Raw genomic sequence first — 60,948 nt, 5'->3', positions numbered from 1 at the left:
CCTTCTGAGTTTTGGGATCACAAGTCCCAGTGCTAAAGATTAGGCAGGCTATCTACTAAATTAACTATATCCTCAGAACTCATTACTACTCTCTTAACAGCTTTTTGGATCCATCTAAGAAGACCTCACTGGCTCTTTGTACACTTTACAGTGGTATAAATGAACCAAACAGTCTTTCTCCATTATGATCCTTTGAGTCCTCCCCAGGCCCTTTTAAGTCAATACTGGAAAGTGAAGTTTAAGATGGTTAAGTGACTTGCTTCAAGTCATACATTAAGCCAGTTAGAATGGAGAAGTCCATCGCTTCTCGGCCTTTTGGCTAAGATCAAGTGTAGAATGGAGAAGTCCACATTGAAAATGTCTCCTTTCACTAAGTGTTCTGCTTTTCATTCACTCATTTAACAAAGCATATTGTTTAGGACACCTACCATATGTGTGAAGGAATGTACATAAGTTATATAATGACAATTATTTATCAAATACTTTATATTATTGTGTCAGTGAATACTTAACATAAACCAATTATAAAAATAATCTAGAGCCGGGCGTGGTGGCGCACGCCTTTAATCCCAGCACTCGGGAGGCAGAGGCAGGCGGATTTCTGAGTTCGAGGCCAGCCTGGTCTACAAAGTGAATTCCAGGACAGCGAGGGCTATACAGAGAAACCCTGCCTCGGAAAACCAAAAAAAAAAAAAAAATCTAGAAATCTCTGCCCCATTTCACTGACGACAAAAAGGCCGTGTAAGGGAAAGACAGACTTGAGTCTAACCTTCATAGTTATTACGGCCGATTAGTAAGACTATATTATAGTCAAATAAATATTTAAACATATAATTACAAATTACTCTGAATCAGAAGCTGTCAGAGAAGGTTTACCATGCTTTCCGTTTCACAATTAAGGTCCCGGGTAACCCTGGCAACGACTCTTTCTGCCAATACTAAAGAAAGCATCCAGGGAGCGCGCCTATTTCCACACACCCCCATTACCCACAATGCAAAAGGAGTAGGCGGAGGAGCAACGTCTGCCAGAAGTCAATATGGCTCTAATAGTTACACCGTACGTTCTCTTCACCTAGTCAGAGACCTCACTGCCGAGGCCAATCTGCCAAGGAGAAATTAAGCTTCTTTTACCTCCTCACTACTGCGACTACAGAAGAATCTGAAGCCAGGAGTCCCCTTAGTGGAGCTACACTCCGTACCCACAGAAGCACCACTTCCGCTGACGTCATCACGCCGACACGTGGATCCAAGATGGCGGCGGCGATGGTGAGTGAAGGAGACTCCGGGAACCGGAGCTGGAGCAGGGCCCCCCTGGATAGCCCAGGACCTTCCAGCGCCCCATGCCTGGTTCCCAGCCTCCTCCAGAACCCCTGTTCGGGTTACCCTTGACTGGGTCGGCCTCTACAAAGTCCCTTTCTCTAGCCTTGGCATGACATCTAGACTTGTCAGGGCCTGGAGTTTTAGGGGAGGTGCCGCTTGGAAGGAAGACTTCGGCTCATGCCTTCACGGTTCTCATTTCAGCTTTCGTTCCCGCCCCTTGTCACCCCTATTTCCCATTTCTTCCCCTCCAGGCTTTGTCTCCTCCCGAGAGGCCCCCGTTATTTCTGCCTTCGCTCCTCCTCCTCACGTTCATATCCAGCTGTCCACATACCCATCAGCCTAACCAGTCTGCGGGTGCCACCTTGCTCGCACCAGCCCGAGCCTTGTCCTTAGCTGCACCCTCAGCGGTTCCCATAGCGCATCCCGTTTGATTGCTGCTGTACCAGGGCATCCCATGGCCATCATCCTATCCCCAGGCCCTGCCCTTCTCCTGCCTTTTCTGTCAAAATCGTTGTCTCTCCTAAAGTGCTTTTATCCGATTGGTTCTTAAACTCCACTGTGCACGGGGATCTTGGGTTGTTGGTGGGGAAGCATGTTTAAATAGTTTCCTGAGCCTCACTCCCAAAGATTGCAATTCCTTAGGGTTAGGCGATGCTCAGGAATCTACAGTCTCACAAACAGTCCTGTGTTTATAATGGAGGTGGTCCCTGGGTTACCGTTTAAAAACACTCTGGCCCTGCCTGTCTGTATCCCCTTCCCACGCTACACAGCTCCTTACAGATGAAGGGTCACTATCATGAAGCTGACTAGAATTAAGTCTCTTTGTGGATGAGAGTGGAGGTAATATACCTGTGCCTGAAGGATGAGTCACTAGCTGACTTCTGTTGATCAACCACAGAATTAAGTTTTTGAAGGTCAGATTTTCTAAGAGAAGTTCAGCTCAAATTCTGTTTGCCAAGAAATGAGAACAAAAGTCGAAAGTGAATTTTCCTGGGTGGTCTTGTATATTGCTTTCTCAGAAGATAAAATTAATTCCATCGTGGTAGTGAATGACAAGAAAGACTCGGAGAGATAGCTTGTGACATTTGACTCTACTGAAGGAAAATTCTTGCTTAAGTTATTTGATGTTGGTTTTCTCTAAACAGGGCCAGGTTAATTCATGAAAGGATTCTGTCCTGTTAGCAGACTGCTTGCTGACTTATCAAAAAAAAAAAAATTTTTTTTTTTAAATTAGGTTCCTTGTTTATAACCCCAGAAATCAGGTAAAATTTTTCAAGGCTTTGCAGATTGTAACCCCTTTTGTGGAGCACTTGCTGAGCGTACACAGGAGCCTAAGTTCGATATTTGGCTCTGTTTAGGGGAAAAGCTGATTCAAAGCTTTACCTGGTTTCTGTGGCCACAGACTTCAGTATGAATCATGAAGAGGGGTAAATCCCAAAAGTGGGATGTTGAAATCCCTTTTCTCCTTTATCACATTCAGAATAAGGCGAATGTGAAGCCAGGAAGTCACACCCTTTCTTGTTCATAGAGAGTTTAGTAAAGTGGCATTCATAGCACTTGCACTGGGAAATTCTTGCCCTGTACAGAGCTTTTAAGAGTTTATAAGTTAGCAATATGTATTTCTGGTGTGCGTTTCTTCATTCAGCAAATATTTGAATGTCCAATGACTGCCAGGAACTAGGTGTATGGTTGCCAGAGGGTCATGGTCCCACCCTTGTGGGCCCACTCTCATTCCAGGAAACCTGCCTGGTGCTGCTAAATGCTGTGAGGGTAGCAAGGCGACGGGATGGTGATTGGCAGTAACTGGGCATCATAGCTGGGGCTGACTGACAGACAAAACACAAACAAGCAAACCAGCTTTGCAAAGAATGTCCCAGGCAAAGAAAATGGCAAGTGTGACGGCCGAATGACATGTTTAAGGAATCTATAGAAGACTTTTAACACCGGAACCATGGGGAAAGGTAGCGTAGCAAACAGCGACCAGGGACGAAACCGGAGACAAATAAGAACAGCACTTGCTAGAAGTAAGTGTGCTTGTGATTGGTGCATGGTGTAGCTCACGGTTAGCAATCTGTGTACTGGATTTTGAAATAGATTTTTCTATTAGGTTGGCTTCACTTCCTCCTACCCTACTGGGACAACACATCAGGGGAGCCAGCTTGTTCTTAGTGTGCAGATAGACCATAGAAACCAATTTTTTTGTTTTGTTTTTCGAGACAGGGTTTCTCTTTATAGCTCTGGCTGTCCTGGAACTCACTTTGTAGACCAGGCTGGCCTCGAACTCAGAAATCCGCCTGCCTCTGCCTCTCGAGTGCTGGGATTAAAGGCGTGCATCACCACGCCCGGCAGAAACCAGTTTTTTAAAAATTTTTTTTATGTATGAGTACATTGTAGTTGTCTTCAGACATACCAGAAGAGGGCGTCAGATCACATTGCAGATGATTGTGAGCTACCATGTGGTTGCTGGGAATTGAACTCAGGACTTTTGGAAGAGCAGTCAGTGCTCTTAACCACTGAGCCATGGAAACCCCAGCCCCATGGAAACCAATTTAACTCATTTCAATAAATAGAGAATGTGGCACCTGGGAGGCTGAGGGATCTCTGTGAGTTCAAGGCTAGCCTGGTCTAGATAGTTCAGAGAGCTAGGACTATGTAGAGAAATTTAGGTAGGTAGGTAGGTAGGTAGATAGATAGATAGATAGATAGCATGAATGGAGAATGTGCTATATACTGAGCCCAGTTTAAAGGGCACTCAAGAAACTGCGTGTTAAGTGAAAAGGCCCAGAAGCAAGTTTGTACAGAGGTGTCTGTGGAGTCATAGGTAGGTCTGAATTTAGTTTGTGCCAAGCACATTACTACACAGAAGTCAGTACTGTTCCCACCCCCTCATACATGTAAGCTATTTCATAACCATTTTGGGTGGGGCATATAGATCTAATTTGGAGTGGATCCACTTCTGAGGCAAATCATACAAACAGGAACTGAGCTACTGGACTTGGTGGCCGTGTGAAATGGCTGGTGATCTGGGGAGGCTGTTTTCCTTTGAAAGTTAGAGTTGTGGGTATGCAATGCAAGGGCTTTCCCCCTCCCTCTCTTACATTCATGAATGGCTCTAATTGTTGTGCAAATGCTACCCAGGTCTACTAAGCACACAGTGAGTGTTTCCTGAATCTTCAGAGTACAACTTCCCTGGCCATAGGAAAAGGGAGCCAGGAGTTTGCCTTCTGCCCTGGATTTAGACCACTGTATAAAGTGACAGGATAGAATTCATCTGGCTGGGCAGAGTTGAGAAGCAGACTCATCATATCTCATTACAGAAAACTACTCTTGGCAGTATTTTAATGGAACTTGGGAAATGCCCATCGAGTACATTCATGGGCATATAATACTCCACTCCTCTTATATCATCTCCTCACACTATCAGCTTCTATTATGGTTTTATCCCTATGGATATGATTCATATACCACAAAATTGCACCTTCTTATTAAAATATCTTTTTACATTTTATGTGTGTTTGCCTGCATGTGTATATGTGTACTGTGTGCATGCCGGTGCCTGAGGAAACCAGAGGTCATCAGAACCGGAGTCACCGAGGGTTGTGAGCCACCATCTGGGTGCAGGGTCGCAAACCCAGATCCTCTGCAGGAGCAGTGGGGACTTGTAACACTGAGCTCTCTTAAGCACACAGCTGAGTGGCTTTGGGTGTGTTTAGAGGATCACTGTTTAATTCCAGAACATTCCCATCACCCTGCTAACCTGGAAAGCACTCCTGTCCATTCCCAGGCTTCGCACCCTCGAGCCTCTGGCAGCCACTGCTTTTCTGTGTCTCTGAGGATTTACCTTTTCTCAGTTCATAGAAAGAGAACTTACAGTGTGTGGGGGTTGTTTTTTGTGTGTGTCTAATAAAAAGTTTATTATAAAATATTCATCTTTAATTTGGCAGACACAAGAGATATGAACAAATGCAGTTATTAGAAATATTTTGAATACAGTCTAAACATTCTCCAAAGTTCTCCAATCATTTAAGGATTGCAGGTGAAAGTCACACCCTGCATGCTTCATTGTTACTAGACTTATTTAATAAGCCTTCGTCAATAAAATCACATATATTTTTAACACTAGTGGAAACAAGAATAAGTCTAAATCACATATCCTTCCCGTCTTGAGAGGCAAACCATCTTAACTATAGAAACCAGCATCAGTTCTATATTTAATAACAAATCACTCTGTCCAAGAAATCCTAGTACTTCATTTTCCTTTTTAAATGGCTAAACAATTCTTGCTGGGCGTGGTGGCGCACGCCTTTAATCCCAGCACTCAGGAGGCAGAGGCAGGCGGATTTCTGAGTTCGAGGCCAGCCTGGTCTACAGAGTGAGCTCCAGGACAGCCAGTGCTATACAGAGAAACCCTGTCTCCAAAACAAAACAAACCAACCAAACAAACAATTCTTGTGTGGTTAGACCACACTTCTTCATCCCTTATCAGCTGCTTTGGACTGTCCATGTATTAGCTGTTTGGAATAATACTGCTGTGAGCTGTGTGTACATTTTTACATAAACATGTTTTCAGTATTTTAGGATACATGTCTAGGAGTAGAGTTTCTGGGTCAGTTTACCGTATTTTGAAGGGTTTTATTCCATGTAGGGCAGAATAATGGACTGACTGACACCAAGGTTCATTGGAGCGGGAGGCAGGAAGGTCCTCTGCTTCTAGTTTGATGCTGTAGCAGCTTCTAACTCCTTTGGGCTTTCAGAGCATCATCAGCTTGTGGAGAAGCACTGGTGTAGGAGGCAGCAGCTTGGCTCCTTCCAGTAGTCACTGATTTCATGTATGGCCTGGCAAATGGATTTGGCCTTCTTCTGTATACATGTCATATGTGACACTAAGATTTGAACTTAAGCTGGTGGTGGTAGCACACGCCTTCAATCCCAGCACTCAAGGAGGTAGAGACAGGTGCATCTCTGGGAGTTCTGCCAGCTTGGTCTACATGGGGAGTTCCAGGCCAGCTGGGCAGAGAGAGAAATAGGGGTGGGGGAAGATCTGCCAGAACAAAAACTAGGTGGCAGTGGTCCGTGTCCTTAATCTCCTCACTTGGGATTGAGAGGCAGAAACAGGCAGATCTCTTGAGTTAGAGGCCAGCCTGGTCTACAGAGTGAGTTCCAAGACAGGGCTACATAGAGAACCTTGCCACAAACAAACAAGGGGATTTGGACTTGATGATTTCTAAATTCCAAGTGGAAAGTTCTGCAGCTGATATGTACATCAAAGCTGCTTTGCTAATGTATTGTGCAGTTGGGTTTGTTTTTACCTGTCACCATCCTTTGTTCCCTCCAGGGGGTTATGTTGGGCATATTTTTTGGCTGGCTCCTTGAGTTGCCTCACCTAGCATACATTCTGCAGGAACAACTGTATCCTGAGAACTGAGTGCCTGTACCAAGCCTTGGTTAATGTGTTTCTCTGAGAAGTCCTTTTTTAAAGGAGGACCTCAGCCCACAGGAAATGCAGAGGAGACAGTATTTAGTTGCTTCTTGGTCTCTATTTTACAACTTGGACAAAGGGTCTCCTTTGATCTTGGAATTAAAGAAGCCAGTTGCAGAATGTTGGTGAAAGTTGAGTTTTGATCTCTCGGCACTGGCAGGAAGGTGGGAAGGACCCAGGATGAACAGGGCCATCTGGCCACAGATGAATGGTAGGGGCTACTACCTCCTAACCTGCTTTGATCCCTGAACCATTTGCTGTCATTATTGTTTCCCGGATTGGGAAACGGGGCACCCAATTCTTCTCAGTCCCACCTCATTCTCCTTCATTGCTTCCTCTGTGCCATCCGATACGTCCAATATGATTTCTTACCTGCATCCGATACCTTAAACTGACAGACCTCCCAGACTTTGAGGTCCAGGTCTAAAGCTGCGTATACAAGCCTGGGGTAGAATTACTTTTGCAACTGTGGGCAAGCTTCTTGCCTCTTTAAGCCTGTTATGTTTTCTTGATACTTTCATTATGGTGAAATAGACATAGAATTTGACGTTTTAATAATTTGTACAAGTTTGAGACATCCCATACATTCACAGTGTTATGTAACCTCAACCACCTCCACCCATCTCCAGAGCTTGCCCAATATCCCATACTGAATCTTGAACTGTAGTCTTGAACTGGGGATGAGACTCTCCTCAAAAAAAAAAAAAAAAAAAAAAAAAAAAAAAAAAAAAAAATTGTTGTAGTAATGAATCTTAGTGCCTAGCTTGATTCCCAGGTTTGAAGTGTTGCAGGCCTGCGCTGTCTGAGGCTGCTTCTTCTGTAGCTGAGAGGTCTTTGCTAAATACCCCTGAAGGCAGGGAAGAACACTGGTTTCTTTGCTTCCCCTCCTTCAGGGTTAAGTCTGGCTGTTAGAGCTCTGTGAAGACTGTTGGTTTCACCTGGACTTAGTCTGTTGCACGGCTTCTCCCCGCCTCCCCCCCAGCTTTTGAGTCTTTTTATGTCTCTGTTCAACTACTGTTGTGTCTTTGTGTTGTGCAATAGGCTGCATTTTCAGAGTTGCCAGAGGCTAATTTAGTTCTGGGTTTTTTGTTTTGTTTTGTTGTAGCTGGGTGAGTTCTTTAGCTCCGTGGGGCTTCCTGGTAAGTGGTCTTTAGCTGTCATTAGCTTTCATTCACATGTGGTTGAATTCTTGGGGAGCTTTAACTGATTGGATAATTGCTTTCAGTTAACTGTTGGCAAACAGTGCTGTGGGAGCCTCCCCACCCACACTGGGTGCCTTAGTTCCTTAATCTGGGGAGTGGTTACTAACTGACCTTAAAGCCTTTAGAGAGGAAGAACACAATAGCAGACTCTAGTCTTTAGTGACTAGAAGAAGGTGCTGTCTTTGCTGTAGCAAGGAACTGGAATGGCCTTTTCAAGATTGGACCCAGCTAGGTAAAGCAATTTATAGGAAAGAGTTGAAGAGGCAGAGGGCTCCAGAAAAGAAGAGGTTAACTTCTGTCACAGAAATACCTGTGAATAAACAATTTGGTTCTCAGGAGAAACTCCCCCAGGTTAACTGTTGACAGCTACAAACTGGGTGGGGCAAAATTGGCAGGATGAAGAACATTTTTTTTTTCCTAGTAGCCTTCTCTAAGGTTGCTAGTGGTGGTGGTGTGTTTCTGAATGTCCATACCCCAGGAATTTAAAAAACCAGTCAAGAGGAAACCAATTTTTTGGTCTCTTGAGCTTTTCAACTTTCCAGGTCACAGATACTTTTGCCAGGGGTGGACTGGTAGGTTGCCTGTACAGAGTTCTCCATTGCTGCCGTCTGGTTCCTTGACCGGCTGCTCCTGCAGTCTTGTGACTTGGACACAAAGTAAAGCAGAATACTGTGGAGCAGGCTTCTGCTTCTCTCTTAGAACGCATCTGTCTTTTAGGGCTCTGGACATAGCTGACTTTTTGTACTAAGCTTCACACAGGTGTTAACTGAGGTAGGGACAGGGGCTGTGTGTGGTTCTTGCAGAGGACCTGGGTTCCATTTCCAGCATCTAGGTGGTAGCTCACAAGCATCCATAATTCCAGTGTCAGGAGGACTGATGCTTCTCTTCAGACCTCCTAAGATATCAGACATAAATGTGGTACACAGACACATGCTGCAGACAAAACACTCATATATAAAATAATTCTAATAATAATAATCTTGAGCAAAGGTCAAGGAACAAAACAGGAATTTCCCAACAAACAGGGATTCTGCTACCTTTTACAGCAATGAACCAGAAGTCACCATCCCATCAGGTTATCAAGGACCCATCTTCAAGTTTCCTGGAATCATGTAGCATCCTATATATTAGGGGTTTTGACAGCAGGGTATGTAGCTTTTATCAGCTTCTCATGGGAGTTTATGACACTCCCAAAGTTAGAATTGCTGATTTAGTTACCTGTAAACCTGGCAGCCAAACATTTCTGTGCTGGACATTCCATATTTCTGCTATCTAGGTATTTTTATAGGTAATGCATTTCCTTCCTTTAAAATATAAATATATTACTGGAAATGTAGCTCAGTTGGTAAAGTGCTGACCTAGCAAGCATGATGCCCTGGGTTCTACCTTCAGCACTGTGTAATCTCTTCACAGAGGTCCACCCCTGTGATCCTGGCATCTGGATGATGAAGGCAAGAGGAGCAGAAGCTTAAGGTTTCTTGACTGTATAGCAAGTTCAGAGCCAGCCAGGGCCAGTGAGACTCTGTCTTAAAACTTTTTAATGTAGTATGAATCATTATAATGATGATCCAAATATATATATATGTGTGTGTGTGTGTGTAAATACATGTATATATATGAAAATATAAAATATGAAGAAATATATAATCAATGTGTAAAATTTTATTAATTTGTTTTAAAAGCTAAGTCAGATAGCTGGAGAAGTTACTTGCCTTCCAACCAGTCTAGGTTTGATCTCTGGAACCCAAGCGAAGAAAACGAAATCTAGGACGGAATCTACAGAGTTATTCTCTGACCTCCACAAACACATAATAACAATTTAAAAAACAAAACCAAAAAAAAAAAATCCCCAGAAAGCTAAAATAACGTACTTGGCTGCCCCTAATCCACGTATCAGGATAAATTGGTTTTGATTTAGAAAACCTACCTCTATATATTATTTTATACCTATAAAATTCCTTCTTTTGAAACCTGGTTATAGGTTGGGTGTGGTGGTGCATGCCCCTTAATCTCAGCACTGGGGTTGGGGGTGTACAAAGGCAGGTGGATCTCTATGAGTTTAAGACCAGCCTGGTCTACATAGGGAGCTACAGGCAAGCTACATGGTAAGGCCCTGTCTCAAAACAAACAAAAATAAAAGCCCAGCTTGTTATAATAATTTCAGCATGGGCCAGTGTAGAAGATAGTATGCAGCCATAGTCCCTTTTCACCATCCATTCTCACCAGCTTCACTGGTTACCATCACGTTGCCACATCCGTCCACTGCTACCCTCACCAACTACTTCCTTTTTCTTCAGGCATTTAATCTATATTTTCCTATTACAAATCATTGTGAATGCACAGTGCAGTGACCTTTAGCTATATATAAACTTGTGCCCCTGTCACCACAGTGACACAGTGTTATAGAACAGTTCTGTTACCCCCAAGTTCCCTCATATTGTTCAAGAGAGTGATGAAATCAGGCCTTTGTTCCCACGGCCAAACCATCAGTAGTTTCCGTCTCTGTAGATGTCCTTTGCTGGGTGTTCTGTGGAAAGGGAGTTGGGTGTTAATTAGACTTGTGCATCTGTGTGTAGTGTCCCTGGGCCACTCCTTCCTGTGACAGACATTGGTAGTTCTCTTCTCATGCTGGACAGTGTCCCATGTTATGGAAAAAAACTGCATCTCTTTTTTCCACTTTCACTAACGATTGAGTTTTTGAGTTTTCAGTTTTGAACTATGGTAGTCCTCCCCAACCTGAGGGTGTGTTCCCAAGCCCCCGAGGAGATGCTTGGAATCCTGTGAGCTCAGAACCCGCGTTTTAGCGCCACACCCAGACTTCTGTTTACTGTTTTGAGACAAGAGTCTCCTTCTGTTTACTGTTTTGAGACAAGAGTCTCACTAAGTTGTACAGGTTGGCTTTGAATTCACTCTAGCCTGTCAGTCCTTGAGCTTGGTGATCTCCTCCCTCAGCATTTTTTTTTTTTTTTTTTTTTTTTTTTGGTTTTTGAGACAGGGTTTCTCTGTATAGCCCTGACTGTCCTGGAACTCACTCTGTAGACCAGGCTGGCCTCAAACTCAGAAATCCGCCCGCCTCTGCCTCCCGAGTGCTGGGATTAAAGGCGTGCGCCACCACGCCCGGCTCTACCTCAACTTTTTTTTTTTTTTTTGGTTTTTCGAGACAGGGTTTCTCTGTATAGCCCTGGCTGTCCTGGAACTCACTTTGTAGACCAGGCTGGCCTCGAACTCAGAAATCCGCCCGCCTCTGCCTACCGAGTGCTGGGATTAAAGGCGTGCGCCACCACGCCCGGCTCTACTTTTTAGGTAACTAAATTATAGGCCTGTACCATCAAGTCCAACTCCATACTTTTTTCTTTGCTTATATATCTTACAGTAGAGTTTAATTTGTAAAGTAGACACCGTAAGATTGACAGAGCTGGTGGTCTGGATTGGGTAGCACCTTGTTCACCTAGCATACATCAAGCCTTGGGTTCAATCCTCAGTACCACTTAAACCAGGCGTGGGCGCACTCAAGAGGTAGAGGCAGAAAGATCAGAAATTCAAGGTCATCCTGCGGTACAGGAGTCCTGCGGTGGGATAAGCAATAATGTTTAATAATAAGGTAGAACATGTATGATAATAGTATAAAAGTTAAAGGGTTATATATCATTTATCTCTGGGATTTTCTGTTTAGTATTTTCAGATCTTGATTGTAGGTAGCTCAAACTCTAGAAAATGAAACCAGGGATAAGGAGACAGTTATTGTGATTAAACAGTCCCATACAAGTGTGCATCTTTCTGTCGAGTTGATGCCTAGAGTTGGAAGTACTGGCTAGTAAGTTTATGTTTAACTTTTTAAGTTACTGCCGAACTTCCTGTAAGTGGCCATGGCAGTTCATATGCCCATCAGTGAGGATTTCAGTTTCTCCATATCCTGGTTCACGCTTGCCTGATTTTTGTTGTTTGTTTTATTGTTTAGTCAGTCATTCCAGTGAGTGTGGTGGTACCTCACTGTAGCTTTGGTTTGCGTTTCCCTAGTGACAGATAGTAGGCACCTGCTGATGTGCCATTCACAGATCTGTATGCATCATCCCTGGAGAAATGAGGTGCAGATCATTTATGCCTTCTTTCCACCTCCCGTGCTGGGGCTGAACCTCAGTGCTCTATAACTGAGCCACACCCCAGGCCTTGCCCACTTGCTAACAGGGATGTTTGCTGTCTCATTAACTTGTAAGAGTTCTTTATGGCTTGGCAGTGGTGGCGCACGCCTTTAATCCCAGCACTTGGGAGGCAGAGGCAGGCAGATTTCTGAGTTTGAGGCCAGCCTGGTCCACAGAGTGAGTTCCAGGACAGCCAGGACTACACAGAAAAACCCTGTCTTGAAAAAAACCAAAGGAAAAAAAGAGTTCTTTATGTATCCTGAACCAGTCCCTTATTACATATGGAACTTAAAAAGATTTTTCCACCTGTCCGTGGCCTAGAAATGTACATTTTTTTATTTTTATGACATTTATTAATTTTAATGGGTTATATTTTTGGTGGCATATCTAAAAAAAATTCATCTAACTCAAAGTGACAGTTTTTCTTCTAAGGATTTTAGTTTCAGCTTTTGTTTTAATCTGTGGTTCACTTTGAATTTATTTTTTTGAGTGTGTGGCTTAACATTATTTGTGAATATGGTTACCATGTAGTTAAAATACTTTGATGAAAACACTGTCCTTGTTGGATTTCCTGGGCACCTATGTTGAATATTGGTTTACTATAGATGAAAAGATTTATTTCTATGCTTTTAATTTGGTTGGATTGATATCTGTGTCTATCCTTACCATTTTATTATTATGCTTTATGGTATGTTTAGAAAATTATATCAATTATCCAATTCTGTTTTAAGTCTGCTTTGGATATTCTGGATCCTTTCTATTTCTTTATCAATATTAAGATAAATTTGTGCCTGATGTGGTAGTATACTCCTTTAATTCTAGCACTTGGAAGGCAGAAGTAGGTAGATCTCTATGAGTTCACGGCCAGCCTGGTTTACATACATAGCAAGCTACAGGACAGCTAGGACTACATAGATAGACCCTGTCTCAAAAAAAAACATTATATATATATGCATCCAGTTGTGAGCTGCTTTTTGGGTGCTGGGAATTGAACATGGGTTCTCTGGAAGAGCAGCTGGTGCTCTTAACAACTGATCCCAGCCCCAGAAGTAGTGTTTTCTATCTTAACTCTGGGTGAATTTGGACTCTCTCTAGTTATTTAAATCTTCCATTTCCCTTGGCAGTGTTCTGTAATTTTCAGTATAGAAGTCCTTAAAAGTCATTTTTCTGGTGCAAGCCTGTAATCCCAGTGTTTTAGAAGCTGAGGCAGAAAGATTGCTATGATTTTGAGGCTAGCCCAGACTACATAGAGAGCACCAGGCCAGCCAGGGCTACACAGCAAAACCATGTTTTGAATCAAAACAAAATATATATTTAATTTCTTTCTTTTTTTTTTTTCCTTATTATTTGTAGTGTTGAATGTAGCTTGTATTGAGCATTCTAGGCAAGTGTTTTACTCCTCTGCCACATCCAGTCCCAGGTCATTCTGATAACAGGATTAAGGGCTGGGGAGGTGGCTCAGCAGCTCAGAGCACCTGACTGCTCTTCCTTCCAGTTTGGCTTCCAGCATCCACATGGTGACTGACAACCTTCTATAACTCTTTGACCTTCTTGTGCTGTTACACACATGGTACACATGCATACACTCATATGTACACATGTATTTTTAATATATAGTCTTAAAACATTTTATTTTTCTTTTTTAAAAATATTTTATTTTTCAGTACTAAGAACCAGTTTTAAATTTTATTTTGAATTACTTATAGCTAATATGTAGAAATGAAATTGTTTATATATATATATATATATATATATATACACACACACACACATATATATATGTTTGTATATATGTATATCTGGTAGTCTGACTGCCCTCAACTTGTTAGTTATTCTAGTTCGTTATTGTATAGATTCCTTAGAGTGCTCTAGATGCAAGATCATATGATGTACAAATAAAAGCATTTGTCATTGTTTTCAATCTGGATTGTTTAATTTTTAATTAATCTCTTTTATGCACTGATTTATAGCATAGAATTGAATAGACATGGCAAAAATATGTATCTTCTCTTTGTTCCTGATCTTAGGGGAACTTGGCATTTAGTTTTTCCGCCATTCAGTGTAATCATTGCCTGTGGGTTTTCCTCTGGCTGGGGAAGTTCCTTCTTAGTTGTAGTGTAAGTTGCTTTGATGACTGTTGGGTTTTGCCAGTTGCTTTTTGTGTTGTTAGTTGTGCTGGAACATTTGTCCTCATGCTGCTTCTATGGTACATTGTTAACTAGCAAGCCTTCCTTGCATTCTTGGGATAAATCAGACACCACCACCTTATATAGGTTAGAATGACCTCAAACTCATTCTCCTTCCCCAGCTGCCAGAATGCTGGGGCTGCCTCATACCTACCAATGGATGTTTTCATGTGTAGCTAATTGCAGGGTATTTTCATCTGTGTTCATGTTAAAAGTATGGTTACTTTGTTTGGTTATGGTATATGCTTAAAACAGACAAAAAGACAGGGTCTCATTGTGTGACCCTGGCTGTCCTAGAACTTGCTTTGTAGACTAGGCTGGCCTCAAACTCAGAGATCCTCCTGCCTCTGCCTCCCCAGTGCTAGGATTAAAGGCGTGCCCTACCACACCGGTATACTCTGATTTTTTTTTTTTCTAAGTTAGTGATGCTGATACATAGAAAATAAGATGCTGGATGTGTGCATTTAATCCTAGCACTCGGAAGACAGAGACAGGTGGAGCTCTGTGAGTTTGAAGCAGGTCTCATCTACAAAGCGAGTCCAGGTCAGCCAGGGCTGGTTACACTGAGAAACTCGGTCTTGAAGTATCATTTTGTGTTTTATTATTTGAACTGTCTTTTTTAGTGCTAGAGCCTTGTACTTGTTAGGTAAGGTCTAACCTTGAGCAACAGCCCAGCTGCCCTGACTCCTTTAGCTTAAAATTATTTGCCCTTTATTATTTTGTAAGAAGTCTTGGTATGTCAAGGAGTCCTTTGTCATGCTTGTGATACTTTCGCTCAAATCGTCTTGTTCCATTTTATAACACCATGTATTCATGTGTATATGTACATGTCTATATGCATATGTATATTTATATTCATGTGTGTATCTATGTGAGTTTATGCACACCATATGTATGTAGATGCCTAGGAGGCCAGAGCGCATTGGATCCTCTGGAACTAGAGTAGACTCTGTTGTGAATTCCAAGTAATGCCACAGCTCCTACTCCTGACCCCCAATTATGAGATGGGAATACAAGTTTCTACATGAAAAGAACCTAGAACTGTGCCCGGCACATAATTGGCATTCAGTAAATGCTACAAGTTTTTGCTACATCATACATTCTTATCATCATGTATTAAAGCTCACCTGTCTCAGCAGGGTACACATACTCCATTACATTTGGGTTGCACAACCTGGAATAAGTTACTGTTTGAGGGAGGGGAGTGAGTTGAGATGGGATTTCATATAGCCCAGGCTGTCCTAGAACTCACTGTGTATTCAAGGATAACTGTGAACATTTATTTCTCCTGCCTCTTATCTCCCAAGTGCTAGGATTAGAGGCATGTGCCACCATACCAGGCTTTATGTGATGCTGGGGGTCAAACCCAGGGCTTCGAGCATACTGAGGAAGCACTCTACCTACCAAACCACATCCATAGGCCCCAAGGTATTTCATCTCTCTCGCACTAACTGGCAGTCCCTGCAAAAAGGGCAGAGGTGTACAGGTAGTTGTCATTGAGACCGAAACAAACAAGTGTGGGAGGTGTTAGCACAAGGCTGCAGCTAGGTGACTGGACAAACGCTGCCAGCCTGTGCAGGGCTGGCTGGCTGTCGGTCGGTGTGACTCCTAGGTATTAGTGACTGGCTCCTGTGGGTTTTTAGTGTTGCCTTCCTGCTGGGACAAGTATGAATCTCACTGTTTATTTTGGGGTTTTGTTTGTTTTGGGAGGAGGAAGGGCCTCCTTGGTTTGAGACTTTGGAACCTCGGTGTACTGAAGTCTTTGGAGATTTCCTTTTCAGTCCTCGGCAACCTGAGCTCCCAAGGGAGCCTTGAGCTGCCTGGGGCAGTGTCTGAAGGTTCTGTTTCTAAAGAGTAGAACTAAAGCAACTTCTTAGATTTAATTGGCTTGATAAACTTCAAAGATTGTAATCCACTGCCCCTGCTTCAAATCTCTTATCAGATAAGGCTAAAAGGTCTGGGCCAGGCTTCTGGAGGGAAAATTCAGAACACATCTTTATGTTAACCGGAGTAGTGGTAGTGCCTTATATGTAGGAGTAGTGGTTTGGGGCTGGAGAGGTGACTCAATCAGTCAGATGCTTGCCATTCACAAGCATGAGGACCCTGAGTTCCATCCCCAGCACCCACATGAAAAGTGAGCAGGCACAGCAGTGCACACATACCTGAGCTAGTGTAGCTCAGTCCATGAGCTGTAGGTTCAGAGAGATCTTGTCTCAAAGAAAAGGTGGGGAACATTTGGGAAGACACTGGATGTTGCACATGTATACACGAGCATACATATGTGAACACACACACACATTATTCAAAAGAATAGTTGGGACTAGAGAGAGATAGCTCAGCAGTTAGCTCTTCAAGAAGACTGGTTTATTTCCTAGCATTGACATAGTGATCCACAATTGTCTGTAACTCCATTTCCAGGGGATCTGACACTTTCTTCTGGCCTCCACTGTCACTAGGCACACATGGTATACAGAAATATATACAGGAAAACACCCATGTTATAAGAATAAAGAGTAGTGACTTAGAGGTCAACAAAGCAGTTGTGGGTACATACTGATTTGAACCCCACTTCTACCACATGATTTCCTTGGCATAAACGAGGACACAGCAATGTTGATTGGCCAGAACTGCGTAGCTGAAGAGTAGGAGTCAATGCCCTACCCATATTTTAGGGCCCCAAATTTAATACTTTCTTTGCATATGACAGCCACCTCCCTGTTGATCGTCAGGGTACACTTTTAAGCCTGGCCAGAGAGAGTTAGAGGCCTGTACTTCCCATCCGCCCAGGAGTAGTTCACCCTGCATGTTAGGTTGCCCTGCATGTTAGCCTTTAGCAGCTTGTGAAAGTGTACACTCCGACTCAGCAGACCCAGCACGTAATAACCTGAGTGTTTGTGCTACTAACATGCTTCCAGAAAATGCTGTTGCTGCCGCTGCTCTTCACAAATTTCACCTTGACTTGTGAGCACGTAGAGACCCTCGAAACATACTGAAACTAGGACACTGGCTTCCAGAGAGTCAGGATGATCCATAATCTAGATGAAGCATGAGTCCAGTTCAGTCTACATAGTAAGTTCCAGGCCTGCCAGCATTACTGAGTGAGACCCTGTTCCAGAACAAACAGTGGCCACAACAGTAACCTGGAGGAGACCTCAGCATTGATAGAATGGTTTGTTTTGTTTGGGGTCCGGGGACAGGGCTGAGACAGGGTTTTTCTATATGCTCCTGGCTGTCTTGGATCCTATATAGATCAGACTGGTTTTGAATTCACAAAGATTGCCTGGCTCAGGGCTGGAGAGATGGTGCAGAGGTTAAGAGCACTGACTACTCTTCCAGAGGTCCTGAGTTCAATTCCCAGCAACCACATGGTGGCTCACAACCATCTGCAACGTGATCTGATCTCTTCTGGTGTGTCTGAGGACAGCTACAGTGTACTCATATAAATAAATAAACATTAAAAAAAAATCAAATAATAAAAAAAAAGATTGCCTGGCTCCTGCTCTTGAATGCTAGGATTAAAGCCATGCACCACGACATCCCCACCCCACCCCCAGTCTCATGCAGTGCAGGCTGTCCTGGAACTTGGGATCTTCCTGCCTCTAATTGCTAAATATTACTATGGTTGTAGATGTGCATTATCACACCTGGATAATTGTTTTCCTAAATTGATGTCAATATATAATTCTATAGAAACATTAGAAAGAACAGACACACAGAAGAAGGAAACACTATCACTCAGTCCATTTAACATTGTAGTAAATGTCCTTCCTTGTACTTTCTTGTAGAGCAGCCATACCTTAGCGCGTCTAGCACTCACAGAGTGACTCACAACTGTTAGTAACGCCATTTCCAGGGGACCTGACTCTTTCTTCCCACGTCTTCAGGGGTGGGAGAGATAGTTCAGTAGTTAAGAAGGCTCTTCCAGAGGATTTTAAAAGAAAAACTTAGGAATAGAATTGTTGGGAACTCTGGGAAAGAGGTGGCATCCAGAAATGCCTCAGTTTGTAATCTGCCAACTATATGAGAACATAGAGTGGTATTCTAACATCTCAGACTGGCAGTAGTGCTGTGACATCTCTTACTTCCAGAGAGTAACTGTTTGAACCATCTTGTTGCCCGTTTCTGGAAGTGCAGAGTCTTGTGCCTTGTAGCATTCTGGGAAGCCATTTGGGAGGCAACCACTCAAGGACCTCAGACTTCCCAGAAGAGAGGTAACACTGGCCAGTGCAAACAGATTTGGAAGTTCCCACTTGATCTGCCCTGCAGGAAATTTTACTTCTTTCCCCATTCCAACTGCAGTCTCTCTTCCCAGCAGATTTGGTGGCCAAGGTTCCTGTTGCTTCTCTGTCTAACATGTAAAGGAAGCACCTTCTATGTCCCTGGAGTCGCGCCAATCAATTTCCACCAAAACGACCCAGTAGAGATCAAGGTGAGTGAGTGTTTGAATCTCAGGAGCACCTGTGCCTAGCAGCCTGCCTGGAGGACTGTCTGAGCTGTTTGTGTCGTCCTGGAGTTGTAGAGAAAACAGACAAGGGAAAAAGAGGCTTGACTCCATACTGCATAGCTGGCTGTAATTCTGCCTCTTCGTTGCTTCCTCCGGGTCTCTGTCCCCTCGCTCTCACTGTTGGTTTGGATGAAGTGTGTCACATGCTGCCCCACCCATCTGTACGGTACTCCACTTGCTTTCTCCTGTGCTTTCTCCGCCTCCCTCTCACCTCCTCCCTCCTCCTTTCAGTACTAGCTTTCTGAGCAACACAGCAGCTGTTCAAATGTCGGTGTGGCGCTCTTCCTTACAGCTTTCAGGAGAAACACTAAAGTAGCATTTCCTGAGGGTTGTTACACGCCATGCGTTGGCTCTGCTTAGCTCAACTAGGACCCTCGGAGGGAAATTCATTTCACAGATTTTCTGTGTACTTCACAGATATGGAAACTAATGCAGCAGAGAAGCAATCCAACTGGCCATATGCAGAGAAATGCAAACACTGACACTAAATGAGACACAGGAAGTGAATGCATGGCACCTTGTCAGTCTGAGGTCAGCACTTCACTCCGGGGCCCTCGGGAAACTTTGGCTATTAGAGCTTTTGGAATGCCAGCTTTCCCACTGCCATGCCTTTCTCTCACTTTTGACCTCTGTCCACAGCCCAGGACGAAGCTTATGGTTTAGCCCCGCCAAAGTGCAGTGAGAGAGGACACCCCTAGCAGGAGGGAGAACACTAAGGTGGAATGTACCGCTTTGTAACGTGAGAGGGTGGTCATGCTGCCACCCCACTCCCAGCGTCTAGAGAAAGAGTGCCAGAAAACAAGAATCAACAACAGTGAATTTGGAGGCAAATTTTCCTTCTGTAATTTATAACTTGTTTTGGTTGATTTGATTTGGTTTTATGACAGGGTCTCATATAGCTTAGGTTGGCCTTCAACATTGGATAGCTGAGGATGGTTTGAACTTCTCATCTTTCTTCATTCGCCCTTAAGTTCTGGGATTATAGTCTGCCACGACACCATTTTCTATAGCACACATTATCCAAGTTCTTACTGTCTTGAGGCAGGCATCCCAAAAGCTCTAAAGCCTGAGGCTCCCTGGGGACTCTGGAGTCAGGCGCTGACTTAGGGCTGACATGCTGCTTACTTGCTTCATGCAGCTCCCTTAGGGGCAGTATGTTGGCATTTCTCTGCACGTGGTTATGGGATATGATGTATTCCAGACCCAGCTGGAGATGTGATACAACCCTGCGTCATGTATACCACATGCTGGGTATAGGTTTAATTCCCTCAAGTTTCTATTTCCATAGTAAGAGTTTTAAGTAAGGGTTGTAGACCTAGTCTTGGTTTCTCTGTGTAACCCTGGCTGTCCTGGAACTCACTCTGTAGACCAGGCTGGCCTCAAACTCAGAGATTCAACTCTCTCTGCCTTCTGAGTGCTGGGATTAAAGGTATGTGCCACCACCACCCAGCTTTAAAGTTTTTTCTTGCCACATTTAGTGTCTTTATATCTGCATGTATATGAGTGGGTGTGGGTGCATGCCACAGCACACGTGTGGAGGTCAGAGGACAACTGGAGGAGATGTTCCTCCCATTCTGCCATGTGGATCTGTGGAACAGGAGCTCAGATTGTCAGGCTTGCAGAAAGTCCCTTTATCTATCTAGCCATCTCAGGGGCCCTAAAGTTTGTTTTTTGTTTTTGTTTTACAGTATTTTCATTGGTTCTGTTTTATCCATGATTTAACAGTTTCCTGTTTTTGTTTGTTAGATACAGGCTGTCATGTAGTCTAGTTCAAGCTTATTAGGTAGCCAAAGATGACCTTGAACTTTCTTTACAGTTGTACTTGTTATTATGTATGTGCACATACAGTAATTTATATGGGGGTGAGGCTGGACCACAGCAGGGATGTAGAGGTCACAGTATAACTTTGTGCAGTTGTTTTTCCCCTTCCAACTTTGAGTTCTGTGGCTCAAACTTGTACTACCAGGCTTGTGAGGCAAGCCCCTGTATCCATGAAGCCCTGGGTTATGATCCCTTCCACCACACTACCTAGCTTGTAGCTAAGAGTAACCTTGGTCCTCCTGGGTGCCAGCATTACAGGCCTGTGCCACAGGCCCGTATGAATGATGCTTGATAACACCTGTGGCTTTGCATATGCTAGTCAGACACCTTGCCAACTCAGCAACACCCCTAGACTCTTTCTCCATCTCTTATTCCTGTCTTTATTTCCCTCCTCTTTCCTCATTCCTCCCTCACTCCCTTCTTTTCTTTCTTTTCCTCTCACCCCTTTTCTGTTCTTTCTTGATATTTCTCTGTAACTTGAGTTCACTATCCTCCTGTCTCAGTCTTGAGTTTCACATTATAGAGGACTTAATTTTTTTATGCTTTCCTCTATGCTTATTTAACAAACATTAAATAAACACCTATTATGCTGTGCTCTTAGTGGGAAAAAGGATTTTTAAAGATCTAGGAAAGACCAGAAGTGGTGGCTCACAGTGGTATCAAGAACACTGAGTATTGTGAATTGAAGGGCAGCCTGAGCTACAGAATAAGACACTGTCTCAAAGAAGAAAAAGAGAGAAAGAAATTGAAACTTAGTATACAGCAATTGCATTTTTATGTGACATGCTATGAAGGAAGCTAAGAGGGTTGAAATAGAATGGTGGGAGTTCATTTATATACAGTGGTTGGGAAAGGCTCATGGGCAAGAGGATTTCATCTGAGACCTAGATAGAAGAAAGCTGCAGAGGAGAGCAGAGAGGGTACCAGGTAAAAGCCTGAGACAAGAGAGTTGTAGGTTCAAAAGGACAGAGGCAAGAGAGCTACCATAACACAGACCCCTGTGTTTCTAACGCCTCCCGCAGAGGGCAGCTATTTAACTGAAGTTAAAATTCAGTGATTATTGGCTCTCCCTGTGGCTTTAAACTAATTAAATGGTGCTGTCTACAACAAAATTCAAAATTGTGGGCAGAACAAGAATTGCATTCCTGTACTGCCCACAATTCCTGTCTCCTGCCACAAATGTAACTTGCTTATTGGGTGTAGTGCTAAGTGTGCTGAAGACGTGTAAGTGCCAAGGGGAATTCTTGGAACAGCCTTCTTGTTTCTGGTGGGTTGGGGCTAACGGTCTCTCTCCGTCCTGCAGGCCGTGAAGCTTACCAGCTCTCGGACCCAGCTTCCTTACGAGTACTACTCATTGCCCTTCTGCCAGCCCATCAAGATAACCTACAAGGCAGAGAATCTGGGTAAGCCTCCTGTGCTGCTCCAGCCCGCCTCACAGGGAGCCTGGCATGGCTTTCATACTGCTGGTGGCAGCTGCCCTTACCTAGGGCTTGCTGTGTGCTGCACACTTTTTTTTTAAAGATTTATTTTATTTATATGAGTACACTGTAGCTGTCTTCAGACACACCAGAAGAGGGCACCAGATCCCACTACAGATGGTTGTGAGCCACCGTGTGGTTGCTGGGAATTGAACTCAGAACCTCTGGAAGAGCAGTCAGTGCTCTTAACCACTGAGCCATCTCTCCAGCCCCGCTGGACACTTTTGTACAGAGTTTATGTGCATGTTAGCTTATTGACTCATAATGGTCCTGCAGAGGTAGTGATTTTGAGTGTATGCATATCATTTTGTCAGCTGACTTGCCTTTGGTTATGTTGTTAGGTAATAGCTACACTGAGCTTTAACAGTTTCCAGAGCTGGAGCTCTCAGCCTCTAACCATAGCGGTTCTCCCTTAGGCTCCTGATAACCCTTTCTCTTCTAGTGCCTTCTGTTAACTTGCTCAGCCCCCATCCTGCTTTTGGTATAGGCCAGAGGTTGACATCGGGTGTCTTCCTGGGTTGTTCTCCACAATATTTATTGAGACATGGTCTCTTGCTTGAACCTAAAACTCACTGATTTGCCTAGTCTAGCTATCCAGGTTGCCCTGTCTCTGTCCCAGTCCCTGTCTCTGTCACAGGCAGGCTGCCACATGCACCCAGTGTTTCCATGGATGCTGAGAAATGGAACTCATGCTTATGTGGCAGGCACTTTCCCCACTGAACCATCACCTCAGATCATTGCTCTACCTGTAATAAAGATTGGTGTAATTATAGTACTTGTCTATGAAAAGAAAAGAAAAGGCAAGGCCAGACAGTGGTGGCACACACCTTTAATCCCACCATGAGGCAGGTGGATCTCTGAGTTCAAGGTCAGACTGGTCTACTGATCAAATTTCAGGACAGCCAGGGCTACACAGAGAAACCCTGTCTCAAAACAACACAAAAGAAGAGTGATTACCTCTGCCTAAAGCAAGCAAAGACATTGACATTTTTGGAAAGCTGAGCAGGACGTACTCAGAAGGACTGTGAAATGCCTGGTACAGTGTCTCTCACAAGTTGTCTTTAAAAGGTAGCTATGAGTCTAGGTTAACTATTCTTCGGTTGGAGCTATCTCTTTAGGGCAGTTAGTTATTCGTGCTTGTGTGTGTGTCTGTGTGTGTGTCTTGTGTGTGTGCATGCACACGCACACACGCACTCAAGAGTGAGTACCCTTGGAGGCCAGAAGAGATCTCTCAGAGCTGTCGTTATAAGCACACCTGGCTTGTTAGGAGGGTATTTGAGATGTGAAGCCCAAGTCTCATGATTGTGCAAAAAGCAGCAAGTACTGTTTTCTGCAAAGCCAACTCTTCAGTCCCTCTTTATGGTTTTTTGATACAAGATCTCCCCCTTCCAAACTGGCTTGAAATCTGCTGTGTTGTTCATTGGCCAGACCGTCCTTGAACCTGTGAACCCTCTGCTTCAGTCTTCTGAATACTGGGATCTGAATTCCAATCCTCATGATTGTGCTACAGTTGTTAACTGCTGAGATGTGGGGTGCCACCACGAAGGTGCAGGGGATCAAACCTGCGGTCTTGGGTTGCTGGGCAAGTGTTCTACACTGGGCTACTGGGAAATAGGTTCTCTTTAAAAGTTGTTGTATTAGCATATATTATTAGTTAGTCACATCATGACTTCTGGCTCATCCTTAAGAGGAGGTGACATAGGCCCACAACTTGAGAGCTCAACAAAACAGCTTGAGCTTGGAAGTCTGAAACCAACCTGGGTACATAGTATCTCCAATGAAAAAGAAAGAGACTTAGCCTGGCATGATGGTCCATGCCTTTAGCAGCAGCACTCCAAAGGCAGAGATAAGTGGATCTCTAGGAACTCAAGGTCAGCCAAGGAGTCAGAGTGAGACCCTTTCTCTCAAGGAGAGAAAGAGGGAGAAACAGAGCAATGAGCCATGCTGGACCAGGATATCTTCTTTTTTTTTTTTCCTTTCTAGTTTTGGTGATTTTTCAGGACAGAGTTTTTCTGTGTAGCCCTGGCTGTCCTGCTGGAGCTCACTTGTAGACCAGACTAACCTTGAACTCAGAGATTTGGCTGTCTCTGCCTCCCCAGTGTTGGGGTTAAAGGTACCATCAGCTGACACCATCTTTCATAACTCTGTTTAACATCCAGACTTTAGGAATCACAGCCTTACTTGCAGTTTCCCCTCTCTTGGAATCAGCTCCTTATTGATCTGCAAAGAAATGGGCAGCAGGACATGGTGTAAGGAAAGAGCTTACCCAGGGCGTCGTGACAAGCTACTGTCTCTCTAGTTGTGGTTATCTAGACAATGCTATTTCAGCTGCGAGCTGTGCCGATGTCTTGTTGATGTCCTCACTGTCCGTTCACAATTGATCCTAGACTTGCAGGCTCACGTGCACTGTCAGGCATCTGATATCAGCTGAGTGGTAGAGGCCTTCACCCTCCTCACTCTCTTCCTTTTCCTCTCCTGGATGGCCTATTCTAGACTCAAGACATCACCTACTAGAGCTGCTCCCTTGCATGGCTACATGCTGCCTCTAATGTGGTAGTTGGCGGCTCTGCCACTTTGTACTTAACCTACCAACAAATCATAGCATCCAACTGCCTGACCTTTTCTCTCGACAACTCACCGAACTTGATCATGAAAACCTAAGCATTTCCCAGCATGCACCACTCCTTCCTCATGCTCTTGAATCTGTGCTGTGATGGCAGCTTCCTCACAGACTCTCTTTCTGTGTTTCTTCTCACTTACTTCAGGACTGGTACCATCACTCCAGCCAGCTTCTTACATCCTTCGAAGAAGAGCAGTCAGAGTGATCTTTCCATAACTCCAGATGGGTAATGTCTTCTCTATCCCTGTTAGAACTTCTCATGAATTTTTTCACTTTCTGGGCAAAGATCATGTGTGTGGTCCACCCTAAGGCCAGTCTCAACCCATCTCTTACCTATCTCCCCAGTTTACCCAGGTCACTCGCAAGCACTCTCCTTTGCCACCCCACCATACAGGTAATCTCAACATTGCCACCCAAGTAGCCTTTGTTGACCCTGTCAGCCTAGAGTTTGCCCACTCCTCTGTACAGAGACAGCACTATTTAGTGAACAGAATATTCTGATTCCTGGCTGCCTGCTACTGCATCCTGCATGACATTTATAAGCTTAGTCCTGGGACATTACTTCACCGACCTTCTATTTCCTCTTCCAGAAAATGAGATAGCGGTTGTATTCTCCTTATAGATAGACTGAGAACTGAGGACTAATCCACTCACAGGCACAGTAGGCAGGCAACAAGAACACCATTTGCATTATTGGCTTCACCTCTGCAACCAGGCTGGCCTCCTACCAAGACCTTTGTATCTCTGTGCAGCTCTTCTATGTCAATGACATTACTTTGCAGTGTGTTAATATGTGTGGGTTTGACTCCCCTACTGTCAGGGAGCTCTCTGAGCCAAAACTTACTACTTAATGTGCTGGCACCCCATGCCAATTTCCCACGAGTAACCTGATGCCAAATGTTATACTCATAGCAGCTGGGAAGCATCAACCAACCCAACTGTGTTTTCACTCTGAGCTGCTCATTAGTTCCACAGCAATGATATGAAACTGGGGCAGGCTGAAGGAGACACACCAGGACAACAGAGCAGGCAGGACTGCCACCTCCACATGTACTTGGCCCAACATATGCCAGTGGATCTACTTGATAGGCTCAGACTGCCTTATCTACTCTCTTACTCATTCATTCACCAGTACATACTGGGAACTGGCTAGGTGCCAGGCCTGAAGATACAATGTTGAATAGACATATTTGTGGAACTTATGACTCCAAGTTCTAGTGTGAAAACAGACTGATCAAATAATCAGCAAAGTGAAAATGTACTGTGAAACTGTTGCGATGGCGAGGAGTAGCTCTAGGGAATTCTGAACTAGTAGTACTTGAAGTGGCAACAAAATGAGGGGCAGTGTTAACCAGGCAGAGAGATGGAGATCAGTTTAGATAGAGACAGAAAGCTGCTTGGGGGTGGTGGCTTTGAGATTACCTGAGCAGTGGCCAGAGTTCTTGCGAGTGACCTGGGTGACTTGCAGAGATAGGGAAGAGATGGGTTGGGGCTGGCCTTTGGGTGGACCACATACAGCTTGATCTTGGTCCAAGGAGCAAAGAAGTTCATGAGGGGTTCCAATGGGGATGGGGAAGACTTTACCTGTCTGCAGTTACAGGGTCAGGAAGGATTATCCAAAGAAAGGGAGAAAGCAGCCAGGCTTGAAGCCAGGAGCACAGGGCCAGGATGGAATGTCAGGCATAGGAAGATGTGGAAGTGGGACATTTACCAGCAACAGAACCCAGAATAGGGAGGGTGGTGGGACAGTTAGAGCATGTGACTGCTTGGCTGTGGCACTGCTGACATCCTTGGAACTCCATTTTGTCCTGCTGTCTGCAGCCCCATGACTGCTAACTTCAGCCACCACAGGGCTGAAGCTCTGAGCTCCATCTGTCTCTCTTACGGCAGGAGAGGTGCTGAGAGGGGACCGGATTGTCAACACCCCTTTCCAGGTTCTCATGAACAGTGAGAAGAAGTGTGAAGTTCTATGCAACCAATCTAACAAGCCAATAACCTTGACAGTGGAACAGAGCCGGCTGGTGGCCGAGCGAATCACAGAAGAATACTACGTTCACCTGTAAGTTTCTGCTGCTCCCAGACAGGCCTCCAGCTCAGCTTAGGGAGGGCCTGGTGGGAGTGTGGTTCTGAGAGTCTAAGTAAGGCCTTGGGTTTCTAGCATTGCTGACAACCTGCCTGTGGCCACCCGACTGGAGCTCTACTCCAGCAACCGCGACAGTGATGACAAGAAGAAAGAAAAAGATGTGCAGTTTGAACATGGCTACCGACTTGGCTTCACGGATGTCAACAAGGTAGAGTATCTGGCATACTTGGAGGTCTGGGTAGGCATACCTCTTAAGCTACAAATATTCGGGGTCATAGAGAATGGGAAAACATTCAGCTCTTGGCTAGCAACACGGGAAAAAAATGGGGTCAGCAGACTGGTGAGCTAGCACAGACAGCAAATACAATGCTTGCTTCCAAGCCTGATGACTTGAGTTCAATCCCCAAGTATCTAGGAGGCAAAGAGAACTAACTTCTCCACAAGTTGACCTCTGACCACCACATGTGCTGTGACGTGTACCCACACAGATAAATAAAATACTTTCTTTTAAAAAATGGGGGTCAACCACAGCACATTTCTACCAGAGTCTCGTGGTAGATAGTCTGTGAAAATTCTGTGACTTTGGACTGGCTCCAGAATAAACTACAAGGAGATATAGCTACTGGAATATTAGATTCTGTTTCTATAAGATTTAAACTAGTAAAGGAGCCTAGAACGTAAAGTGAGTAGGAGAGAAGACCACGTGATGATCAAGAACAGGCCTTGCACCATAGGCTTCCTGAGCTGAATCCTGCTTCCACCATCTGCTGGTGGTCTGAGTGTGCCTGGTTCAGTGTTTCAGTGTCTATAAACAAAGTAACGATACTCACCTGTGTGGTTTTGAAAATCAGTCTGTGTATACACTTCACAACACAACTTCCCCAAGTAAACTAGTAACAGCTTAGACTGTAACTGCGTCCTCCTTATCTGATCTTTCCCAGGGAATATAAGGCTGACATGCCTTTGTGGCATAGTCCCCGTCCTCAGAGGCCTTGTCCTAATTTGGAGAGAACTGGTGGTTGCCTTCCCCTAGCCAGGGAGCTGTTGTGCATATGGGATCTCATGAGGGAGGAGGGCACTTAGAGAAAGAGCTGGGCTGAGAGGATCAGAGGAAGGATAGCATCCCAGTTTCCATGGTGCTATGACAGAGATGAAGGATAAAGACTGCTTGTGAAACAGGGAGAGGCTGGAGAGCCCAGGTAAGCAAGACAAGAACAGAACATGAATGAAATTGCCGTAAATGAAACCATTATTTGTATGCTGTCTTTAAAAAAAGAGAGAGAGAGTGACAACCAGGCCAAGGAAACTTGGGTTTTATCTGATAACCACCCCCACCCCTAGAAAGTCATAGGGAGTTTCTGAGCTAGAGAGTAATATGACCAGATCTGTGTTTTCCAAAGGCTGATACAGCCAAGCAGTACTGGGCAGAGAAAGGATCTGGTGCTTGGAGTGGGTTCCCTGAGTAACTCGCTGGCTGGGGGCTGCTATCTATTTCTGACTCTCAGTTGCTCTGTTTTAGATCTACCTGCACAATCACCTCTCATTCATCCTTTATTACCACCGGGAGGACATGGAAGAGGACCAGGAGCACACATACCGTGTCGTCCGCTTCGAGGTGATTCCCCAGAGCATCAGGCTGGAGGGTGAGTGGGGCGGTATCAGCAGAGGGTCAGGGCTGGATGGGCCTGGGCTTCCACACACAGATCTCCTCCCAAGCATGGCACATAGGTTCATCCCAAGAAGGCCGCTCACTGTGCCCTAGCAGAGCAGGTAGGGCATGAGGGAGAGTTGCACCTGCTTTGTGGGCTGGGTTCCATGTGAACTTACCACCTCCCAGCAACTCCAGGAGAGTAGTGGTGACATCGATGAGAAGTCAGAGGCTTAAGAGGTTAGTGACTTAGCCAAGACCCAATAGCAAATTGAGGCTTTATTGAGCCTCTTCCCAAGAGCCAGCCCGTCTGGTAAAGAAGAAGGGATGAAAAGACAGGCAAAGCCATTGAGAAGATTGCTGATTGCTGATTGCTTTGTCTCCCTCTGTGTGGGTGATTGGCCTGGAGTCACAGTCACAGTCCACAGTTGACTGCAGGCCAGGAATAGAAGGACCCAGCCCAGCCCTTTTTTTTTTTTTTTTTGGTCTTTTGAGACAGGGTTTCTCTGTGTAGCCCTGGCTGTCCTGGAACTCACTCTGTAGACCAGGCTGGCCTGGAACTCAGAAATCCGCCTGCCTCTGCCTCCCGAGTGCTGGGAGCCCCCACCCAGTCTTGATAGGCCACATAGGATTTGGTGAAACTTTATTTTCTCTTCCTCCTCCTCTCCCTCTTCCTCTTTCTCTTCCTTTTCTCTTTTCTTTTCCTTCCTTCCTTTCTTTCTGTTTGTTTTTGAAACATGGTCTCTGTAAATAGTCCTGGCTGTCCTGGAACTCACTATGTAGATCAAACCAGCCTTGAACTCACAAAGGTCTGTCTCCCACTACCTCTGGAGTGCTGGGATTTAAGGCATGCTCCACCACACCCTGCCCTTTTGTTCTTAGACTGGGTCTCACCATGCAGCACAAACTGGCCTTGAATGTCTGGGTCCTCTTGTTTCTGCCTTTTCATATGCTAGGAGTTAATTCTCAGCCTGACTTACTAGGCAAGTGCTCTACCCTGAGCTCTGTCACCAGCCGACCTTTGGGATCAGAGACATGGATCACCCACCACTCCACACTGGTGATTTTTTTTTTTTTTTTTTTGGCTTATTGAAAAAGTCGTGGCCCGTGACTTGGCACATGTAGCAATGCTAAAGCATGAACACTGAGTGTAGGCACCATCCTGCCTTCCTGTGTGTGTCACAAGCACAGCTCAGCTCTCTGTGGCTCTTGAGGATCACACTCTGTTCCTCTCGCCAGCATGGTGCCTAGCCCATGGTTGGTGTTCACTATGTGCTGGCTTCTCTAAAATGTTTATCATGTGCTCCATGAAGTGATGGATGAGTGGAAGGGGAAGGCATTGGAACGCTTGGGTTTCTAAAGTAATAGATGCCTGAATGATGAGCAGGTGGAAGGAGCCGCTGTTGGCCATGCTGCCTGATTGAGTGGAGAGGGGTCCGTGGATGTGTCAGGTGAATGTAGAGAACTAGCTGCTGCTTGGACGGAGGGAATTAGACTCAGATCCTTCTCTCTCTCCCTCCCCCATGTACATAGCCAGGGACCTGGGTGAGTCTTGATATAACTATAAAAGCCACAGTCACCTTCTGTGCTCCCAGCTTCCACTCAACCCTGATAGCAGGTGGACCTTGAGACCCTTGCAGAGTAGCCCTGCCTGGGGGAATCATACTGGTCACTGTGCGAGCAGACTGGGTCTCTGTCTCTCACAGACCTCAAAACAGGCGAGAAGAGTTCATGTACCCTACCCGAGGGTGCCAACTCCTTACCCCAAGAAATTGACCCCACTAAGGAGAATCAGCTGTACTTCACCTACTCTGTGCACTGGGAGGTGAGACAGAACGCCTGCTCTGGCCTGGGGAGGAGGGCTTGCTCTGGGCTGGGCTCCTCTGTCCAATAGGAGACCTTACTCTGCTTCCTCGTGCCTGCCAGGAAAGTGACATCAAATGGGCCTCTCGATGGGACACTTACCTAACCATGAGTGATGTGCAGATCCACTGGTTTTCCATCATTAACTCTGTCGTGGTAGTCTTCTTCCTGTCAGGTGAGCATTGAAGGTGGAGTTGGGGGTCTGAGGCATCACAATACTTACAGGGTATTTCTAGGGTGTTGTCAGGGCTGCGTGTGGTCAGAAGCAGTCCCCATGGTCCTGCGCCAGCCCCCCTGTGTACAGAAATGAACAAGAATTGGACTCTGCTCTAGTGAGTTTTTTAGAGAAGAGCAGATAGGTTTGTTTGTCTGTGCACAGTCACCGATGCGTTCAACAGCCTCCAGAAGCATGGGCCTGCTGTGGGACAAGCGTGGCAGGAAGCTGGGGGAGACTCTAGACAGAGGTAAAGTGAGGAGGTTGCTTCCATGTCGTGAGAGACAAAGATAGCAGTAGTTCCTGCTTATTCACTGCCTATGAAGAGACTGGCTGCCACCCAGGCTTCACTAAGGCCAGTCCTCAGCTCAAGAAGTGAGTCTAAAAGCACAAAGTGAGCTCACAGCCATGAGCCCGTGTCCTAAGCACAATACTGTGACCTAGAGAGGGAGACAGGACAAGTGAGGCAGAGTGACTCAGGGAACTGCTGAGGGACAGTGAGAGGCGAAGGTGCCCCATGTGAGTCTTGATGCATTGCCAGTAACAGGAATGGCATGGGACTCTCCTCCCTGACACAAAAAAGCAGGAGCCTGTGGCCTCCTCTGCCATCCTGCAGCCTCCTTGTCTGCATACCCCTGCTCAGCTGGAGCAGAGCTCACTTAAGTGGGAGGCGGCCCTGTTGAGCAGGGCGTGGAGCTAGAGCACTGCTCACCCTCCCACCCTGTCCTCTGCAGGCATCCTCAGCATGATTATCATCCGGACCCTGCGGAAGGACATCGCCAACTACAACAAGGAGGATGACATTGTACGAGGTCTTGGCTGGGGCGGACTGACTGGAAGAGGGAGGATGAGCTAACAGGAGGGCTCTGCACTTGCCAGGCCTGTGTGTGTGCATGCACATGCATGTGTGGGAGAGCACAGTAGATCTCAAAGGCATTGAAAAGAAAAAGAAATATTTTTTTATTCCTCAAAGTGGTAGGTGTTTGAAAGAAGTCACAGAAGAAAAAAAAAAAACTTGGTTAGTTTGTCACTTAAAAATTTTAAAGTAGAGGTTTTGAAATGGTGCATCACGGTACAGGTACTTGCCACCAAGCATTACAGCCTGAGTTTGATCCCTGAGACCCACATGGTGGGAGGAGAGAACTAGAACTAACTCCCACAGATTGTCCTCCGACCTCCACTTACACTTTATTATGCATGTACACCCACCCACACACACACACACACACACATCCTTAAGTAAATAAATAAGTAATGCAATCTTTAAAAAAAAATAAATTTAAAACTAGGGCTAGGCATACTATTACATACTGTGATCTTAGCGCTCAGGTGTGAGGCAGGAGAGGCTGGAGATGACTCGCCTCCATAGCAAGACCCCCATATCAAAACCAGCAAGGCCCAGCTTAGTTATTTGTCCATTATTCCCTGGGAGACAGAGGCAGGTAGAGCTGTATGAGTTCACAGTCAGCCTGATATACGTATATATTTACAGACAAGAAACTAGCTATACATAGCCAATAAGTATGTGATTTTTTTTTTTTTTTTTTGGTATGCCTGGTTTCACACACACACACACACACACACACACCACACTTCAGGAAACCCCACCTCCACCCTTGCCCAAATTCAGATTCAAACTGTCATAAGAAAGTGATGTTGGGACAGGTAAATAGCACAGATTTTTATTTTTCTTTCTTGAGACAGGGTCTCACTATGTTGCCTGGGCTCTTTCAAACTGGAGATCCTTCTGCCTCAGCCTCTGAGTGCTAGCTAGATGACAGGTATACACCACCACACACGACTTCTTTCCCCTTACCTTTTTTTTTTTTTATTGTGGGGCTGAGGAGATGGCTTAACTGATAAAGTGCTTGCCTAGGCACACAAACATGAGAACCTGAGCTTGGATGCCTAGTGCCCATGTAAAGCCAGGAGTGACAGTGTGCATCTTTAACTGCAGTGCTGAGGGGCAGATGTGAAGGAGTCCCTGGGGTTCAGAGAGCCTTGTATCAGAAAGATAAGGTGTGGAGCAATTGGGGAAGACACCCGATGTTGACCTCTGACCTCCACATGCACATACACAAAAGCATACTGTACTAATGGTTAGCAGGGTTAATATGAGAGCCCATCATGGTGGCTCAAACCTTTAATGTCAACACTCAGGAGGCACAGGCAGAAGCAGACAAATCCCTGTGAGTTCCAAGGCCAGCCTGATCTCCATAGTGAGTTTCATACAAAGTAAGACCCTGTCTCAAAAAAAAAACAAAAAGAAGAAAAGGTTAACATGGGGGGAAATATTCAAAAATCATACATCCCTTGAAAATAACAAGGTACTCAGTATGACACTCAGCATTTTTTAAAACATTATTCATGTGTATACATGAATAAACATAGGTTAAAAACTAAAGAAAACAGTGGTATCTTTTTTTTTTTTAAGATTTATTTATTTATTATATGTAAGTACACTGTAGCTATACTTCAGACACTCCAGAAGAGGACGCCAGATCTCGTTACGGATGGTTGTGAGCCACCATGTGGTTGCTGGGATTTGAACTCTGGACCTTCGGAAGAGCAGTCGGGTGCTCTTACCCACTGAGCCATCTCACCAGCCCCCAGTGGTATCTTTTTATGTCAATGTAGAAACATTTAAGTATATAGGTCATTTTATTTTTTTAGAGGTTTCTGTCATAAGAAAATCTCTTGTCATGCTGCCCAGGCTACCTTGAACTCTCAGTTCTTCTGCCTTACCCTCTTGAGTGGTAAGACCCAAGACATAAACCACCACATGTGGCCTAAACATTTTCTGTTTCTTTACATTCCTTTGAATTTTATGACATACACTTTTTTTTATAAAGGTAAATACATATTTATAATCAGGAAAAAATAAGTTGCTTCAGGAACTCACCACCCACGGACTATTAAGTTAGCATTTAGTGTGCTGGTGTTTGCATGGTCTCCCATGCTCTAGTCTTCTGGAATTAGGAGATGATTTTTCCCGCAGCTACAAGCCCCGTGCTGTGCTTGGCCTCCCTTCTCCAGGTCGCATTCCTCTGACAAGCCTATGGTGCTGGTTTGATGGGGTAGCCTGGGTCTACAGGGTGTTTCCTGCAGGAGCCTCTGTCTCACAAACCTCCCCCCCCCCCCCTGTCCCTTGCTACAGGAAGACACCATGGAGGAGTCTGGGTGGAAGCTTGTGCATGGTGATGTCTTCAGGCCACCCCAATATCCCATGATCCTCAGCTCTCTGCTGGGCTCAGGCATTCAGCTCTTCTGCATGATCCTGATTGTCATCTGTAAGTGGGTGTGTGGGCTGGGTATGGCGGTCAAAGGAACATGGCCTGATCCTAAGGCATAGCCACCTCTCTGTGACTTAAGCAAAAGTGTAGGCTTATCTCCCAGGAGCAGGCCAAGCATTCTGGGCAGCTACGCCAGGCACGCAGTAGTGATTCCCTCCGCTGTTTTTCAGCTCTGTTCACATAAGAGCCACATGAGTACTTGGTCAGGGAAGCACACATGAGCACTATGAAGCTGACTCCTCTCTGTCCTCAGAGTAAGTAGCTAGTCCAGAATCACTGCCAGCCTCGGGCGGGCCCAGGACTATTCCCCTCAAGGCTGGGTCTGAGATATGTAGCCCAAGCTAAGATGAGCAGCCACTTTGTCTGCCTGTGCCACTGCATACAGCAGGACTTTTTTCATTAATCTAGGGACAAAACTCACTAATTTATAGTAATTACAGACAGGTCTGGAGTCAGTCTGCCTAAATTTATCTCTCACCCTTAACCTTTGAGCTTTATGACTGATAGCCACCTAGCCTTGTTGGGTTCAGTTTCCTTGTCTAAGAAATGGAGAGGCTAACTTCCATCTTAGAGGGTCAAGTTAGATTCAGCTTGCACATGTTCAGAATGCTCTCAACGGGTTGTGTGGTTCATTCCAAGGGCTCTGGGGACAAGAAGGTATGGTGACGGTTCAGACTGCCAGGACCCAGCAGCTGCTCCAACCCCCCCCCACCAAACCCCAGCTACACCCCCAAACCCCAGTACAACCCAGTCTTTTCCTGTAAAGAGCTTTGCTGTTTCAAAGGCTGAAAAAGAAGGGAATCTCTTCTAGCCCCATTTGTCTAGCAGCCTGTATGTCTGCCCATCAGAAGCTTCAGGCCTGACAAAACACCCTGATCCTGAGCCTGCCTTCTGTCCCCTCTGTAGTCGTGGCCATGCTTGGGATGCTGTCACCGTCCAGCCGGGGAGCTCTCATGACCACTGCCTGCTTCCTCTTCATGTTCATGGGGTAGGTATATGTGAGAATGTTCCCAGGGGATGGCACAAGCCTGCTTCATGCCACTTACAGGACTTCTTATTGTGGATTCTGCCTTTTCCTACAACAGGGTATTTGGTGGATTTTCTGCTGGCCGTCTCTACCGAACTCTAAAAGGCCATAGGTGGAAGAAAGGAGCCTTCTGTGTAAGTCTTCCCCTCCTCCCCCCTTCTCCTCCTCCTCTTCTTCCTCCTCCTCTTCTTCCTTCTCCTCCTCCTCCTCCTCCTTTTCCTAGCATTTGTTGGGGCCTGAGACACCCTTCCTACACCACTCAGGAGCTTAGGTAGGCCCTGATACGGATTTTTAAGCTAGTAGCTAAACAACGTGAAGGTGGAGCAGTGGGGGCTAGGGCCCACAGTCTCCAGTTCTAGGCTCTCTTAAGCTTCCAAAAGTATCTCAGCATTGCAGATGCTCCATCCACAGAGTGATACAGAGGTTGACCTTAGGCAACGTTTTGCTTGCATTGTCGAGGGACTGGAGCAGAGACTAGTGGATTCAGAGTGGTGAGCAGCATCCCAAGAGAACACCACACCCAACAGACCAGAGAGAAGAGTGAAGACACGTGGAGGTGGAAAAGTCCACAGAAATGGGGCAGTGCAGGCTGGGGTTCTTCCAAGGACCTTTTCTTCTTTCTGTTCACAGTGTTAGATGTGATGCCCAGACTGTAAGTTTCAGTCAGAAAGGAAGAGGAAGAATTCTCTGCTACACAATGGAAAGGAACAAAAAAGAAAAGACATCTAGACATTTGAACTGGGCCTAAGGAATATTTTAGGTAGCACCTACACGTTCTGGAATTGCTGAGATCCTAGGTTTGCGATTTTTTTGTTTGTATGGTTGGTTAGTTGGTTTGGTTTGGTTTTTTGAGACAGGGTTTCTCTGTAGAGCCCTGGCTGTCCTGGAACTCACTCTGTGGACCAGGCTACCTTGAACTCAGATGTCCCCCTGCTACTGCCTCCTGAGTGCTGGGACTACAGATGTGCACCACCACACCCAGCTGGGATCCTAGTATTTTTTTTTTTATTTTAATTAAATGTGTGTGTGTGCGCGCGCGTGCACGTGCATGCGCGTGTGATTTTTTTTTTTTTTTTTTTTTTTGAGACAGGGTTTCTCTGTATAACAGAGCTATGGCTGTCCTAGAACTCACTTTGTAGACCAATCTGGCCTGGAATCCTCCTGAGTGCTGGGATTAAAGGCATGCACCACCACCATGTCTGGCTAGATCCTAGTCTTGATGGATAATCATAAACAGCCCTCTCTGAACTTCTAGTTTCCATCTCTCCAATGGGAGTAGGTGCAACATATAACCCCTGGTACACTCATACCACAAGATGTTGATGACCCACAAGAGGGCCCAAGGACAAGAACTCACAAGAGCAGTGACTAGCTATTGGATGGGAGACAGTGAGCCAAAGAAGTTAATGCAGAGTTTGAGTGTTAGCTTGGACCTTGACCTTTGTGCTTAGTGACCTATCTGGATGCCTAGATCATCCCAGTGTGTAAGGACGAGACTCAAGTGTAAGCCTGGGGCCTTGAGTTTCTGCCTGGCCTCTAGCCTGAGAGACTGACTAGATTCCATGGCATGAAATCAGACTTTGGAGGAAGACTGTCTAGGTTCTAAACTCTGCTCTACCCTTGATAAAGTGTGATCTAGAATGGAGAGATGCCCTTATCTTTTAGTAGGGTCTCTTCTAAACCTGTCTGTAGTGAGGGTGAGGTGAGATGGAACAGGTAGAGCCCACAGTTGCCATCTTTAAGAAGCTACTAAAGCTGAACCATTATTTTAGGCAGTTGGAGTTGGAGCCTAGACGTACATATTTTTTTAGTCATTTTATTTATTTATGAAGCAAATAGTGAGTAGCTACTGTGCTGTGTGATGAGAATACAAGAGAGTACAGGATTTACAGTGCAATGGGGAAACAGACATTGATCAGGCAGCAAAGCATATGCTGGTGCTCCTTGTCTCAGTCAGATTACACTCCGTTGATAGAGTCTGAGATGGATGTATATCTAACACGCCAAAGTTAGTGTGGTTGCTACAGAATGCCTCTAACCGTCAGAACATCGCCAATTCAAAAGATCCTAAGTAGACCCTTTATAAGGTGACCACCATCTGTAATTAGGAAGTAGGTTGAGAGCAAGGAAAAAGCAGTTACGGGGCTCTGTAAAGTCTCATAGAACAGGAGGCCTGGCTTGTGTGGGGTCAGAAAAGAAGCTGTGCTTAAGCAGCAACCCAAAGGAAGCCTCTGGTCCCCAGCTCCCCAAGGGCCTTGAGGGAAGCCAGATGCAGCTCCCCAACCTGTTCCTCTTGCTCCCAGACAGCGACACTGTATCCTGGTGTGGTTTTCGGCATCTGCTTTGTGTTGAATTGCTTCATCTGGGGAAAGCACTCATCAGGAGCAGTAAGTACCTTTCCCCGCTGCCAAGCCCCTCTCCAGCAAGGAGAGCTGGTGAGGCTCAGTCCTATTCCCTAAGGACATTTCCTGTTACTGTCCCCTTCCCTTTTCTGAGCCCCCAGAGTTCTGTTCCCAGCTGTAGGGGTTGAAGGTTGGCTGGGGTTTCCCCAGCATTGCCCATCTACCATCTGCCTATGCCCTGGCCCTGGCCTTTCTGCAGGCTTGGGAACAGCTGGCCACAGATGACTTCTCTAAAGGGAGGTTTCCACACTCCAGGGGCCAGTAGGGGAATTCCCCGTGGTTTAACCAAGTGAGAGCTGCCTGGTATTCATGGAGAAGGCTCACCTCAGCATCCTGTCAGCACCAGCCCAGAGTGGAGCTCCCATTAAGCCCCACGCCTTGAGGTTGCCAGCAGCTCCTCGGGACTCTGGGACGGAGGGAGGGTGGGGCAGGTGCTTGTTAGGACTGCTAAGGAAGGACTCTGGGTATGGTTTGAGTGTAGGCTGCTGCTTTCCAGCGGCATGGGAATGCTTCCCCCACCCCACCCCACCCCACCCCACCCTGGTATTCAAGGTGGGCTTTCTAAAGAGCACAGAAACAGTAGGAAATGAAGCAGTGGAGCCATCCAGAGGTGAATACCTACCATGGAGGTTTTAGATGTGTACTCTTTCCATCTTTCTCCTTCAATAGAGATGTTTAAAATGAGAGTATATGATTTAAAATTTACAATGAATGATGCTTATTGTAATACTGTTCTAAACATTTAATGTCCTCCGTTTCTTATTTTTAGGTTGCATACACAGTAATACATTGCATTACAGCATTTTACACTCTGTCACTCTGCTTTGTCACTCACTCAGTCCCTTTACAAACCGTCCTCTTCCTTGTCCCCGCCCCCGCTGGCTGCTCCCCTTCTTCCCCAGCTGACTCCCAACTTCTGCTTTCTTATCACATGTATTCCATTACCCTATTTCCCCTACGTGAAGATCTCTTCCTTCCTTCTAATGATCCCCTCTCTAGTTTCATGAGTTACATATATACATACATACATATAGATACAAAAATGTTTAGTGTAGGTTCTGTGTATAAGAGAAAACTTGCAGTATTTGTCTTTCAGAGTCTGGCTTATTTTAGCATAATAGTTTCAAGTTCCATCCATTTCCTGCAGAGTGTTGGTATTTCATTTTCTTTATCTTTGGTACATCCATTTCCTGGCTTTTGGGACCAGTGCAGCAGTAGAGGTGGATGTCTTTGTAGTGTGCTGACTGAAAGTTCTCTGCATCTGTACCCAAGTAATAGAGCTGGGCCATGTGGGATCTGTGTTTTTACTTTATACTGGTTTCTATAGTGGCTGCACAAATTTACCCTCCCACATTAATATGTTGTTAACATACTGATTTTTGCACAAGCCTTATAGAAAATGACTTACAGAGAAGATGATGAGGAAGATGAAAAATATCAGTTCTAACCCCATCCCCCTTCTAAAGAAGCACTGTTAGCTCTCTGATGTAGGCTTTTCCAGACACATGCACATCCAAACACTGAATTTGGGAGCCTAGGGTGCAGCTCAGTTAGCAGAGTGCTTGCCTAGCATGCTGGGAACCCTGAGTTCCGGCTGCAGCACTTCATGAACTCACTGTGCTAGTGCGTGCCTTCCTATCCCAGCACCCAGGAGCTGGAGGCAAGAGGATGGGAGTTCAAGGTCGTCCTTGGCTACATAGTAGGTTCAAGGCCAACTACCTAGGATATAAGAGGTCCTGTTGAAAAAAATGAATTTTATTAAAATGGAGTTCTTTTATTACTCCAGAGCCATGCCCTGCTCTTCTCCACTTGGGAGAATGCTGTGAAGTTTCATTTTAACCAAACTCTAGCAGTTTTGCCTTCTCCCTTGTTGTCTTCACACAGCAGCCCTCGTGTAGTGTCCTGTCCTTGTGGCACCTTCATGGCTCCTTGGGATTCACAGTCCCCACTGCCTCCCTGGAGGCTGGGCTCCTGGGATGCTAAGGTTCCATCTTCCCTGGAAGCTCACATGGCCCCATCTGCACTCTGCTCTCCCCACAGGAAATTCTTGGCCTCAAGAGATTCAGGCCAGGAGCCCTGTGGCAGAAAAGTCTGCAGGCCCTTCCCCAGCACAGTGGCCCTACTGTGCATGTGGCTTCTCCTCTCTGGGAGCCCAGAGCTGCTACCCCTACTACTACCCCTGCATGGCTTCTGTTCTAGGTTTCAAGGCCGACAGGAGCCTCACAACATTGTGTCCACAGGTACCGTTTCCCACCATGGTGGCGTTGCTGTGTATGTGGTTCGGGATCTCCCTGCCCCTTGTCTACTTGGGCTACTATTTCGGCTTCCGCAAGCAGCCATATGACAACCCTGTGCGCACAAACCAGATTCCCCGGCAGATCCCTGAACAACGGTGGTACATGAACCGATTTGTGGGGTGAGTCTAGACAGAGGTAAACAGAGGGCTTCCAGGGTGGACAACCCCAGTGCTCCCCTAAGCCATCTCCTTAGGAGAACGTGAAGAGGCTCCCTTCTCAGAACGGTGCTGGGGTGACTCTACAGCAGCAGCGAGTATACTGCTAGATGGCCTGCAAGCTCAGCTTCATGTCACAGTAAAGACAAGATGCTGCAGACCTAATGTCTGCTTAGAAATGAGGTCAGGGAGGCTGGTGAGATGGCTCAGTGGGTAAGAGCACCCGACTGCTCTTCCGAAGGTCCAGAGTTCAAATCCCAGCAACCACATGGTGGCTCACAACCATCCGTAACGAGATCTGGCGCCCTCTTCTGGAGTGTCTGAAGACAGCCACAGTATACTTACATATAATAAATAAATAAATCTTAAAAAAAAAAAAGAAATGAGGTCAGGGAAGCAGAGAGGTGGAAGGTGGCAGAGCTTAAGACCTTTGCTTAAGCTGAGGATATAGCTCAGTGTAAAATACTTACAGCCGAGCAGTGGTGGCACGTTCCTTTAATCCCAGCACTTGGGAGGCAGAGGCAGGCGAATTTCTGAGTTTGAGGCCAGCCTGGTCTGCAGAGTGAGTTCCAAGACAGCCAGGGCTACACAGAGAAACCCTGTCTCGAAAAACAAACAACAACAACAACAAAACCCACTTACTTATGGAGCTGGAGAGATGGCTCAGTGGTTAAAGACTGCTCTTCCAGAGGTCCTGAGTTCAATTCCCAGCAACCACATGGTGGCTCACAACCATCTGTAATGGGATCTGATGCCCTCTTCTGGAGTGTCTGAGCATAGCTACAGTGTACTTTTATACTTAAATATATCTTTAAAAAAAGAGGGGGGAAAAAACCCAAAGGAGCTGGGCAGTGGTAGTGCACATCTTTAATCCCAGTACTCGGGGAGAGACAGGGGAATCTCTGTGAGTTGGAAGTCAGCCGGGTCTATAGAGCAAGTTCTAGGACTATACAGAGAAACCCTGTCTCAAAAAAAAAAAAAAAAAAAAACAACAAAAGATGAAAGGCAGGTCAGTCACTATTCTACCAGAGTTCCCACCTATGAACTGAAGAGAGTTTTGGCTACCCTGCTCTTTTCCCAAGAAGATAGAGTGAATCACAAATGGCAGACTTAGACCTACCACCATATGGGCATTCTCTGTACTGATGCTTAGGAGCGAGCACAGGCTTCCCCATTAACACGCCTTCTCTGCTGCAGCATCCTCATGGCTGGGATCCTGCCCTTTGGTGCCATGTTCATTGAGCTGTTCTTCATCTTCAGTGTGAGTACTGCTGCCTCCTCACCTTCCACACAGCCTTGCCACACGAGTCATTTAGGCCCTCTGCTTCTTGCTGTCTGTGACACTGCAGGAGTCCTTTCTTCACTCTTAAGTCTGTTCAATGGTCCTGCCTGTCAGGACAGTCGTAAGGGGTAACCAGGCCATGCTGTGCATGGGGGGCTGCTGCATGTAAGGGTTCAGCACGGGGAAGCCCTCTCTGCCCCCTGAGCACCAGGCACACATGTTGTGCAGACATACAGACAGGCAAAACAGTCACATATGCAAAATAATTTTTAAACTTTTTTTTTTATTATTAAAGGCAAGGGAGCTGGAGAGATGGCTCAGGGGTTAAGAGCACTGACTGCTCTTCCAGAGGTCCTGAGTTCAATTCCCAGCAACCACATGGTGGCTCACAACCATCTGTAATGAGATCTGATGCCCTCTTCTGGTGTGACTGAAGAGAGCAACAGTGTACTAACATTCATAAAATACATAAATAAATCTTTAAAAAAAAAAAAAAAAAAGACAAGGCAAGGCCCAGGTGCAGTGGTGCCTGCCTTAGCTCCCAGCCTGCCTTTGGGAGGCAGAGAGAGGCAAGCAGTACTTTAAGGCTAGTCTGGTCGGCAGACTTCCAAACAGCCAGGCTTACACAGAGAAGCTCTGTCTTGAAAAGAAAAATCAAGGTTAGGAGTAGTTGACCAACACAGAACAAGCTCAATTGTATTTTTGTAGACGCTGTCTCATATTGCTTTGTTTTGGCTTTATTTATTTATTTTTAATTGGTTTCTTTAGCGGGGAGGGGTGTGTGATTCTTGGGTTGTTTTTGGTTTGTTTGGTTTTGGTTTTTTGTGGGTTTTTTTCTGGTTATTTTTATTTTGTCTTTCTTAAAAGAGAGACAAAAAGAACATAAAATTAGGTGGATGGGCGGAATGGAGAGAGAGGAAAACACCAAAATACACTATACGAAAAATGTTTTCAATAAAAAGAGCTTTAAAAAAAAAAAGGTCCAGAGGGGCTGGAGAGATGGTTCGGTGGTTAAGAGCACTTACTGACTGTTCTAGAGAACCCGAGTTCAATTTCCAGCATCCACACGGCAGGTCGATACTGTCTACAGCTGTAGTCTCATGGGATCCAGTACCACCTTCTGGTGTGCAAGTGTACATTTAGGCAAAACACCCGTATATATAAATAAATAATTTTTTTTTAACAGCAACAACAAAAGGTCACGGTTATGCAGGCCTGAAGGCCAAGGCATGCACATGGTGTGGGGCAAGCTGCCCTCAGTAGTAGCAGCTGTTGTATAGATTGGGGTGGGATTGGGAGGGAGCCCTGGTGGAGGAAGCAGCTGCTAGGTGGTCACTGAGGGGAGCAAGCCCCTGAAGCCATTTCTGGTGCCCACAGGCAATCTGGGAGAACCAGTTCTATTACCTCTTCGGTTTCCTGTTCCTCGTTTTCATCATCCTGGTGGTGTCCTGCTCACAAATCAGCATAGTCATGGTATACTTCCAGCTGTGTGCAGAGGTGAGGGGAGTGGGCCAGTGGGGGGGTGGGGAAGATAGGACAAATCCAACACTGACCGTCTCCATGGGGCTTTGGGGTATCCCATGCGGGATGCTGCCTCAGGCTGTCTCGCCCCCCTGCCCAAGCCATTTTCCACTCTACCCTCACAGCATGGCCATGATCTGTCAGTATCAGACCTACTCCAGATAACTCCAATTGGCAGGTGTAGATTGTTGTCCTGGCTCCCCCATAGGAATTATCTATTACAGAGTGAATATAGGCCAGGTAGGCAGTGGATAGGCCGTGAGCCAGGGCTCAAATCCAGCTCTTCCACTGGGAGAATGGTGTAGCGGTTACCTCAGCGATCCTCACCCGTAGGAAGTCTATGCCCAAGCAAACTTACTTGTTACTATTTTGCAAACTTACTTGTTACTATTTTCTTTTTTGATCTTTTAAAAAGTTGAGATATAGTTTATAAGCAGTAAAATTTACCCATTTTAATCTGGAATTCTGTGGTTTTTAGAAATAAATCCAGATGTGGGGTTGTCACCACAATTAAGCTATAAACATTCCATTATCCAGATGTGACTGTTCTTACCTAGAGCCGTGAAGCCCTCTGTTGGCCGTGAGATTTGTGGGACGATGCCTTGGATTCTGCTGTGACCCTCCCTTTCTTTGCTCCTTAGGATTACCGCTGGTGGTGGAGGAATTTCCTTGTCTCGGGGGGCTCTGCGTTCTACGTCCTGGTTTACGCCATCTTTTATTTTGTTAACAAGGTACTACCTTCCCAGAGACCCCTTAGCCCTCTCTGGCGCAGGTTAGAGGGGGAGGAAGAGGCTGTTGACAGGAAGCCAAGTGTCTGGATGGTGCTTTTACATCCAAAGTGGAGATGACCAGAGCTATTCTGTGCTATGTGTTCTATGTTTGGGAGCAAGCCTTCAGTCTGAATAACAGTGAGAACGCTATCTGCAGAAACCTGTGAGATTCTTGGAACATAAAGGCAATATGGTCTGTAACCTCAGCATTGGGAGGCTTAGTCTGCAGGATTTGAAGGTGAGGTAGGTTTGTAAGTAATCAGGACCATTTCTGCTGTGACTAGTGTGGTGTGTGTACTGGAACCCCGGCTTGGGGTGGTGTATAATGAGGAGGACAGACAAACATACAGGAAAGCTGCAATCAGGCAGTCTACTGTCACTGGCAACCCAGAATCTTTGTAGGTTTACTGTGGATATAGCACAGGGGACAGGTTGGCTACTTTTGGTAAGAGGTCTATGTAGGCAAGCAGTTCAAGGTTGGAGGAGGAAGCTGCAGTTGCTAGTCTTTGCACACACCAGTCAATCAATCATTAATAAAGACTTGGACTGCTGAGGAAAGCTTTGCCACTCCTCTTAAGCCTAGCGTTGGAGTCCTTGACGTGCCTGTGTTCATGTCACTCAGTTAGGGCTCCCTCTGCTCCCTATACCTCTCAAAGGCAGAAAGTTACCTAAATCGAATCTACTGAAATAAAGCTGATAATACAGTACTCCCTTCCAGACACAGGTAAAGGACAGTAGCATGAAAGAAAAAAGAGTTGAAAGGAATAGAGATAAAATCAGGCTAGGAAATTGGCTCCATCTATAAGGTACTTCTGTGTTAGCTTGAGGACCCTGAGTTTGATGCCCCAAGACCCACATGAAAAAACTGAGAACAGGAGCATGTATCTGTAGGCCCAGCACTGAGAAGGTGGAGGCAGGTTCCCTAGCGTTTTGGGGCAGCCTGTCGAGTCTGGTGAGCTCCAGGTTTTGAGATGCCCTGTCTCAAAAATAAAGTAGAAAATAATTGATGAAGACACCTAATGTTTATACCTCCGGCTTTCACAGCCATGTGCACACACATTTGGACACACACACATATCCAAAGACAAAGGTAGACTATTCACCATGTCTCTAGGGCCCCTTCTCTTCTTCACTCAAGTACTCCTTGCTTCTGCCTAGTGAAGAGAGAATGAGCCAGGGCTAGACTTGTGTCTTGGGGGCCTGCTTGCTGCATGAGCTCACACAGGTTAAGCGTGGGCTTAACCAGGAGTCTGGCTCTGGCTTAGCAACTAGGGCAAACCAGATGGGCCAGTTAGAGGGGTTTAGGGAGGCTTTGGTGAGAACCTCCCATCCAACATTGGAGATTTCACATGCTATCTCTGAAGCCCAAAGGTAGGCAGTCCTCTGCCTGCAGCCAGGGTGTGTTTGGAATGCCCAAGTTTCCCCAAAATACCAGGCTATGGAAAGGACTCCCAGATGGTCGGATGTAGTTAGTGCTCCACCCAGGAGCTTCTATGGTCCCAGCAGTGACCTCCTCTGCTTCAGAGCCCAGCAGCCTGGTTCACAGGCCAGCAGTCTGTTCTTGAAAGAACATTTTATTGGAGCACAGCTATGCACACTCATTCACACGTGCTCTGGCTGCTTTCACATACAGTGACAGTTGAGTAGTTGTAAACCACATAAACTATAAAACTGAGGGAGGAATAAAAATCTTTTTTTGAGCCGGGCGTGGTGGCGCACGCCTTTAATCCCAGCACTCGGGAGGCAGAGGCAGGCGGATTTCTGAGTTCGAGGCCAGCCTGGTCTACAAAGTGAGTGCCAGGACAGCCAGGGCTACACAGAGAAACCCTGTCTCGAAAAACCAAAAAAAAAAAAAAAAATCTTTTTTTGTTTTGCTTTGTTTTTGTTTCTGTTTTTCAAGAGGCCATGGAAGAATGCTGTGCAGCTGGGTCTCATGGAGGCATTTTCTCAATTGAAGTTCCTCCCTCTCAGATGACTCTAGCTTGTGTCAAGTTGATATAAAACTAGGTAGCACGGGGTCTGCAGTTTGCCACGGCCACCACTGCCTGGCATTGACTGTTCATCTCCCTTTCTCTCCCTTCCACCCCAGCTGGACATCGTGGAGTTCATCCCTTCCCTCCTCTACTTCGGCTACACCACCCTCATGGTCCTATCCTTCTGGCTGCTCACAGGGACCATCGGCTTCTACGCAGCCTACATGTTTGTCCGCAAGATATATGCTGCTGTGAAGATAGACTGAGTGGGTGGACCAACGCTGGGCCCACTGGATCCTCGGACAGGAAGCCACCCTGCGTGGGGACTGCAGGCACACAAAATAAAATAACTCGTGCTCATTTGGAATGTAACTCCTGGCACAGTGTTCCTAGACCCCCAGGCTGCATGGGGGCAGGAGGGCCTGTAGATAACCCTTCCATTTCCTTCATCTCATCCAGTCTGTAGGGATACATTTTTCTGTGGTTGGTTTTCTTCAGCTAAGAGTCGCCGTCAGCAGGAGCTTTCTGACCTGTTAATTCAGGTTCTTTTTGGTTTAGGTTGGGTTTTTTGTTGTTGTTTTACGGTTTTGGGGTTTTCTTTCTTCTTTTTTTTTTTTTTTTTTTTTTTTTTTTCAAAAAAAAAAAAAAGCAGATCCAGGATGGATAAATGTGGGGTTTTGGTCATTGTCCCCATTGGCTCCTCAGAGTTGTTGGCCACCCTACCACTAACTGGAAGAGGAAACTCGGGGGCTGCAGTGAGGGCTCCAAGCTTCTCAGTGCCAACCAAGCCCTGCCAGCCCCTCCTCCCATTCTCTTCCCCAGCCTGCCCTCCACCGCCCCGAGCAGCCAGGTCTTTGGTCATCGTTTTAACTGGGAACACTTGGTCACTACAAGGACATGTCCTGGTTCTCTGGGACAGCAGGATCCCCTCCTCAAAGCAGCCAGCGTTTACTGAACACCAAGGAAGAAGTGAGACCTGCAGTGACTGTTCTCGTGCCAAGAAGCCCGGGGCCAGGGCCAGGTGTTTCCAGAGCCAAGTGCCCATGTGTGTATGGGAAGAGGTGGCTGAAGCCACTAGACTAGGGTGCTCACCCCTCAAGATTGATCCCCTGTCTTTCCCTCAGGGGCGCCGCACTTTGTAAAGGGTGATGGTGGACCCCTTCCCTTGCTTTCAGGTCTGGAGTCTTCAAATCTCTTCCTTGAGGCGGCCAGGGAGAGGAAGATTGTCTCTCTCTCTCTCTCTCTCTCTCTCTCTCTCTCTCTCTCTCTCTCTCTCTCTCCCTCCCCCCTCACAGCCCTTGGCCCCAACATTTATTCTCGGGTCCTTTAGCCAGACCCATTCCCTCTTCCTCCCATGCAAGTTCTTTTGGGAACACCCAGAAAACTTCTCTGAGAAGGAAAATGGAAGGTAAGTTGAGTTGCTCCTTTCCCAGTTCCTAGGAATAGGCAAGAAGCCAGTCTCCCCAGGTTGGAAGAGGCTCATGGACCTGGCCTAGCTCCTCTGCCCTATCCTAGCCCCGCAAACCCTGGGCGAGTCACAGAGTTTGCTCTTAAGTAGCAAGAGACCAAACCCACCTTGGGTGTAGGGGTCAGTAGCAGCCACTCGCCCTTGCGCCAGTCCTTTGGGAGCCTGTCAGGAGACAAAGCTCAGGATGCTGCTTGTGCTAGGAACACACCCTGCCCCTCACTGCCCCACCTCCTGGGGCCCCACCGCCATCCTTATTCAAATCAGTGCACCTCTCAATCTTGCCTCGCAGTGACTTCGCGGCACTGAGTGGCATCCACCAAGAATCAGGCTGGAGAAATGGGAGCCCAAAGAGTGGAGAGTGATTGGGAGTTACTTGTTCATTCAGATCTTGCACCCCCCCCCCAGGTTCTCATTGTTGGAGAGGGTGGGGGAAAGGTTCAAACATTGTCAATTTTTCTGACTTTTTAAATCATCATCATTATTTTTAATTAAAAAAAAAAATGCCTGTATGCCTTTTTCTGGTCCAATTGTAAATAAAATGCCATTGTCCTGTTGTCTCAACTCGCATGCAAGGGTGTGGAGACTAAAGTGTGATGGTTTCATCAGGTGGGTTGAGTGGCTGCTTTTGCAGCTCAGTGTCCCACCTGGGCTCTCTAGGACTCAGGCCTCTGCTATTCTGTGCCTACTGCAAGCTCCTGCTCAGCCCTCCGTGTGGGTCACAGGCATTGCCCTCTGAAGAGCAGGAAGTAGCAAACAAGTAGGACACACATGAAAATGAAGCCTGGCCTAGGGTTCTGAATTTGCTTCATGCTGTGTCAAGTAGCATGCTTTCAAAGCAATAGAAATTTAGGGTCAAGCATCCTAGAAAGTGGGAGGCAGTGTGGGTTGGGTCTCTGTTGAGTTTATGGCCACTTAGAGCTCCATAGTAAGTCCCCTGGGGTAAGGTCCTAAATGGATAGGATTGGGTTGTAAAGACAGGGTAGGCTTTGCTTAATCTGGCTAGAATCAGAGATGCAAGTGGTGGCCTTAAGACTCTCCATTGTGTCTCTCTAGTCTCATTCTCAACTGTCTTCCTGATAAGGGGAGCAGGCAGGTACAGCACAGATGTTGTAGGTTTATCCTACATTATCCAGTTTGATATGCCCAGAAAAGGAGAAAGACAGCTTCTTTCCTATGTCACTGTATTTGAGAATATTATTTCAGTATGGAAACCCAAAGAAAGATTTCGATTGGCTATCTTAGACTTGTGCATCTTGTATATCTTAAGAGAGAGTACTGGGGCCCGGCGTGGTGGTGCACACCTTTAATCCCAGCACTCAGGAGGCAGAGGCAGGTGGATTTCTGAGTTTGAGGCCAGCCTGGTCTACAAAGACAGCCAGGGCTATACAGAGAAACCCTGTCTCGAAAGACCAAAAAAGAGAAAGAGAGTACTGGGGTTAAATGTTGCCTCCACACCCAGCTATCATTATCCTTCGGATGATATGTTGAGCATCTTTTTAGTCATCCATCATCCACATCATGCCTTTTTGTCTTTTTTGGGTTGGTTTTTTTTTTTTTTTTTTTTTGAGATGGCTCTGGCTTCTATAGACCAGGCTGCCCCCCCTGTAGATCCACCTGCCTCTGCTTTCCTGGCTCTGGAATTAAAGGTGTTCCCACCAGTGCCAGGCCACATGCCGTCTTTGATTTGTTCAAGTCTTCTGCCTTTTTGGGGGGGGTGGGACCTGACTTTTAGGTTTTCACAGTACAAGTCTTCTATCAGATAAGTGCTTTGCACAATTTTTCTCTTAGGTCTGCGGCTTGCATTTCCCCCAGTGTCTTGAAAAGGTTTCAGTTCTTAGAACAAAGAGAATGAGGGTTAGTGCAATTATGATTGCAAAGCTGGCAAGCACAGACTCAGCTGTCTTGAAGATGTCTTCTACAGTTTATAAATTTGTGGCCATTTAAGCCACAAGTAGGGTAGTGGTTTCAGTGGTGTGTGTGTGTATGTGTGTAGTAAGATTTACTAATGTGTATCAGTGTGTGCCTGTGCTGTGTGTTGGTGTATGTGTGTAGTAAGATTTACTAATGTGTATCAGTGTGTGCCTGTGCTGTGTGTTGGTGCCCACAGAAACCAGAAGATAGATGTTTCCTTGGAGCTGGAGTTATAGGCAGGTGTGAGCCACCTAGCACGGGTGCTAGGAACTGAACCAAGGTGCCCTATAAAAGCAGTATACCCTTGACCATTGACCCGTATTTCCAACTCCTTTATCATGGTTTTGTTTTTAAGATTTATTTTATGTATGTACATGCATGTCGCACCAGAAGAGGGCATCGGATCCCAGTACAGATGGTTGTGAGCCACCATGAGGTCACTGGGAATTGAACTCAGGACCTCTGGAAGATGGAAGAGCAGCCACTACTCCTAACCACAGAGCCAGTTCTCCAGCCCCCTTTATCATGGTTTTAAATTATTCGTTATCCTTGCATTGACCTTGATGTTTACCAATACCATCCTCCTTTTTACTTTTTAACTGTCATATACCATATGCAAATATCTTATACCTCTTTTTTTTTTTTAATTGCTCCCTTTTGGTGGTGAGTACAGGGAACTTGCGTGTAGACTAGGCTGACCTTAGATTCAGAGCTACCACTTCCCTGCCTCTGAAGTGCTGGGATTAAAGGCCTGTGCTACCACCCTCATGAGTACCAAAAGTCAGCTGAAGGGGCTCCTGGTTTTGAAGGGGGGATTTATTTCTGCAGCTGTCTATAATTCTTTGTGCACAAGTTAAAAACAAATACTAAGAAGGTTGGACTACAGTCAGTTCATGAAGTGGTCCTTGCAGGCGCTGATTTTGATGCCATCATAATGTACCTTTGCCTAGCATAAGGCTATAGGCACTGTGTAGGGCTCTCTCCCCCTCCCCCTCTTCCTTCCTCCCTCCCTCTCCCTCCCTCTTCCCCTCCTCTTCCCCGCCCCCTCTCTCTCAATTAAATTATTTTTTGCATGTGGATGTTTTGCTTGTATGGCTGTGCACCACATGCCTGCCTAATGCCTGCTGAGGCCAGAAGAGGGTGCTGGGAATTGAACCTGGGTCCTCTGAAAAGTAGTCAGTGCTCTTAACAGCTGAGCCAGCTCTTTAGCTCTCATTTTGTTTTGTTTTAAGAAGCTTTATTATTACACTAAGGTATGTGATCCATTTTAAGGAAGTCCTAATAATGGGGTAAAGTGGATCCAATTCCCACCCACAGTGGGATCCCTTGATACCACGTGCTACATTAGAATTAATAGAATTATTATTATTATCTCCTCCTCCTCCTCCTCCAGTATAAACCATTGGTGTAACAGCCTTGCTTATTTTCTGTCCCTCCACTTACCATGGGGTGTGTGTGTGTGATAAATATATATTATATATAGTCATATATAATAATATATATTCTTTAGAGATCAAGACTTGACACCTTTTACAGATGGCTGTGAGCCACTGTGTGGTTGCTGGGAATTGAACTCAGGACCTCTGGAAGAGCAGTTGGTGCTCTTAACCGCTGAGCCATCTCTCCAGCCTAAGACTTGACACCTTTTAAACCCATTTTGTGACCCCCCCAAGTCCTTTTCTGAACAGGGGTATCTGTCCTTGCCAGATTAACCCGAAACCCTTCACCCACCATGACTTAGCTTCATTTTTCTCAACATTGTAAGGCAACCTGCGGCACAGCAGGCTCACCCTCAGACCCTGGCCCAGGCCCAGCCTGGTTCATGCTACTCTTGGTCCAGCAGGACAAGAGTCTATGCCCAGACAGGAGAATCCAGTGTCCACAGTGCTTAAGAATGGCCATAGCAGCCTCAGGGCTGCAGCTGAGATCTATTAAAGTGGACACTGGGAGGCACATTCAGACCTTACCTGAAGCTTGCTGTAGCTGACGCGCTCTGAGCTCACTGTTTTACACCTGGATGTCTGCTTAGTTGGTGTGTTACCATTTGTTGTTCTTTGCCTTCGAGCCTTTGACAGACGTCAGTTGTTCCTCTCTGAGTGGGTTTCTTTCTGGATTTCTATTCTGTTCTGCAGCTCTATTTGTTTTTATGCTAGTACTGTACTTTGTTACAGCTTTTTTTTCTTTACATTTATATACAAATTTCACATTCACCAGTATAAAAGACAAGAGCAGTCTAGGAACCTAGGCAGCTGCGACACTAACTCTACTCTACAGTCAGCCTCATTCCAGATGCCCCTGTTCAAAATTGGCAAAGCGAGAGAAGTGCTTCTCTCAGTGAACCCACACTGGGTTTCTTCAGCTGAGCCGAGGTTCCATCTTGTTCCAGGCTATGTTTAACCGGAAAAGGATTTCTGGGACTGGGAAGATGGCTGGCTCAGTGCTTAAGTGCTTAGTATACAAGCATGAGGGGCTGGTTTCAAATCCCCGGTGCCCACGGGAAGAACTGGCTCTGGTCACACACACCTGCAGCCTGTGCTGTAGGGGGTAGGAACAGGATTGCTGGCTGATAGGCTCCAGACCCTGCCTCAAGGGAGTGATAGTGCTAACATCCTCCTTTGGCCTCTGCATATGACTGAGCTAAGGCTGCTCTTTTAACATGCTCTTCAGTTGCTTCAAAGTTACACAGAACTTTACCAAGATATGACTACGGCACCGGCACTGGGTACCTGCACTAATAATTCAACATCAGGATGATGATTTCCAGAACCAAGCCTCTGACCCAGGCCAAGGATTGAGTCCTACTGACTAGGGTGCTAAGTGCACAGCATCAACAGCAAAGCCCCAAATCGGCATCAAAACAAACCTCATTTGCTGGGCCAAAGAGTCAGCCATTGGCACCAGAGTACGAAAGAAAATGGCAGAAATACAGCTAGGACTTCTGAGGGTGTCATGAGGTACGGCAACACTGCTCTTTTGCAGCAGAGACACAGGAGTCTTCCAAAGAGCCTACGAGGTTTATATGTGACGTTTCCAGTTTGTAGGGTCTAGTCAAGGAGTTGATTGTTGCTCAGTGATTCTGCTCTCTTTGGAAAACCTCTGGTTTTGCAGGCAGTTTTATGGGCTTTCTGTTTTACTAGGCAGACCCGTGCGCTCCACCTGTTTGGTAGATACCAGACTAATGCTGTTCTGCTGGCACGGGGTTAACCACTCGAGCACTCGGAGGTCTTGCCGAGGTCACCACTTGTCTTCTGTGTTCAGTTAGTACATAGTACACATGGCTGTGTTGCTGTGTTTGTGTTATCATGTGCAGTGTGTCCTCTGTGTCATTCATCAAGTGCAGCTCTAGCAGAGGAAACCCAGGAAGTGGTCTGTTAAGGCCTAGTAGTTACTCTTCCTGTTGCTATGATAAAGCAATTTAGGGGAGGAAGGTTTATTCTTCATTGCAGCTGGAGGAGATACATGCCATCAGGACTAAGTCCTAGCAGGAGCCTGAGGTGGCTGTTCACGTGGCATCCATAGTCATGAGGCAGAGAGCTCTTGAGTACTCGTACTAGACTTCCTTTCTCCCTTCTAGTTCAGTGCAGGACTACAGCCCTTGAAACCACAATTAAAGTGGGACTTCCAGCTTCAATTAACCTAATCTAGATAACCCCTCACAGACAGGCCACCAGAGGCTAACCTAAATCTAGATAATCCCTCACACATGTACCTGGAGGCTGGTCTCCTGCTGAGACTCGATCCTATCACATTGACAATCAGAACCTCTAGGGCATTCTTCAATGGGAAGACTTTTCAAACCTCCTCTTCCTGTTAGATTTACCCCATCCTGTAGACAGTGGTCCTAACCATGTATGTGCGTGCTAGTGCTGAATTGAGCTGTTGAGCACAATCCTGGAAGTGCCAGGCACTGTGCACAGGATGACGGTCAGCTGGGGACAGCTCACTCACTGAATGCTGAGTCAGCTTCCTGATTGTCCAGTACTGACTGACACCACAGACCACAGCCACAGAGACACTGGAGAGTCCCACCACGCCCACTGTCTCTGAGGCCACTAAGACACCTGCACTGCCGTTGAAGCTTTTTAAAATATATGTATTTATTAGGGGGAGGGGATGGAAGGAAAAAGAGAGAAAACAACATGACACATGTGGAAATCAAAACAACTTTCGGGAGTTGGTTCTAGCTTCCGGCCCTGTTGAGGCAGGGGCTCTCTTGTTTCTGTGCCTGTGTTGCATATTCCAGACTAGGCAATCCTTAAAGCTTCCAGGTACTCCTTCTGTCTCACCCTGCTAGCTGACCTTTAGGGGTGCAAGGATTACAGGCGTATGCCACTGCATGTGACTTTGGTTTTTGTTGTTGTTGTTGGCTTGATTTGGTTGGTTGGTTGGTTGGTTGGTTGGGTTTTCCAGACAGGGTTTCTCTTGTGTAGCCCTGGCTGTTCTGAAACTCGCTCTGTAGATCAGGCTGGCCTTGAACTCACACAGCTCCACCTGCCTCTGCCTCCCCAGTGCTGGGATTAAAGGTGTGCATCATCACAGCCTGTTTTTTGTTGCTGTTCTCTCACGAGATTCTGGGATTGGTCCCAGGCTGTCAGACTTGCACAGCTGTGTGAAAGGACACAGCTGTGCTTTCACCCACTGAGCAGTCTCTATGGCCCCACCTTGTGCTTTGCACGATAGGTGAATTTCCACTGCTATACCATGCTTTTTAAGTAACCCCCCCTTTTTTTTAATTTTTTTTATTTTTTGATATTTCAAGACAGGTTTTCTCTGTGTAACCCTGGCTGTCCTGGATCTCACTCTGTAGACCAGGCTGGCCTTGAACTCAGAAATCCTCCTGCCTCTGCCTCCCAAGTACTGGGACTAAAGGCATGCACCACCACTGCCCGGCTTGAATAACTCTTAAAAATCACCTTTTGCATCTCAACATGCATTTTTTAGATTTATTTATTTATTGTATATGAGTACACTGTAGCTGTCTTCAGACACACCAGAAGAGGGCATCAGATCCCATTACAGATGGTCATGAGCCACCATGTGGTTGCTGGAATTGAACTCAGGACACACATACACACACACTACACACACACATGCACACATGCACTGACACACAGGTGCACAGGGATCTATAGAACACATGTGGAAGTCAGAGAATAACTTGCAAGTCAACACTTTGCTTCCACCAGGACGTGGATTCTGTGGGTTGAACTCAGGTCATTAGGCTTGGTGGCAAGTGTGGTTGCCCACTGCACCACTGCGCCACTGTGCCACTGTGCCAGCTCCTACTTTGCTCTTTTCTAGTAGCTTTAGGAGCCCAGTAACCTGTTTCTGTCTGACTAGAGACAAGTCTCTGAAGCCACCTTTTCCCCTGAAGAGCACAGTGACTCAGAAGGACTGTGTGATGACCAAGAGTCCCTTACACAGCAGACAGTCAGTTAGTTCTTCTTAGCAGCTCTTGCAGAGGGCCTAAGGGTCTGTTCCCAACACCCATATGGTAGCTCACAACTGTCTGCAACTCTTATTCCAGGGAATCAACCCCCTCTTTTGATCTCTGTGTGCACCAAGATTGCACATGGTGCACATATGCACGTGCATGCAAACAAGACACTCAGGCATAGAAAAAAATCCTACCCCCATTGGAGTGTAGCCAGATGGTGGTGGCACACACCTTTTTTTTTTTTTAAGGTTTATTTATTTTATATATATGAGTACACTATTGCTCTCTTCAGATACACCAGAAGAGGGCATTGGATCCCATTACAGATGGCTGTGAGCCACCATGTTACTGGGAATTGAACTCAGGACCTCTGAGTCCGAGCTCCTAACCACTGAGCCATCTCTCCAGCCCCACATATAAAATCTAAAATTAATAATAATAATAATAATAATAAAGGTCTACAGAGTGAGTTCTAGAATAGCCAGGTCTACACAGAGAAACCTTGTCTCAAAAAACAAAAACAAAAACAAACAAACAAACAAAAAAGCTCTACCTGCCTTAGTTTGGCAGTGACTAGTGACTTGACTTAAGGAGTGTACCAGGAGTCAAGACCCTATTGCTCTGATGACCACACAGCGCATGTGCTCTCTGAAGGCTCCCAGGAAGGACTAGACTGTAGCCACCACAGATAGCCCCCATGCTTGCTTAGAACAATTTGCTGTGTCCTCTCCCTTCTCTCCTTTCCCCCCTTTCCCCTCTCTTAGTAACAGAGTCCAGAATGGGACCCACTTCTAGCCAACAAGACACAGGAAAGCACAGTGGCTCTGGAAAGGGCTGTCTCCCTGTGGAGCAGAATCAGGGGCGTTGCCAGCATGTCCCTGTGTGACCCTTGGAAGCTACTGCCTTAGCTCTGATCAGAGATCGAAACCAGCATGCAGGATGGCAGACAGGACAAGGTCCCAGTCCTTGAAGACATTAGTGAGCTGATAAACCGAACAGCCCCAAGCTTCCCTCGCCTGAGCAGTCTCCGTGGAAGTCAGTTGGACCTGTTATCTGCCTCCAGAAGCTTGCTCACCGAATCAGTCTCCTGGAAAGGCTGGAGGTGCATGTGGGAAAAGGACCCCTAGAGCATTTTAGGACCTTCCCAATGCTTGTGACCCTTTAATACAGTTCCTCATGCTGTGGCGACCCCCAACCATCAAGTTATTCTCATTGTTACATAAATATCCAAATTTTCCAGTGATCTCAGGTGACCCCAGGGATCGAACCCACAGGACTGCTACTCTAAAATGACTCTCTCCCTGCTGAGGAATTCCCGGTGTCTCTTTTGGGGCAGGACATTGACGAAGGGCTGTGAAAGACATCCGAGGTCACATAGTAGGGAATGGTGGGGGCAGGAATGGCCTCCCAACTCATGCCCGTTCAACCACAGCTCACCACCACCTTCCCAAGACTCCCTCCCATACCCCATAGCTCCCCACCATTCCCCATGCTTCTGCACCATCACCCCACACCCGAGTCAGCTCCGATGGGGCCATAGCTGGGGAATTCAGACTCAGGCTGCAATCAACAGTTCTGCTGCCGAGCAAGGGGCAAGCTTACGTGCTACTTCCTTGAATTTTTGTGCTGAAATAGTGTTCCTGAAGGAAAATGTCAAAGTCCCCTGGGCTATAATTAAGGCAGTTGCTGATTATGAGCAATTGCCATAGTTTAGGCGCAGATTTTTCTCAGATTGATAGTAACTTGTCTAAAGTTTTATTTCTAGGCCCAAAGTACAGGGCAGATAACTGCGATGAGGTGATAAAAATCAGGCTCTCGTTGGTGCTCGAGCGAGCTCGAGCGAGTGGAAGCCCCTGCTTACTCTGGCCTCCTTCACATCTAAGTTCACAGCCGTCTCTCCTGGAGCAGGTGGGAAGGGGTCTTCATTGCTCCAGTTCCCAGGCTGTCTGGAGAGTTCCTATCCCTGAAGAGATTTAAGCCCTGAAGTGCTTTCGGTGACTCCATGTCTTTGTCTACAGCCCCCTGGCCAAGGTGACCTGTTTGCCCTTTTCCCACCTAGAAGCCCATCTATGTAGAATGACTGAGCTCCCAGCTGTACCAAGCCTGATTCCAGGTGAGGGGAGACACTGGTGAAGAAGTCCCCAGAGTCCCAGGGAGGTAGCTGTTTAACCACGTGCTGTTGTAGCCTGGAAGTGGTGGTGCATGCCTTTAATCCCAACACTCGGGAGGCCAAGGCAGGAGGACTTTGAGTTTCTACCAAGTAAGTTCCATCCAGGACAGCCAGGGCTACGCAGAAAAACTCGGTCTCAAAAGACTAAAAACAAAACAAAACAAACAACAGACTAGCAAGCCAACAAACAAAAGCCATATGCAACAGGGGCAGCATAAGCTTCCAAGCAAGTCAGCAGCAGTGGAGGGGACGTGTGATACAGTCCCTTCCAGAAAGGTCTCACTGAAGAGGAGAAGTGTTGTTTCAAAGATTTCAAGTACGCTGATGTCTGGAGAAGGTGCCAAGCAGAGGGGACAGGAAGCAAGATCTCAGAGCCCGGGTTTAAGGCTGGCATGGCTGGAAGGCTACCTGAAGGAGGGCGAGCCAAGGTCAGGTTTGTTTGGGTTTTTTTTTTAAGATTTATTTATTTATTATTATACATAAGTACACTGACTTCAGACTCGCCAGAAATGGCGAGCTGGGAATTGAACTCAGGACCTTTGGAAGAGCAGTCAGTGCTCTTAACCTTTGAGCCATCTCGCCAGCGCCCAATGTCAGTTCTTAAGGATCTTTCAGGCTGTGCAGAGTCAGTTTGCTTTTGTTGTGTCAGGGAGCCCCAGGAGGACTTGGAACAGGACACGGGCTTAGAGCCACTGCAGCTGCTATAGCTATGTGAACTCCCAACACACAGTAGGTATTCTCTAAGGGCAGGTGGCTATTGAGCTGATGGAAGGGACCTGAACAGAGAAAGTGTTAAAGTGTGTGGGTAAATAAACAAGGGCAGGGGACCTCTGACACAGGCTGTACAATAGGTAAAGCACTTCTTTCACCTTAGTGCCACCATCCAGGAGCTGAGGACACAATGCTGCTAAGCCCAAACTTAGGCAGGAGCCAGAGTAGCCCAACCAGCAGGCACAAATCAGGCAAATCCTATTGGAGGCTGGTCCCTACAACACTTTTATCCAGGACAGAGTTGGGGCCAAAAAATAAAAGAAGAGCAACCCAGCCAGACAGTGGTGGCGTATGCCTTTGATCCTAGGCAAAAGCAGGCAGATCTCTGAGTTGGAGATCAGCTTGGTCTACAGAGAAAGTTCTAGGACAGCCAGGGATAAACCCTGTGACCAGAGAGGGTGGGGGCAGACCCAAATGGTCGAAGCAAAGACAGGCGCTGGTGCTGAAGTTCATGTTGTTCTTGAGAGTTCACATTGTTCTTGGGAGGCAGGACAATGGCTGTGGGAATCCTGGGGGCTTCTGAGGAGAGCTACTGACTGGAGATAAGGCCAACTGAAGATCCAGGGGATCTCCTCGCTTGCTGCCCTGTGAGTCAGTCTTTCCTCTGAGCAGTATCTAACACTCCTCTCGGCCACACACAGAATAAAGCTTTGGAGCTGAGCGTGGTGGCGCACACCTTTTAGTCCCAGCCCTCGGGAGGCAGAGGCAGGAGGATTTCTGAGTTTGAGGCCAGCCTGGTCTACAAAGTGAGTTCTAAGACAGCCAGGGCTATACAGAGAAACCCTGTCTCGAAAAACAAAAACAAAAACAAAAATAAAGTTTTTGTCTGGCGTCCACTGTTTTCAACCTCCCCACCCAGCCCTACCCATCTACGCGGACAGACATCATGTGTTCAATATGCTGCATTTTCATTATGTCCGTGTCTGTACTTACAGTTCACCCTGCCAGAAAGTCCCTTCTCCAGACTCACATGTTAGTTTTATTTATTTATATTGCTGGGATGGAACCAGGGCCTTACCAAGCTAGATTACTAAGTCCTCTTATTGAACTCCATTCCTCTGCCAGAACACTGCTTATTAAACTTTTGCCTACTCCTCAAAGATCATCTCGATTCCAGGCATGGTGGGCCATGCCTACAATGTCACTAATTGGGAGGCAGAGGCAGGCAGATCTCCATGAGTTTGAGGCCAGCCTGGTCTATATTAACCAGTCCCAGGCAAGCCATGACTACATAATGAGACACTGTCTCAAAAATTCAAACAGGCTACCCTCAGAATTCTGTACCAGAGAAGTCTTCCATTTCCTGTCAGCTTCAGTGGGGTGAGCTGCCAGCTATGGACTCAATTATGGCCTCTGTTTGGAGTGAGCATCATGTGGCAGTGTGGGCTCTTGTCCTGGTGATTTCTAGGAGTGACTTTTCACTTGCATATGTATTCCAGTGGGATGACAAATTGTACAGTCACCCCTCATCACTCCACCCCTCTCCACCCAACTGCAGTCCTTTGGGCAAGAGCTGTGCCCTGTTCTTTATCTCGTCAGAACCTCACACAGCCCTCTAGCAGCCTCGGATAAGGTCACTCATCCATGCTGGTAATTGGGAGATGCTGAGCAGTGAACCAGAGGAGCTAAACAGCAGCTGGATGGGTCCCTGTTCTCCTGATTCATGGGAGCAAGAGAAGAAGACAGAAAAACATCATTGCAGAGTTAGGTGTAATAAAGAGAAAATTCCCAAGGTGGGAGCAGAGAAGGCTTGCAAAGAAATAGTAGTTGAGACTTGAATAAGTGGAAGGACCCAAACTTGTAGCTTAAGGAAAATTCCAGAAAGGGGAAGAGCAGGTGCTGGAACCCATCTGATGCATCTCAGGAATGACAAGGGACATTGTGTGTACATGTGTGCATGTGTGTGTCAGGGGGAGGGGGAGAAACCATTGAGCTGAGAGGTGTGGGGAGGCACAAGGACCAGCAGAGGCAGGGCTTGGGTACTTGTGATAAGGGTTGGGAGGTTCCTTTGCTTGCCTGTTCATGAACAGAGGCTTTTGGAAGAGGAAATAATATGACCTAAATTATTTTTCTGTCAGATCAGAAGGTTTTTATTCTTTATCATAAATGTCAGAGATAAACCCTCTTCTGACTGCACAAAGAACATTTCTCCATGTGGAAACAGGTCAGTTGGAATAGGACTCAGGAGGTCCAGAAGCATCAAGACCATCCATTTCAGGGTTACCTCTGGGGGTTACTCAAACAGAACACAGTAACAATGCCCAGCCTTAAGTCCTGCAAAATCACAGGATTCAAACTCTGGTTGTAAGATAAAATTATAGTGCCAGACTACAACTTAATAACAACAGTAAACAGTCACAAATGCCCAAGCGGTACAGAGCAGTTATAAGGTGCAAAGGTACCTTACAAATGTCCTCAACTCAACGTGAGCAGGCCTGTGCGCTCAGTTTTTCAGCAAAGGCAGAGAAGTTGATGATGCATGGGTCTTACTCAACAGGCACAAAATGGAAACCACGTTAACTTCCTGCTCACACAAGCTCATTACTGGACCAGAAAAGAGTCAAGACATGGCAATATTATGTTTCTCTTCTAATTTACAAAATATATTGGTGAATCAAAAGAAAGGGAGATGAGGGTTCTCCATCTCCATTGTTTTATGCCCCCATGTCCTAGGGAGCAGAGAGCAAGGCCTTTCGTGAGATGACAACCTGGGGGGGACTTGGAGGGCAGGGCAGTTTAGCCTTTTTATCTATAGGAACCCACAAGGGGTAGAGGAGCAGAGGAGGAGGGGAGACTAAAGTTTCTTTAAAAGAACACAATGTAAAATGAAATGATTAACCATCCCTGCTCCAGCCCGACACTGGGTACTCTGGATATTCTAAGCCTCGCTAGAGAAACCAGAGCAAAGGGGGCAGAGAACACCAGCAGTTCAGAGTTCAGTCTTCCTCGCTAGAGACAGGCAAATTCAAGAACGGGTCTCCTTAGCTATTTGGGGAAACAAATAGCATCTTCAGTTATGTTTCAGCATTGTTCCATTAAAAGCCATGTGATATCTCTGCCAGTGGAAGCCATGTGATATCTATGCCAGTGGAAGCCATGTGATATCTCTGCCAGTGGAAGCAAGCCCCGTGGCCAGAAGCCTCCCTTCTTCGGGACCTACAACCCGGCAGCTTAAAAACAGGTAGGTGTAGGAGAAGCTGACAAGAGGTCTGGGTTCTGTGTAGGTCTTGGAATGAGGCTTCATAAAGGACTCCCAACCTTGCTCCTGCCTTGAGCACACACCCAGATATGCCAGCCTGCTATAATCTCTGTGGTAGTAGGAGCGCTCACGACATTGACAGTTGACCCTTCCAGCCCTGACAGCAGGCAACAGGGATGATGGTAGACAAGGTAGAACTCCTCAGAAAGGCAATGGCCAGGCATGGGTAGGGTACAACACGGGTCTTCACAAGCCAACAGCAGGCTATGGGAGGGGCACGCATGGGATGAGGAGAGAAGCATGGTCAGGAATAGTGTACTTCCGGCCTTAGGCCCCGCCCATGTCTCATCACCTGGCTGTCCAGGCTGCAGATCCTCAGTAGTCCAGTCAGTAGGAGCTGCAATGTCTGTGGTCTTGGAGCCATGGGATATCCAAGTCTGGTTGTCCATCAGGACCAAATGCACCCACTTCATCTTAGGTGTCACACCTCAGTTTGGGACAGTCAGCACTTGTCAAGCTTTGAAGAGCTAGGCCTCCAACAGGAGCTGGTCCTCGTGAAGCCTTGTCAGTTGTGGTGGCAAGTAAGTGAAAGGCCATGTTTTACATGTGGGTCCAGGCCACAGCCATGATGACAGTATACATCTGTAACATTGGGTGCCTGCTATAAGTACAGTGGCGTATGAGAAGTACATGACATAGAACAGCGTGAAGATCA

At 46.3% G+C, this 60,948-nt stretch overlaps 2 protein-coding genes across 3 annotated transcripts in view; one reads left to right on the top strand and one right to left on the bottom strand.

Annotated features, from left to right (window-relative positions):
- Window positions 1–1,022: 1,022 nt before the first annotated feature.
- Window positions 1,023–47,312, top strand: Tm9sf4 (transmembrane 9 superfamily member 4). 2 transcript variants are annotated; one of them, XM_085833239.1, is made up of 18 exons: window positions 1,023–1,266; window positions 18,639–18,755; window positions 21,955–22,054; window positions 26,640–26,808; window positions 26,908–27,040; window positions 28,352–28,475; window positions 30,187–30,305; window positions 30,407–30,518; window positions 31,292–31,362; window positions 33,715–33,847; window positions 34,757–34,838; window positions 34,936–35,011; window positions 37,181–37,264; window positions 39,520–39,695; window positions 40,929–40,992; window positions 42,391–42,510; window positions 43,176–43,265; window positions 45,394–47,312. In XM_085833239.1, exons 1-18 carry the CDS (start codon window positions 1,252–1,254, stop codon window positions 45,541–45,543), a joined length of 1,935 nt encoding a protein of 644 aa, XP_085689365.1. In that variant the 5' UTR covers window positions 1,023–1,251; the 3' UTR covers window positions 45,544–47,312. The 2 variants fall into 2 exon arrangements, with proteins under 2 accessions (XP_085689365.1, XP_085689374.1); XM_085833248.1 differs by having other exon boundaries at window positions 1,024–1,266; window positions 18,642–18,755.
- Window positions 47,313–59,183: 11,871 nt separating this feature from the next.
- The window catches only part of LOC110290552 (putative testis-specific Y-encoded-like protein 3), a 3,035-nt gene continuing 1,270 nt past the window's right edge, over window positions 59,184–60,948 (bottom strand). Inside the window, exon 1 of the mRNA XM_029474218.2 lies at window positions 59,184–60,948. This exon is cut by the window's right edge and continues 1,270 nt beyond it. The gene's annotated coding sequence lies outside the window, so the exon portion shown is untranslated.

Source organism: Mus caroli, unplaced genomic scaffold (assembly GCF_978045245.1).
Source record: "Mus caroli unplaced genomic scaffold, Mus_caroli_1 scaffold_2, whole genome shotgun sequence".
Taxonomy (NCBI): Eukaryota; Metazoa; Chordata; class Mammalia; order Rodentia; family Muridae; genus Mus; species Mus caroli.
The sequence above is the reverse complement of the archived record's forward strand: the minus strand, read 5'-3'. Positions and strand labels throughout refer to the sequence as shown.

What these genes read in the sequence shown, in the direction of transcription:
- Tm9sf4 (XM_085833239.1), top strand. An exon ending in GAAGAATACTACGTTCACCT is followed by an intron (nt 26,809 to 26,907) that starts GTAAGTTTCTGC and finishes TTGGGTTTCTAG; the next exon opens with CATTGCTGACAACCTGCCTG. An exon ending in CCAGAGCATCAGGCTGGAGG is followed by an intron (nt 28,476 to 30,186) that starts GTGAGTGGGGCG and finishes TGTCTCTCACAG; the next exon opens with ACCTCAAAACAGGCGAGAAG.